This window comes from Trachemys scripta, chromosome 1 (assembly GCF_013100865.1).
Source record: "Trachemys scripta elegans isolate TJP31775 chromosome 1, CAS_Tse_1.0, whole genome shotgun sequence".
In the NCBI taxonomy this organism is placed as follows: domain Eukaryota; kingdom Metazoa; phylum Chordata; order Testudines; family Emydidae; genus Trachemys; species Trachemys scripta.
Window position 1 is genome coordinate 285,150,936 of NC_048298.1, and position 65,293 is coordinate 285,216,228.

General features: G+C 40.2%; 1 protein-coding gene across 2 annotated transcripts; it reads left to right on the top strand.

Annotated features, from left to right (window-relative positions):
- The first annotated feature begins 14,898 nt into the window (after positions 1–14,898).
- Positions 14,899–52,157, top strand: AKAP11 (A-kinase anchoring protein 11). Of its 2 annotated transcripts, XM_034758421.1 has the most exons (10): positions 14,912–15,096; positions 21,798–21,845; positions 23,892–24,026; positions 26,494–26,758; positions 27,390–32,049; positions 34,835–34,990; positions 41,824–41,907; positions 42,631–42,677; positions 46,472–46,632; positions 50,648–52,157. In XM_034758421.1, the coding sequence occupies exons 1-10, from the start codon at positions 14,956–14,958 to the stop codon at positions 50,792–50,794; spliced, it is 5,844 nt and encodes a 1,947-aa protein (XP_034614312.1). In that variant the 5' UTR covers positions 14,912–14,955; the 3' UTR covers positions 50,795–52,157. The 2 variants fall into 2 exon arrangements, with proteins under 2 accessions (XP_034614313.1, XP_034614312.1); XM_034758422.1 differs by lacking the exon at positions 41,824–41,907 and having other exon boundaries at positions 14,899–15,096.
- Positions 52,158–65,293: the final 13,136 nt, after the last annotated feature.

Here is a 65,293-nt window from a genome sequence, read left to right on the forward strand (position 1 = left end):
TATCCACCTTACAGTCCATTCATCCAGCCCATACTTCTTTAACTTGGTGGCAAGAATACTGTGGGAGACCGTATCAAAAGCTTTGCTAAAGTCAAGAAATAACACATCCACTGCTTTCCCCTCATCCACAGAGCCAGTTATCTCATCATAGAAGGCAATTAGGTTAGTCAGGCACGACTTCCCCTTCGTGAATCCATGCTGACTGTTCCTGATCACTTTCCTCTCCTCTAAATGTTTCATAATTGATTCCTTGAGGACCTGCTCCATGATTTTTCCAGGGACTGAGGTGAGGCTGACTGGCCTGTAGTTCCCCGGATCCTCCTTCTTCCCTTTTTTAAAGATGGGCACTACATTAGCCTTTTTCCAGTCATCTGGGACCTCCCCCGATCGCCATGAGTTTTCAAAAATAATGGCTAATGGCTCTGCAATCTCACCCGCCAACTCTTTTAGCACCCTCGGATGCAGCGCATCCGGCCCCATGGACTTGTGCACGTCCAGTTTTTCTAAATAGTCCTGAACCACTTCTTTCTCCACAGAGGGTTGGTCACCTTCTCCCCATGCTGTACTGCCCAGTGCAGCAATCTGGGAGCTGACCTTGTGCGTGAAGACAGAGGCAAAAAAATCATTGAGTACATTAGCTTTTTCCACATCCTCTGTCACTAGGTTGCCTCCCTCATTCAGTAAGGGGCCCACACTTTCCTTGATTTTCTTCTTGTTGCTAACATACCTGAAGAAACCCTTCTTGTTACTCTTAACATCTCTTGCTAACTGCAACTCCAAGTGTGATTTGGCCTTCCTGATTTCACTCCTGCACGCCTGAGCAATATTTTTATACTCCTCCCTGGTCATTTGTCCAATCTTCCACTTCTTATAAGCCTCTTTTTTGCATTTAAGATCAGCAAGGATTTCACTGTTTAGCCAAGCTGGTCGCCTGCCATATTTACTATTCTTTCTACACATCGGGATGGTTTGTTCCTGCAACCTCAATAAGGATTCTTTAAAATACAGCCAGCTCTCCTGGACCCCTTTGCCCTTCATGTTATTCTCCCAGGGGATCCTGCCCATCTGTTCCCTGAGGGAGTCAAAGTCTGCTTTTCTGAAGTCCAGGGTCCGTATTCTGCTGCTCTCCTTTCTTCCTTGTGTCAGGATCCTGAACTCGACCATCTCATGGTCACTGCCTCCCAGGTTCCCATCCACTTTTGCTTCCCCTACTAGTTCTTCCCTGTTTGTGAGCAGCAGGTCAAGAAAAGCTTTGCCCCTAGTTGGTTCCTCCAGCACTTGCACCAGGAAATTGTCCCCTACACTTTCCAAAAATTTCCTGGATTGCCTGTGCACCGCTGTATTGCTCTCCCAGCAGATATCAGGGTGATTAAAGTCTCCCATGAGAACCAGGGCCTGTGATCTAGCAATTTCTGCTAGTTGCCAGAAGAATGCCTCGTCCACCTCATCCCCCTGGTCTGGTGGTCTATAGCAGACTCCAACCACAACATCACCCTTGTTGCTCCCACTTCTCAACTTTATCCAGAGACTCTCAGGTTTTTCTGCAGTATCATACCGGAGCTCTGAGCAGTCATACTCCTCTCTTACATACAACGCAACTCCCCCACCTTTTCTGCCCTGTCTGTCCTTCCTGAACAGTTTATATCCATCCATGACAGTACTCCAGTCATGTGAGTTGTCCCACCAAGTCTCTGTTATTCCAATCACATCATAGTTCCCTGACTGTGCCAGGACTTCCAGTTCTCCCTGCTTGTTTCCCAGGCTTCTTGCATTTGTGTATAGGCACTTAAGATAACTCAATGATCGTCCCTCTTTCTCAGCATGAGACAGGAGTCCTCCCCTCTTGCGCTCTCCTGCTTGTGCTTCCTCCCAGGATCTCATTTCCCCACTTACCTCAGGGCTTTGGTCTCCTTCCCCCGGTGAACCTAGTTTAAAGCCCTCCTCACTAGGTTAGCCAGCCTGCTGGCGAAGATGCTCTTCCCTCTCTTCGTTAGGTGGAGCCCGTCTCTGCCTAGCACTCCTTCTTCTTGGAACACCATCCCATGGTCGAAGAATCCAAAGCCTTCTCTCCGACACCACCTGCATAGCCATTCGTTGACTTCCACGATTCGACGGTCTCTACCCCGGCCTTTTCCTTGCACAGGGAATTTATTTGGGAGTAATAGGTGTTCATATTAGTATAGTTTCCTAACATAAATATGTTGTTTACAGTCTAATCTTATTTTGTGATATTTGTATTAAGGATGTTATAATAAGACATATCTACAAAAATTAATTCCACCCCAGGTTCTTGACTGACTTATGCTAAAGTTCACATGAACTTCTGCTGGGCAATGCTTTTGGTGAAAAATAAAATCTGTCCTCCATTTGTTATGGAGGGTATTTATAACTATTTTTGTTGTTGTTGTTTCATTTAGGGTGTGATGTTTAGCAGCTTTAATAATCTTACATGCTTTTTTGAAATAAGTCATTTTAGATTGGGGAATATCAGAAGTCTTTCCTCAATGATTTTCTAAGTGCTCTAAAATCTACACAGTTACTCAGATAGCCTTGAAATTTGGTGTACCTCATGGTGGTGCAGGGTTCTGACCAACGAGTTCCCAAAATGTAGCTCCTGAAAAAAACAGCTTTCTAAAAATTGATGGATTCTAGCAGCCTGTTTTTGCTCACAGATAGAGATCAACCCAGGGCTCCAATCATTGCATCACAGTTTTACATACTCAGAGTTACCTCCAACAGAGTGCATGGCATTGACCAGCCCATTGGGGGAAATCAAATTCAAATGTTGAGAAACGTCTTTGCATGCCTACTGGATTACACTGAGCATGTGTGGACAGAAGAATTAACAGAATTGTTGGCCTTCAAAATTGCACACAAGCTGGATGTTCAAGGAAATATACAATAGTCCTTTGAACCTGACCCACCCCAGGTAATGTCTGTTCTAGTCACACATTGGGCATGAATGTTTGTTTGTTTTGGTGGCATATCGCTAAATTCTGTCTTTGTTAGGGTTTTGTTTTTATTTTATAAATAGATATAATCTAAATATTTTAATAAAATATATATGTGAATGCTTGCTGGCAGGATAAAGGCTGGGGTGGAGTTGTGGAGGTAATATAGGTGAGAAGGATTTGTGGCTGCATCAGGGTGAGGGGGATAAATGGGGCTAGGTGGTAGGGAACATGAGAGGGGTTGGGAAGCCTGTCAGCCCCACATTCTTCCATTCTCTCTGTGCGTGTCAGGATTAGGGGGGGAGGGGGAAAGTCTGAGCTGCTCTCTCTCCCTGCCCTATGTGAGCTGAGATCTAGGGTTCCTGCTCTCAGAGGTATCTGAGCCCCACTCTCTGATCCTCTCTGTGTGCACCATGGTCTTGGGGGTCCTTGTCCATCTGGGGTGAGGGGGTCTAGGCTCCTCTCCCTGCCCCCTTCATGCGACCTGGGATATGGGGGAGGCCATGGTTCTTTGGGGGTATGAGCCTCCCTCTCTCCCCCCCCCCCCTCCGGGGTGTCTGTGACACGATCTGAGGGATCCCTTGCCCATCTATCGGGGTCTGACCTCTTTCCATGTGCCCACTCATATGAGCCAGGTTCTGGAGGGCTTGTCTTTGTGGGTGGGTCTGAGCCCCTCTCCTTTCCCCATCTCATGTGAGCTAGGATCTGGGGGGGTCCCTGCCCACATGGGGTGTCTGAGCTCTACTCCCTGCCTCCTTTTGTGTGTGCCAGGATCTGGGGTAAGCCCTGCCTCACTGGGTGCGAAGCTGTAGTATTGATCTCAAAGGCCTAAAGAATTAAAGCTGTTTATAAACTCTTTGACTGTCAACATTAAACAGATAGGTAAGTTAAACAGAGGCCTTGGTTTTACTCCGTTACATGGCAAACACCCAAAAGCATTAGTTCAAATTAAAAGTTTATTGATTAAACATAAGAAAGAAAAAGAAATTAGAACAGGCATTTATATTGAAACTGTGGTTGAGTGATTATGCAAAACAAACTTAGTCAAAACCTTTAAAGTCTCTCTTTTTGGAGACAAAATCTGAGTCTCTTATTTTCAGAGCAACCTTTCTTTGATGAAAAGGAAAAGGTATTTTCATTCTGTCCTGGTGCGTAGAGGACATTTACTTACTCTGTTCTAGATAGACAAGATGGCGAGAGAGGATAGAAAAGAGGTATGAAATACGGCTTTTTGGGGTGTTTTTGGAATAGTGGATCGCTGGTTAGTTATGAGCTGGTGCTTTGGCTGACAAGTCAACCACGACACTTGCTGCTTGGACCTTGGTTTACAATCTGGTCGGGGATGTCATCTGATTATCTTTTCTTCTTGCACAAGGCAGGCTTGGATGAATACAGCAGAGTTGACTTCAGGGTTTGATGAAAAGACAAGAGAGTGAGAGAGAGGATAGAGATAGTGGGGGTAGAAAATAACAACAAGGGAAGAGAAAACAATACAGGATCTTATGTGCCTTTGCAGTGCAGTCAATTAGCTATCCCACTGATGGGCAGAGGATTGTATAATGTGAGTTGCAGTGTTGTAGCTATGCTGGTCCCAGGATATTAGAGAGACAAGTTGAGGTAATATCTTTTATTGGACCAACTTTGGTTGGTGAGAGAGACAAGTTTTTGAGGTACACAGAGCTCTGAAGCTTGTTGAAAGTTTGTCTCTTTCACCAACAGAAGTTGGTCCAATAAAAGATACTACCTCTCCCACTTTGGAGGTGAAAACAAAGTTCCTTGTACAAGATCAAGGCTGGCCAGCCAGCTTTCCTTTCAGGAAGAAGGTCCTTTTAGATGAGCCCATGATGAGCTGAGATGAATTGCAGTGCTGGTGGTTTGGCGGATGAGCTGGGGGATGCAGGATGGGATGGGAGATAAGAGGGAGAACTGAACTGATCTTTTTTCAAAGTCCCTTTTTCAAGAAACCCCAAAAGGGAAAAAAGGGGCAATATAATTCATTCCCCCTTATTATGTTGTTCACCAATTAGATTTAATACCTGTCACACCAATTTTGATCTATTCGCTTCTGGTTCCATGTCTTCTGTTTTGATCAAGCATAATTTCAACAGTCCTTGGTTTAGGCTAATCTAGCTTCATTGTCTTGTTCTCTTGCTCTTTTTACAACTTTCAACATTGTAAACAACTTGAGGGTTTTTCATGGCTATTGTAACAGCTTATGATCTTTCACATACTTTTCATTTGAGCTCACAACAGGGGTGCAGTTTAGAGGTCGGGTAGTCAAAACAGAGCTTAGAATGGGCAAGTTCAGAGCATGCACAAAGAATACAGTGGGTATGTCTACACTGCAATTAACCTGCGGCTGCCCTATGCCAGCTGATTTGGGATGGCAGGGCTCATGCTAAGTGGCTGTTTAATTGCGGTGTAGACATTTGGGCTGGAGCCTGAACTCTGGGACCGTCCCGCCTTACAGAGTCCTGGAGCCTGGGTTCCAGTCCGAGCCCGAATGTCTAACTGCAATTAAACAGCCTCTTAGCCTGAACCTGAGTCAGCTGGCATGGGCTAGCCATGAGTGGTTAATTGCAGTGTATACATACCCATGGCTGAAACTGGGGTGAGTCGCTAAGAACAGGCACGCTTGATGCATGTCAGAACCTCTCCAACACCATGAGGGCGGATGAGAACACCTACTGACGTGAATGGAGCAATTCACATGTCTCAGACCTATTGTTTTAGGCTGTATTCATCTCCTGGAGGTGTTCTTATTCATGAGACCATCACATTGAGATGAATGGGCCATTTCATACCTCCCTGAGGCTCCTATGGCTGCAGATTCCTGTGTAGAGCTGTGTGCTGCATTTACTGAGAATGTGAGAGTGATGTAAGGGGAAACCCAGTCTGGCCAAGCAGGGACAGAATACAGCATCTTTTCAGAAAATTGTGGTGGCTATTTAGAGTCTTTGGGTTCTCTCATCATCCATAGGGGGACAGTCAGATTCCAAGGTCATGTCTAAGGGGAAACCTGGATTCACTGCCACAGACCAATCAAGGATATGCTCCATTCCCGCCTGCTTCATGGAGTGAGAGGAAGTGGGAACAAAATTGTTTGGTGCGAGTCAGATTGGAGGGCAGCTGGACTAGAAGGGACAGGGCTTGTTGGTGGGGCTGAGAGGTTACTCCTGGGGGAATTCTGTACCACTGAGCAATGCAGAATTTGCACAGAATTTCATCCTCCCCCTCAAAGTGGGCTGCAGAGCTGCTGGCTGCCACTAGGGGCCGCTGGACTCGGCAGAACACAGATTGCAAATAGAAGATGCTGCCGGCCAGAGTGGGAGAGGGAACGGGAGGGGAGGGAGCTGGCGGGTTCCCGGTTGCTGCAGTTCTCAGGAAGTCCTGAAGGAAGGAGGTGGTGTGCAGGAAACTCCATACAACAAAGCCTGGGACCCAGTGTCAGGCTGTTTCTCCCTATGAATCCCTGGACTCTGGGGAGTAGGGAGTGCGAGTGGCTGGGCTGGGGAGTGGTAGTGTCCGCAACTGGGTTCTGCGGGGGAGAGGTGTAGATGTCTGGTCTGGGGCCAGGAGCACCCTGTGGCTGGGCTCTGTTGGGGAAGGAGGCAGAGAAACAGGAACTAGGTTGTCATAGGGGTTTCTTTAACTCTACTCCTGGGGGAATATTTTTTCCTGTATTGTTAGATATACTTGCTGACAGGTATTTTGAAATAAATTACCAAAATAATTGAAACTGGCATGATTATATAGTGTTATTTTGACAAATAAAATATGCAAAAATTTGCAGAATTATAAAATATTGTACGCAGAATTTTTAATTTTTTGGTGCGGAATTCCCACAAGAATAAGGTGGAGAGGAGAAGGATATAGGACCAGGATCCATATTCCCACTTGGCCTGCATGCTACAATGATCACTAATTCCTACAGACACATTTTCTTTCTGTTTTTAAAAAACAAAAAAAACACCTTAGGAAATAAAATGACGAAAAACATTAACGTAAAATTAAGGTTTCCTTGTGACAGCTTGTCTTTTCAGACTTTTGAGTTCAGCAAAACTCAGACTTAAGAAAACTGGGAAATACAGAGTTAAGGTACACACTTATGTAACCTTAACTCTGCCATTTGTAAGCAATGACCCAAAACACCCATAATAAAAGACAGAATGGGTGTACTGTACAAGGAAGGAACTACCTGCACCTGCACTTAGTCTGCTCTTGTGAAATTTAGCAACTACTTCACACTTACTCACAGGGTACCATCTAAACCTATATTTCACCTTACCCATCAGTAAACACAGGCCTTGGCTACACTTGGGGATTCACAGCGCAGCCACGGCAGCGCTGTGAAGCGCGAGTGTAGTTGTGCCGCCAGCGCTGCGAGAGCGCTCTCGCAGCGCTGCAAGTACTCCACGTCTCCGAGGGGAATAGCTTGCAGCGCTGCGAGCAAGCATGCAGCGCTGCAGGTGCTGATTACACTGGCGCTTTACAGCGCTGCGCACGGGTGGGGGAGCGTTTTCACACCCCTGAGCACAGCAAGTTGCAGCGCTGTACAGTGCCAGTGTAGCCAAGGCCACAGACTGCACTTACATCCCATCTCACTGCTGACCATTCCCATGGTCAGAGACTCCCCCACAAGCACCCTCCCATGCCTTGGTACTGAGACAACCTACCCAATTTTGCAACAGAATGATGCAGACTAGCTCCTCATTGTTCACATGCTACTTTTTCTTTTGCTCGTACACCTGGGTGGGTGGGAGCAGATCCTGTTCTCATATCGCAATCACAGCTCTGAGACACTCCTCAAACTAGTCTCCATTTACTTAGCTCACAAATACACCTCTACCCACCTGTCCCACCTACAGTCTTCAACATTCAATCCATTCAGTACAGCTACAACTCACACACTGAATGAAGCTGCAGTGCTTGTGGATAATTGCCAGTGGCTATTGCTAGCTGCAGGGGGGGCATTGTCAAGGTTACACAGGCATATACCTTCACTGAGTTTCCTGGTTTTCTGAAGTTTTGAGTTTTGCTAAACTCAATGTTCTGGAATGACATGAGCTGTCACTGGAGATCTTTCATTTCATATTGGTATTATTGTACCATCTAGGAGCCTGTAAGCTAGCGCAGACTCACCCGGCAGTGCCTCCTGCTGGTCATCTGTGGGAATTAGCTCACCAGCCCTCTGGAGCGCCCTCCATTGGCCGGTGATCCGCTACCACTGGGCCCCCATGTGTCCCTCCCGGACCCCAGTGCCCCTTTCTCTGGAGTGCTGCCCCCCTGGCAGTACCCCCACACTCTCAGCTTCTGGGTCTCCCCACCCAGGGGAACCCCCACCCACTAACCCCACCTCACCTCAGTCTGGGCTACTGCCAGTCTCCATCTAGCCCCACTCCCTGGGGCAGACTGCAGTATAAGCCACTCATCACAGGCATGGGGGTTCGGACCTGCTGCCTTCCTCTACCACCCAGTATCCTTTTAGGCCTTAAACCAGGCCGTGCAGCCTGGGGAGTTACCAGCCAGGAGCTCCCCTGCTCCTCTGGCTTGCCTCAGCCCTGCTTCACTCCCAGTACCTTTTCTGCTAGACAGCCAGGCCCTGCTCCCTCTCAAACCAGAGAGAGCCTTCTGCACTCCTGGCTGCCCTGACCTTTATAGGGCCAGCTGGGTCTGTTGGGAGGCAGCGTCAGCTGGAGGACACGCTCCAAATCAGCCCAGCTTTTCTCTCAGCTCTCTCTCAGGGATGGCTTTAAGCCCCTCAGGGCAGGAGCAGGTGTCTACCCCGCTACAGAGCCCTAGTCATAGACCAGGAACAGATTGTGTTAGGAGCTGTACCAACAGAACAAAAAGACAGTCCCTGCCCTCAAAGAGCTTGATACTATTATTGACATACAAGGCATAGTAGACTTTCCATTCTGTTGTACATTTTTTAATAAGTTTTAAAGCTGAATTTATGAAACTGGTAGTTTAGAAAGGATCGTTGAACTATATTAACTTGTTACAGTTCTCAGGTTTGATGTCCAGTGAGTTTTAGGGGGCTTTGGCTACCCTTCCTTTATTATCCTTTTACTACAATTTTAGCCCTTATTGTTGTAGAGAGATCCTTGAACCTGAACATGAGAACAGGTTGTGAACCAATGCAGTGATTCCTGTCTGAATCAATAGGTCCGAGAGGTATGAATTGTTATGCTAATCTCAATCAGGGTCCTTTGGACTCTGCAATTATGCATCATTGAATTTAGCACTTCAGATATGCCATGAAATGCTGATTTTGGGGCTTTTTTTACCATGCAGTTCTACATTTTCATGCAGCCAGGAACCCACCAAATTGTTTTCTGTCTGCTAGCCCTGCTGGGATCTGACTGAGCTCCCTCTTACTCTCCACATTTCCCCAAAAGGGTAGTTAATTGGATTATAGTGCATGCTCCTTGCTTTGTTCCATGGAGCCAGCCAGTATGGTAGTAATGAGCCACCCTCCTTTTCTTCTCCTATTGAACCCCTCCTTGCAGTCTGGCTTTCCTTTTCTGCAGCCTCAGACCAAAACACGTACAAGAATTTTTGTCAACTACTGTCATACTTCAAAGGAGTTTTTCATTATCTGCCAAAGCATTTGGGTGTGTGGATGTGGCCTTGGGAGTGCTCTATAATTTGGAACCCAAGCAGCCATCTTTACAAAAGAAACTCGTTGAATTCAAGTGAAAGCTTAAGAATTTACTAGATCGGAAGATTGTTTAATTAAGGGGCAACACTGTAAAAGTGAAAGCACTCCAACAGTCCTATTCGGTGTATCTGCAAATAGTGAAACTCTAAAGCCTCATGTAATCGTAAATGTGTCTGATTTTGTTAGTTTTTGTTATGGTTGGTATCTGCTGCAGCTAGTCAGTTTAAATCAGTTACCCTCTAGAGTGATAGTCACCTGATAAATTCATACATGGCTGCAGATCTTTGGGAGCAGCTCTTTAGATGAGTTCAAGAGAGCCAGTTGCCCTTACAACAATCTGATGAAAGTAGAGATGGCTTTTGTTCATTTTTTAACATTTGTTCGGTATGAGTGGGAAGCATCTGTACATGTGGACTTCCTTTTTTACTGTCCACTGAGAAGATGTGGCAAAGTTTTGAATTGCTGCTTTAAGCTAGGAAAAGAAGTGACAAGGATTTTCCTTGCTGAATACAGCACTTCACTGATCAGCACTGGTTTGCTCCAAATGGTTCTCAGGGTGAAATATGTACATCCTCAGTATAACTAATAAGAGTGAAGCCTTTGTTGATCAGTTGCTGATACTAGGACGCTTCACCGAACATCTCACAGTTTTCTGGTTGTCTGCGTGGGACGAATAGGCAGAACTAGCAAGTGCAGCTTTGAGAATACTCCAGTTTTTGGCCATAACATAACTGGGAATTATATACATTGGTTGCTATTAAGAACAAATCCTGCTCCTGACTTGTGGATAAAGATGCTGTACCTCTACCTGAAACCTGCGTTTTCCTTCAAGTGGTTGTGCACATATACATTCTACTGCAGGGGTAAGTATGCCCAGTGCACTTGAGTTGGAGACTTTCCTCCCCAGAAGTACAACTAGGTAGCACATATAGCCCTATTCTCTTTGTGTTATCAGATGAGGGCATAAAAGGGGCACGTCTGCTGCCTCCTTCTCAGTTCCGTCTCACCACCTATGGTGATAGCTAAAGCACCTCATAGCATTTGCATCATTCAGAAATCTTTTGGTGTATACAGTTAGTTAGTTTAGATAATATTTTTAACAGTTACCAGGAGAATTTATTATTAAAAAAAAAAAAATCCCCAGGATTTAAGTAGTTGCCGTGTGCAGGGCTGTTATCCCTGTCACAGATAGGCATAAGAGTGCTTGGTTTCTTTCAGAAAACCTCAAGTCCAACCCAATAACATTAGTGCATGCCTATCTATAGCTCCTGGGCCACATGGCCTTGTGCACATACCAGACTTCCCCTTATGCTGAATGAAGGCCTGCAGACAGTGATCATCCTTTCAGGCATCCTCTGGACATGCAGATTTGCGTACCTGCATGAGTGCTTCAGTCTCTGGATTGGTGGCTGGGTCTGTGAAACGCGAGCAAGGGAGATCCATTTCTGTCCCTAGAACCAACTCTGACTCTGGTAATAGATGCATCTACCAAAGGCTGGAGGGGCCTATCTCAGTCAACTTCAAGCACAAGCTCTTTGATCACCAGGAAGTTTTACTCCACATAAATGTGCTGGAGAGCCAAGCTATTCATCAGGCCTGCAAGATGTTTATGGTCCACCATCAAGACCCAGGTGATACAAGTTATTAGGGACAACGCCACTGCCATGATTTATCTAAACAGGCAGGAAAGTGCAAGATCATCTCAGCTATGCCAGGAAGCTGCCCATCTATGGATTCTGTGTATAAAAACTATGTCTCCTGGAATGTGTTCCACCTTCCTTGAGTGAGAAACACAATTGTGGATTCCCTCAGTAGGGTTTTCGTAGACCAATATGAATGGTCAATCAGAAAGGATGTTCTCCTTCAGATTTTCCATTACGGGGGGTATCTAGTAATAGACTTGTTTGCAACCAACCTGAACAGGTGCAGGAGATTTTGCTCCAGAAGGGACTGCAACCTGGCTCAGTCAGAGATGCCTTCCTTCTCCCTGGGTCCAGACATCGTTTCTATGCTTTCCTGGCAGTTCCTCTCATTCCAAGGTTACTCAGGAAACTGAAAAGAGACAGAGCAACATTTAATCCTTGTCACACCATCATGGTCAAGGTAGCATTGGTATCATCTCTCTGTCTGGTTGCCAATAACGTTACCTCTAGTCGAGGATCTCCTGTCTCAGAACCAGGGTCAGTCTCTACATCCCAACCACCAATGTCTCCACCTTATGGCATGAACAATCTCTGGTGGGTGGATTGACTTAAATCAGGACAGTTTAAATCACCAAGTGGAAAGCCTTCATTTAAATCATTGAGTTCTATCAGCTTTTCCATGTGTACCTCTGTTGTTTTCTAAAGAAAGGTGCATTCTCATTAGTTGATATAACCATTAAAACATGGTGATTTATAACTAAATAGAACCTTAACACTAGATTTGGGACTTTTTTTTTTTTCCTACCTAGGAGTATACACTTTAATATACATTTATTTAAGAAATTTTATAGCTTAATTATGGTAGAATTCTCATGAGAAATTGTGCTCCGGAGAGGTTCAGATCATCTTGGTGAGCAGCAGAAAAGAATTCACTAGAGCATCATATGGAGCAAAGTGGAAGAGATTTTCAATTTGGGTGCAATCTCAACAGTTTTTGTCCCATCCCACAGAGGAGACTATGTGCTGGACTATCTGATGCAGCTAAAGTCATCAGGCCTTTCATTAGTTCTGTCAGAGTCTACTAGTTTCCATTTCTGCACTGCCTCTATCAATAGAAGGATTTTCAATTTTCTCCAACCAACTTGCTTCCCAATTCTTGAAAGGTCTATTCAGCATTTACTTTCCTGTGTGTGATCCTGTGATCCTGTATCTGTATCGGATCTCGATCTAGTCATCTGCAAACTGGAAGGATTCCCTCCTGTCCAACTCTCCCTTTGAACCTATGGCTACAACCTGACTATCTTTATTGACTATGAAGACAGCTTTTCTGGTGGCAATCACTTCCACAAAGAGGGTTGCAGAACTTTAGTCTCTCCTGGCTAACAAGGTTTCCTTTAAGCCACGCCATAAGGTCATGCCCAAGGTAAAGTTAGCTTTCCATCTGAACCAAACTATTCATCTCCTGGTATTTTTAGTGAAATCTCATTCTTCCTTAGCGGAAGAAAGATTTCATACCTAAGATGTGCTTTAGCATTCTACCTTTAAGTCCTTTAGAATCTCTCCGAGGCTTTTTATAGTCTATGCAGAGAGAGTTAAGGGTCAGTCAGTGTCTGCTCCATGAATCTCGCATTCGATTTCTGACTGTATGAATAATATAGTAATATATGGAGATATACCTATCTCCTAGAACTGGAAGGGACTCTGAAAGGTCATTGAGTCCAGCCCCCTGCGTTCACTAGCAGGATCAGGTACTGATTTTGCCCCAGATCCCTGAGTGGCCCCCTCAAGGATTGAACTCACAACCCTGGGTTTAGCAAGCCAATGCTCAAACCACTGAGCTATCCTTCCTCCTCTGAAGCTCTTGAAGTTGTGCTATGGTCTTTCTAAAGTCTTTCCTCCACCAGGGCTCAGTCCACTTCATCTGTCTTTCTGAGCAATAGCCCTCTAGCTGATATCTGCAAAGCAGCAACATGGGGGTCTGTACATACTTTTTTTTTAGCCATTATGCCATCACTCAAGGATGGAGTAGGAAGATTAAATGGGAGTAGGAAGATTAAATGAATAGCAAATTAAGACACTATGACTAATTTATATCAAATGGACAAAACATTTACAGTATTAATTTCATTTTAAAATATTTCACTTGCTTACTGTTACCTTTCTGTGTAAATAACTGTTTTAGTTGTTGGGATGTTGTACAATCTCCAGTGAGAGGGCAAGTGATCCAGGAGACAAGCACTCTACTAAAATGTGTTCCACAACTTGAACAGTTTTAAGAATCCTTAATCTAGGTTTACGTTCTCCTTTTGTCTGACAGTTTTGAAGATGCTACCTCAATCTCCAATATCAGGGCGTAGAAAGATAATAGTGCTGCTCACTCTGGAATTATCAGGCATTTTATGGAGTGGCATGTTATACCATTTTTCTGCAGCCATTTTTAAGATTCAATTGTAAGACATAAGACAAAATTTTACCATAAAGTGATTATTTTTTCTTGATGGTATGTCGACAGCTCGAACGTTCCCTGGTTAAATTTGTCTCTCTACTACTTTTGCTGATCAGAAGCTATTCAAGATTTAGGTAACTTTGTTGTTAATTTTGTACTTCAGTGTTAGTCGGTTCAACTCATTTTTTCATTTACTTCATTTTTTTTTTTTTTTTGCACCAACTTTATATCTGGCTGGTTATTTTTGCAGACGTGTTTCCAATTACTGCTTAACTGCAGTCCTTCTCTTTCAGGAACTACCTTAGCATTTCTTACAGAAATAAAGGAGACCTAGTTTTTTTTTTTTTCAAACTGGTGGCCTTCTGCAAAGTACTTTCTTGCAGTAAAATGAGATGGCACCGAGTTTTGTTTTGTTTTTTGTTTTGTTTTGTTTTTTTCCCCTGACCTGAAGAGTCAAGTAGTTTTGTTTATCTTTTTGTTCAGTTTTACCAACCTTTTTTTCCTATAGATTTTAAATTCCAGGTATAATAAACAAGTTTTTGATTCTTTTGTTCTTTATCTTAATTACAGAATTGTTAGATTCTACTGGCTTTTAGGTACCTATTTTACAAACATCTGTAATAGTCTTCTGTTCATGTGTGCCTCTCCTGTTAAATATTTGCACCAAGAAACTCATGCAATGAACCCTGTTCTTTCATCATTCTTTCAGCGGCTACTTGGGAGACCGAGTGAATATATTACTTGTTAACTGCTGAAGCCTCCTCATTTTTTTGTGTTTGTTTACCATAGGAAGAACAATTTTAAATTGTTGCCTATGCAAAAGAAAAGTGTACAGGTTCAATTTGCAGGTACAGAGTGATATAGGGAGCCTTTCTTTGTATCTGCCTGGTACTTTATTCCCTGCTCATCCTAAGAGTCCAGGTATTGTTTGAACTAATCAATAGCAACTCCTGTTTTTCTCTCTACTGTTGTTATAGACCATCTCAGCTAGGACTTGGCATTTTTTGAAAGAATGTGGCTTTTTTGCATTGAGGGGTATTCTTTTGGTTGGAGAGAAGCGTAGGTCTGTTGGCAGTTTGAAAACTGCATGATTCCCCATAATCGTAAGTAGCATTTAAATTTTGCAGCTGATGGCTGGTGGCCTGTACACACAATAGTTTGAAACAGTGTTCAGAAAAACAGTTGTATGTTTGTGGAAAAAAATACCCCACATTTAAAATTCTGCTCAGCTTTTTCATTTGCTATACATTTATGTGTTTCTCCATTGCCTTTCAGGATTTCACTGATGGTGTACTACGCTCTGTGAAATCATTGCTACAGAGCAGAAAAGAATTATGCAACGTGTCCACTGAAGACTGTTTAAGGCAGGAGGAACAGGACAATTTTATTGAGGTTTGACATGGCATGTCTACTTACACTGTTGTATAAATATGAAGGATGCTTTTAGTTCACAACAGAAGCTGCAGGATTGTATAATGTGCGGTAGAACATGACTCTGAATTGCAAGTAAACTCTACCCTCCTACCTAATTAATTAGTTTTAGGTTCACCAGAAGAGTGAAGAATGGTGGAGTTTACCAAAAGAGTAAACATTTCCGCTTTTTGAGAAATATCATGTGGTCTAAGAAAAGAAGATGCAATATCTAATTTAATCCAAAAATGGATTATGATGTCCTGGCTTTGTTTACATATACTACTATGAATTAACTTAATGAGGACCAATCATCAGATACGTCAAAGAAATGTAATGCAGCTTTCTGCATATTAACCACTTCTAGTAAAAACAAAAATTATGTTTGGTCTCAAACACTTTTTAAACTGGCCAGGTTAATTTAAATTATACGGTTTCATTTCTTTAACTAGGACAACTAAATTATATTATTTAGAAATCAAATAGATTAAAACATCGTTGACTTTCTTTTTAACTTGACTATAACTTGAAGTTGTCCTGATTATTTTAATGTAAGATATAGTAAACTTTCTTTATATTAAAAAGTATTTCAGTCTGCATTCTGTCATGGTTAATACAGCATACAAAGTATTAAACTGTGTAATTAAAGATCAGATCAGGAATGCATTTGAACAGGTTGTGTTTTGTGATACTGTGATTGGCCACTGAAAGTGGTAGATACTCCTTACAGTATACTTTTAAGGACTTTCTCCAGTTTGGTTTTAAATTTCTCAGGACAAAAATGGTGGGATTTCTGAGTATCTAACAAAATCTAACAAGATACAAGAGAGTAACCTCATTGTCAAGATCTTGCAGGACATATTGGAGATGATAGTGGCCTTCATGAAATTTAAATTTGCCTGTAACTAAAACAGCGAAAACATTGAATTCATCGTAGAAATTAGTTCTCATCTGAAAAGTGACTTTTTGTAAAAATGGCATATTCTTGCTCTGTAAATCTGTTCCCCCTTTGTGTGTTTATAGTCATATCTGCTGACTTACTGACAATGTAAGTTTACTTCTGTTTTTGTAGGGGTAATACAGCTATGAGAGTTGGAGCTGGATTCTCTTCTGGCTCATGTATTATCAACAGAGTTGTTAAAGTTTTAATTAAAAGGACCACATTTTTGCCTCTATTATATTATGCAATCTTGATGAAGTCTTAACACAGATGTTCCACATATTTAAATGAGGGTATAATTTGAATAACATGGAGTTGCACAGGTATAAATAATAGCAGAATCTGGTCTGTATGAGAAGAAAAATATCCAGCTTGATTTTCAGAGCCGCAGGGTGAGTTTGCACTTGGGCAGTTAGAAAAGCCTTCTACTTTTACAGGAACTCCTCACTTAAAGTCGTCCCAGCTAACGTTGTTTTGATGTTAAGTTGCTGATCTATTAGGGAACATGCTCGTTTAAAGTTGTGAAATGCTCCCTTCTCATGTCGTTTGGCAGCCGTCTGTTTTGTCCACTGCTTGCAGGGAGAGCAGCCCATTGCAGCTAGCTGGTGGGTGGTTGGAACAAGGGTGAACCATCAGCTCCCCACTCCCCTAAGTTCCCTGTGCAGTAGCTGTCCCTCCCCCCACTAGTACGTGCTGCTCCTGCCCTCTGCCTTGGAGCTGCTCCCAAAGACTCCTGCTTGCTGTATGGGAGGGAGCGGGGAAAAGGGGGGCTAATGTCAGGGTGTCTCTCCCTCCCTCCTGCTCCTGCACCCCGCTTACCCCATCATCCATAGAGCGGGGGGACATACAATGGAGGGAGGGAGCATCTCAGGTCTCAGCAAGCTGATTTAATTAACAAGGCAGTGTACTTAAGCCTGGGGTCAGCTACTTAAAGGGGAAATGTGCATTTTTTTTTCTCACACACACAGGGTATGTGTCTGTCTGCCCTCCCTCCTTTCCTGCTGCCTTGTAGAGTGTTGTTAGAGTTAACCCTTGAGGGGCTCAGTCAATTGCTAGTTTATTTAGCAGTAAAGCATTCCCTGGGAAATATCCCATCCTCTGACTCCTCCACCTCAACCAAGCTTTACAATCATCACTGTGTACCAGTATTAAATTGTTTGTTTAAAACTTATACTGTGTGTTTGTGTGTGTGTGTGTGTGTGTGTGTGTGTGTATATAAAATATATAATCTTTTGGGGAAAAAAATTTCCCTGGAACCTAACCCCCTCGTTTATATTAATTCTTATGGGGAAATTGGATTCACATAACATCATTTTGCTTTAAGTCGCATTTTCTAGGAACATAACTACAACGTTAAGTGAGGAGTTCCTGTACTTGCAAACTGAGCAGATTTTTTTTTTTTAAATCATGAAGACAATAAATGTGGTACCCCACAAACCAATTAATACATTTGTCAAAATAGAATTGCATTTCGAGGAAAAACCCAAGAAGTTTTCAAAAAAGACATCAGAAATTAGTTCATTCTACTATTGTCAGGATTCTTTTTGTTCCTTATTGTCCTTAACTCTGCTGGCTTTAGATTTCTCCTGTGTCCCTTTGCTTCCTTTAGCCGTTTTCTAGAGTTCTTAGCTTCTATGTGATCTATATTCATTACTAACAACTTCCACTTTCTTCTATTTTTTTATACATTATTTTTTATTAGGAAAAATATTTTAATTTTAAGGATAGTTAAGCACTGGAACAGTGCTTACCAAGGGAGTTCCTGTTATTGGAGGTTTTAAAGAACAAACACCTGACAGGGATGATCTAGATGTACTTAATCCTGCCTCAGTGTAAGGGGTTGGACTAGATGATTTCTTGAGGTCATTTCCAGCCCTACATTCTATGGTTTCCTGATGAGCAGGGTGATTAAAATGTTAATTTAATCTGTATGATTGCATGTCAACATAAGGTATACTGAACAAGTTTGATTAAAAAACAACTTGTGTTGGATTTTTTTTTTTTAGTATCTTTCGAACCTTTCAGTCCAAACTGCATTCATTCAAAACTATTTGAATTTTATAAAGGCAGTTTCTTCAAATATAGTATCATATGGTGAGTAAAGGAGAGAGAACAATTGCAGTACAAATCTGTGCATATTGGCTGAATTGAAGAGGCATTATCAACTTCAATGTTTTATGAAAATAGCACCTCATTTAACAGATCTGCTTTTTGTATATATTCTGTCTGCTTACCTTACTGACAGCCTTTTATTAGTTTTAACTCTTATTACCACTGCAGAACCAGTGAAATTATTAGAAAGTGAGTTTCGAAAGTGAGCTGAATTCTCTTTGACTTGCTTATCAACATAATTATTAACCAAGGTCCAGTTTCAGCATCTTTATTACTAGTGATATGTAAAAGAAAAATAATAGCTTGACTTTCAGCATCCAGGTTGAGTTTGTTTATTATGTAAATATGTAAATATTTTCCTAGATTAAATTTGCATATTATAAACACACTGCATATGGGCAAATTGGAGAAAGTCCAGAGAAGAGCAGCAAAAATTATTAAAGGTCTAGAAAACATGACCTCTGAGGAAAGATTTGAAAAAAATTGGGTTTGTTTAGTCTGGAGAAGACTGCGTGGGGGACATAAGTTTTCAAGTACATAAGAGATAGTTACAAGGAGGAGGGAGAAGAATTGTTCTTGTTAACCTCTGCAAATAGGACAAAGAGCAATGGATTTAAAACCACCCTTGCTGCAATTTAAGTTGGACATTAGGAAAAACTTCCTAACCATCAGGGTAGTTAAACACTGGAATAAATTGCCTAGGGAGAGTGTGGAATCTCTGTCATTGGAGATTTTTTGAGAGCAGATTAGACAAACACCTGTCAGGGATGTTCTAGATAATACTTAGTCCTGCCTTGAGCACAGGGGATTGGACTGGATGACCTCTTGAGGTCCCTTCCAGTTTACGATTTTATGATTCTAAGAGACTGGAAAGGGAGTATAGGACTGGGAGCATGGAGGATAGATAGGACAGATAGGATAAGTAGCCAAGAGGGGTAAACAGACTGAGCGAGGAGACTGGTAAAGGGAGTTGTGGTGGGAGAGAGCAGAACTGGGACTTTCTGAGCAAGGATATTAGGACTAGGTGTGGGGAGTGGGAGGGACTGGGAGTGGGGGAGATTGGGGCTTAAACAGTGAGCCTGGGGGGACTGGCTAGGCAAGGAGATTGGGACTGGGGTGATAAGCTGGAGGAGTGAAGACTGGGACAAGGAGTCTGAAGTGGGGAAGAGACAGGACTGGGTCTGGGACAGGTTGATGGGAATGAGGCAGAAGGGGATAAGCTTGTGGGGGATGGGCAAAATAGTCTGGGCCCCGTAAAGCACACTCCCTCCAGAGCCTGGAATAGCACCCCAAATTCCTGAATGTCACTCTTGTTCTGCTGTCGTTGAATAGCTGAGAAGCCCACTGGCAAAGATGTGACTCATCTCTAATGCTGGTCCACAGAGGATGACCACCTACTACCGATCTCAGTTAGCTCAAGTAATAGAGGTTTGTGTGGCGGATCTAAATTTTCCAGCTCTGCTGATGACCTATGTGAACCCAATATGAATGCCACATGATGGAATTCCTGGGGTCTTTTTTTAGTTAGCTTTTTTAAAAACCTAGGAAATTATATTACCCCCCCCCCACGTTATGGGAATATTAGATTGCAAAATCAAGCAATCCAAACTTAGAAATGCCAGAGTTAAGTTTGTGTGCGCAACCTTAATTCAGCTGCCTTGTGCTTGTGTGTTACAGTGCCATCTTTAAATTACATACTGTTGTTTCCACAGGACCCTTGCTTGCCTCATTCAGTGCACAAGATGGATCTGTTCTGGGGATGAATCAAGATTGTATAGTGAAGGAGGCTATTGTCTATAGGACTCCTGTCTCATATGTTCCAGAAGTTGGAAGGCATGCAGTGAATGAGGCAGGGGATTGCAGGAAGAGAAGGAATGGTCTCCGGGTTAGGGCAGTTGAATGCTACCCTGGAAACTCCTTTTCCATCTGTAAAATTGGGATAGTTATATTCCCTCCTCTTACTGTGTGTGTGTGTGTGTGTGTGTTAAATTCATTAGTGTTTGTAAAGCACTAAGATACTATAGTGATGAACATTAGAGAAGAGCCCATGAGAAAATGAATAATTCTGCCTTCAGAGCAGGGTTTGTAATAATAATATGTGGTAAATATAGAACAGGGGTCCGCAACCTTTCAGAAGTGCAGTGCCGAGTCTTCATTCATTCACTCTAATTTAAGGTTTCACGTGCCAGTAATACATTTTAATGTTCTTAGAAGGTCTCTTTACATACAACAATAGTTTAGTTATATATTATAGGCTTATATAAAGTAAATAAGGTTTTTAAAATGTTTAAGAAGTTTCATTTAAAATGAAATAAAATGCAGAGCCCCCCGGACCAGTGGCCAGGACCCAGGCAGTGTGAGTGCCACTGAAAATCAGCTCGCATGCCGCCTTCAGCACCTGTGCCATAGGTTCCCTACCCCTGATATAGAACAATGAAACTAAAACACAATATTAAATAGCTGCTAATTAAATGGACACTTTCCTGTGCACTAAATGAGGTCTGGTCCTGTGGCTAAAATAGTATGTGATCATGTAATTAAAGATATCCTAATGAATATGCAGCAGGAGGCAAAATTAAGGTTGTATGGGCAACTGTAATTTTGGCATTTCTTAACTTTTTTGTTTACGTGACTTTACAACCTTAATAATCTTTTTAAACTTAGTTTTTGTGTACATTAAAGTATATCTGAGATGGTGGTACACCTCTACCCAGATATAACGCTGTCCTCAGGAGCTAAAAAATCTTACCACGTTATAGGTGAAACCGCGTTATATAGAACTTGCTTTGATCCGCCAGATCCCCCCGGAGCACTGCTTTACGTATTACATACGAATTCATGTTATATTGGGTTGCGTTATATCGGGGTAGAGGTGTAATATATTTGAAGTCGGATTAGTGGTTACCACGGTAAATAACATCAAATTCCGCAGTTCTTGGATTTTTGCAGAGTAGATGCTTGTATCGCAGCTTTGACCTTAATATTAAACTGCTGTGTGACTCTTATTTTAGTAAATATTTTAGCATCATTTGTATTGAAATCTGTATAGTGCATTCCCAAATAAAAAAATAAACCGATGTTAAAATGGAATTAAGTTTGAGATTGTGGTATGGTTACAGGCTAGCTATCCCCTTTCTGGTCTCTGAGTGCATACTCTCTGCTTTTACCTATCTTGGGATGGACTCTCATGATTTTTCCACTCCTAGACTGGGACATGTTGGATATCAATTGCTTACACCCTGCAGCTGTGACTGGTTTTCAGGCACCTGAGTTTCTTTCCTTTGGGAATCAGTGACCATCGAGATTGACCAAGAGCCTTCCTGAAACAATATTTTTATTTAGCACTTGGAACAAAGCATTAGATGAGACATTTTTCCCCCTAATCTTCTGATTCAAAACAAACTGTTAGATAGGTTTTCCTCCTAAATTATTGGAGCAAAACAGAACCAATTTATATTCTCCGAACAAGGCCATTTCACCTGGCATAATGGATCTTGAGGATAACAGTATGAAGCTTTACTTTAAATAGTCATTACACTTTTCAGTTCTAAGCAGCTTTCTCTATAATTAGAAAACCAGGATACTCTTTCTGGATCTTGTATTTCAAATTGTTTGTATGCTTGTTTTACAGATCACATTTCTAGGTTTTGCTGGAGAGACAGATGCTGCTCATATGCAGGTAATGTGTATATACAAAAAATGACTGTCTCCAGCACTTGAGTTATAACTGAGATATTTCATGGTTTTTGGTGTGGGAGCCCTAATACTTATTTTACTTCAAGAATATGCCGTGGAACATGCTTTTTAAAATAAATGGTCTGTTTTAAACATTGAAATTAACAGTTTTAATTTTTTAATTTTCATATGACGGCCAGTGTTTTGTATTTATTTGGAATATAGAAGCCTGGAAAATCTTAAACCTCCATTTTTTTTAATTTTTTTTTGTTTGGTTGGTTTTTTTTGTTAATTTGAGTACCAGCCTTGGGGTCTGTGCTTTTTGAAATACCCGTGGCCAGATCTTAAGATAGTCTTAGGAGAGTTAGATAAGCAGTTCTTGTTTTTAAAACAAGAGTGTAACAAAAGTATGATGACTATTTCATGCAACTATAAAAAATATTAGGGATTTAACCCTCTCTTGTGTGTGTTTAGTCTCAGGCCTGGTTTAACTTCAGAAGTGAGGATGAATCAGTGCTACTTTGTATGTGAACACTCTTGTAAACTATAGGTACAAGCTAAAATGATATCAGACAAGATTAAAACAATGTAAGAAACTCCAGGCACAAAATTGTACTAAACTAAATCTGTTTAACAACTTACCTTTCATTAAATGCGTGCATGTTCTGTGTTGACAAGCCCTTAAACTACTTTGTAGTTCTCTCTCTCCTAGTTCCAGATGTTATAGGTCATATATTAAACTACTTTGCAATTCATGCTTTCCTCCTTCCCAGCATGTTATAGGTCATATCAAAGTAGAACTTTTGACTACTGTGCAGTTAGAGTTACAAATAAGTGAGAAATATGATTTACTTGTAATTTGAAGAAGAGTGGTGTGAAATAAATATTAGAAGTATCACTGAGCTGTTGATTTTATTAGTACATTGTGGTTAATTTTAAAATTATTTTGGTTTCAGGGTGTCAGTATTTGCATTTAAACATGTGCAATAAAGTGTAAAAGAAAATCAGGAGACATAAAACTTATCTTGTACCTTTTAGACATTTTACTTTTTGTGTGTGTTCTTGTAATGGAAAATAATAAATGTCTTAGAAAACCATACCAAAGAGGCTGCTGATTAGGTCATGAACCTCAAAATGACTTATCCTCTCCATAGCTAATATAAATCACAAGGTGTATCGTGGAAGGTGTTAATCATTAAATATAGAGGCTTTCATAGTTAACGGTCCATTGGTAGGTAAAAACAAAAGGATAAATATTGTGAGTTAAATTATGCTTAGACTTGCATTCAGTGCCAAGTACACTAAGGGTGCTGTAAAAATAATCACTTTACAGATATTCTTCTAAGCACACAGGTCCAAACCTTGGGCTCTCTACTTGAGGTTGCACAAAGAATTCTGTTTACTAAGAGAAAGCTGGGTCCACTGTGTTCAATAATTTATATTGGATTGAGCGTAATTTTAAAAATTTCTCAATGTTTATGCTGTATTAAAAAGTAAGTAATATAATATTAAACGCCCATTTTTTTTCAACATATTTATTTTAGGTAAACATAATTCCATGTTGACCAAGATCCTAGTTAAACATAAGCCTGAATTGATTATTTTTTTTAAATATTCTGCTCAGATACAAGCCTGATAATGGTGAACCTACAGCATGTGGAGATTATCAGATGGAAACAGTTGCATGCAAATGTTCCCTCTGTGTGTTTACATACCTGCTGTGATGTTCTGTTGCTCTTTACTACTCCCAAGTCTCTCCTTGGTGCTTTTAAAAGTTTCCCTGAGTCTTGAGAGGCAATGATATTATATTTCTTCTGGTAGAGGTATCTTGAGATTTGAATTAGAAGACTGTTGTAAACTAGCCCTTTAAGCAGGATTTCAATTTGATGTGGGAATATAGTTGGAAAACTGAAGGGAAAGAGAGGGGTGATTTTCACAGTCTTAGAGGCTGGCGATATTTATTTAACTTTCTAGTGCTCCAGATCAAAAAGTTTCCTTACCATTAATATATTAGTTTTATGCTTAGTGTGTGAATTTGTGTTTGAATTAGGAATTGGCTGCTGTTTCTGTAGAGCTCCCAGATGTTCTGAAATCACTCCATTTCTGTAGTCTAAATGAAAATGAAGTTATTTTTCTAAAGGATATAAATAAACCCATGGAAACCAGCGATGTCTCTAAACATCAGGTAAAATTCCTAATCCTTTTTATAAGGTACACGGAATATTAATATGTTTTGCAGTTTCTTCATCTTTCAAATGTGTGTTACAAAGTAATCCTGGCAATAACCTGGCCAAGTATTGCTACTTTATTAATGCATTTTGAAGCTATATGTGCTATATAAGTGCTCTGGTATTTTTAGTGTTGTAGCTATGTTAGTCCCAGGATATTAGAGACACAAGGTGAGTAAAGTAATGTATCTTTTGTTGGACCAATTTCTGTTGGTGAAAGTCACGCATCTTCGAGCTTACACAGAGTTTGCACAGAGCTCACCCACCTTGTCTGATGGTATTTTTAATATTATTAATAGTGGTATAAATATTATACTGACTAAAGACATTCCTGCTGCAATTTATGAAATATTAAGAAATGCAAGGTACTTTATCATAGGTACTTTCCTCTCTCCTTCCTAGTTCTAGAAAGATACTCTGCTGTGGAAGCCATAAGCACTGAACTACGCAACAGCAAATTGTGCAGGAAAATGTGCTAGGAACCAGGCCCTATGGGGCCCTTTCTCCCTTCCTCTTCACTATTCAAAAGTCTGAGTGTCGATGGCCAAGGGGAAAAAATTGGAGACATCCCCAAAGTGAACCACAGTTGGCTGTGTTGAACATGGCTGAGCATCAGCAGACTTGCCTGACAGTGAGCATGCAGTGAAAGCAGCTGAACTACATGTTCAGCTGCACTCTGCAAAATGCCTGTGTGCTCATCCAGTAGTCCACATACCTCTGCTCCCCACACCATAGTCCCTTTGTACTGCCATTTGGAAGGAAGATGCAACTGGTTGAGTGGGGCCTGGTCTACTCTACAGAGTTAGGTCCACGTAAGGCATCTTATTAGCCTAACTCTGTAAGCGTCTGCACTAAAACGTTGCTCCCACCAATGTAAGTCACCCACTATGCTGACTTAATAACTCCACCTCTGAGAAGTATAGCACTTAAGTCAATGTAGTTAGGTCGACGGCAGTGTCCTCCTAGTGAGATCGCACCCCGCCGACAGAAGGAGCATAGGGTGGACATTAAAATTCAAATTAATTACTGTGGTGGCTGTTTGTTGACTTACGTCGACTAAATTTTGTGGTGTAGATATGCCCTTATTCTTCTCAGATATAGTGCTATTCTTCTGTTAAACAACAGGGGAGAGAAGTTACAGGATAGGTTAGGTGCTCCCAACACTTGATACTTCCCATTTCCTCTCCAAATGTCAGTAAAGATAGCTAGAATTTGTTAAAACTGTTTTGACTAATAATGTATAATGAAGTAATTGTATTACTTGCAGGAGTAAAACTACTTAGAACAAACCAGAAGTTTTTTTTTTCTGTTTTGTTTTTTGTTTTTTGTTTTTGTTTAGTGTAGCGATTTATTCATGCTAAAGAACTCCTATATTCAGAATGTACTTAGAGCAGGGGTCGGCAACCTTTCAGAAGTGGTGTGCCGAGTCTTCATTTATTCACTTTTAATTTAATTTAAGGTTTCGCGTGCCGGTAATACATGTTAACGTTTTTTAGAAGGTCTGTCTCTATAAGTCTGGGGGTTGTGTGGAGGTGCCGGGCACAAGGCTGGGTGTTGGGGGCGACTCAAGGTCAGGGCAGAGGGCTGGGATGTGTGTGGAGGTGCAGGGCAGAAGGCTGGGTGTTGGGGGCGACTCGAGGTCAGGGCAGAAGGCTGGGATGTGTGTGGAGGTGCAGGGCAGAAGGCTGGGGTGCTCGGCTCGTGGGGGGGCTTCCAGCCCCCTGCCCTGAGCGGCTCATGGCAGGGGGCTGGGAGGGATATGCCCTGTTCCTCCCCCTTCCCCCAGGCCCGTCCCTACCTCTCTCTGCCATCTCTGTGGAGCAGGGAGCACGCTGCCACTCGGCTCTGCTCCACTCCCCCTCTCCCTCGCAAGGGCTGTTGCCGGCAGGGAGAGGGAGGGGGAGGAGGAGGGGCAGGAAAGCACCACGCTGGGGGAAGAAGCGGAGGAGGAAGGAAGCTTGGTCCTGCGGCAGCCAAGCTTCCCTCCTCCCCTGCTTATTCCCCCAGCGTGGCACTTTCCGGCCCCTCCTCCTCCTCCTCTCACTGGGCAGGCAGCGTGCCATTCAAAATCGGCTCGCGTGCCGTAGGTTGCCGACCCCTGACTTAGAGGATAAGAGTGGCCTCTAAACAGTCTCCAAACTTGGCTCTAGTGATGTTGGATAAATCACTTAACCTCTTTACCTCACTCTCCTCATCTGTAAAATGGAGTTTTCTTTGTAATATGCATTGAAGACTTAAATTATTGTTATACCTTTTAAATTACAGTAGTATTAACAAATGTCTTTAGTGACAATTTCACTACAGTTTATGTCCTTGATCTGTGCTCTTGTTGTTCTTGCCATTTTAAATGATTCCAAGTTTACATTATAGATGAAAGTGTGTTATTGAGAACACTGTTTTGTTTTCTTGTTTTTCTTTCTCAAGAATCACCTTTCTGGAGTGCTTTGTGTGATGAGATTGTCTCCTTCGTTCCCAAGGATCAAAGTTGATTCTGTATTTACCTTACTGAGTAAATATGCTACTGGTGTAAGACATACAATGGAAGTATACTCATTACAGAAACATGAAACAGAGATGTCCCATGCAGAGGATGATGACACTAATCAGTCGGTGTCTTCAATTGAGGATGATTTTGTCACTGCTTTTGAGCATTTAGATGAGGATGAACCTTCAAAGATACAAAATGCTGGTTAGTTTTCATGCCCCGTTGAAATAGATTGCAGAGCTCGTTTGTTGCAATTTAGGCTAAAGAGAGATTTTTATGCTGTGGTAAACTACATGAAACCCATATCGAATTATTTTTTGCCAGTTGCCATCATACAAGACCCCTTTAATTAAAAAAAAAAAAAAATTGAGATTTCACCATTCTTTCCACATCAGCATGCATGTGATGCATGTGACATAAAGCAAAGATTTTTGACTCAGTTTCAGATCCAGAAAAAGTAGAATCTGTGATATGAAGGCGAGAGCTCTTAGTCCCATTCACTTCACACTCCTCATCAGTACCCAGCCTGGGCTGGGGAAGCTAATGATCCAACCAGTGGACCAAATTCCGTGAAGAATCCTGGCCATGCACCACCTAAGGCACATTGCGCATATGCTAAGAAGAAGGGCAGAACTTCCCCTGCAGTAGTAGGGGAACTATCATTGACAAAATAAAGTATTTATGGAATACTTTATTCTTTAAAATTTTCTCTAGTCTTAAAAGACCCTCTAACCTGTTGTAATAATTACAAATCTAGATATTGCTATCAAAATCAAGTACCCAGTTTACTATTTTAGTCTCTTTTGTTTTTAAAGTATTTTCTTTTTCTTTTTAGGTACAACCTATACTACTAAGAATCACCGGGATGCTGCTTCACAGACCATCCCTGCTCATTGTTTAGAAGCTATTGACTCAAAGATCATTGTGAGCTCTGGGCGTCGAAAATCATCTGCCAAATCTTCTGCTTCTCTGATAAATATCTTGGGACTTAAAGAACTGTCTTCATCTGTAAAGAATTCAGTCACAACCTCTATTTCTGATCCTTGGATACAGAGGAGTTTTTACAAGCCATGTAATTCCTCTGATCAACATGTTAATGTTTTGCATAAAACATTGTTTTCTTCCTCTCCTGCTGAATCATCTGAGTCAGATTGCTCCAGCCCTAGCCCTGTTATCTTCTTAGATGAAGAAGGGTATCAAAAAAGCTTGAAGGCAAAACTTCAGCTACCAAAAATTCCAGTAGTGAAAGATGGTATAGAGGACTCAGACTCAGAAGTAAGTGAATTTTTTGATAGTTTTGATCAGTTTGATGAACTGGAACAGACTCTGGAAAGTACTTGTAAACTTATAAGGGATCCCATCCTTGGTAATCCACCCCAGAAGAGAAAGCTTGCCCTTGAACAATTGTATTCTAAAACTACTACTATGAATCCTCAAAAATTCAAGTTTGATCGTCCCACTCTTCCAGCCAATGTAAGGAAGCCAACTCCTCGTAAACCAGAATCGCCCTATAGCAGCCTCTTTGATGTTCCAGACTCCCCTCGGCCAGTGAAAACAGGAGAAGACAATGGAAGTTTGTTCAGCCCTATAAGATCATCAGCTTTCAGCCCACTAGGGAGCTGTGCTTCAACTGAATGTCTTTGTCGGATGGATATCAATGGAGATGGGCTTAATCAAAATCATGATGCACTTTATAATGAATATTCAGATTATGCGAATAGTGTTTCATTTGAAATACTGGGTTCTGTTTTTCATTCTCCGTCTACATCACTACAGAAACATGCTGAAAACATTTCCAGCCTTAATAGGATTGTCTCAAAAGAGGGAAAAGGTCAAAACGCAGAACTCCAGAGGAAAACTTCTGACAAGGAGCCAGATAAGAAAATTAAATCTAAACACAAATCACTAATGATTAAAGACAGCATACAAAAATTTGCAACAGAACTGGTTGAAAAAAGTTTTGGTAGTGCATTTAAAGACTTACAAAAAGGAGTTTCTTCATGCACCAATGCACTGTGTCACTTGGCTGCTAGATTGACTTCTTCAGTCTTTCAAATGGCTTTTTATGAGATAGGAAGGCGGCGAGCCTTGTCACTGAAGGAACGTGCCATTAATGGACTAGCAAGCTTTATGGTCAGTGAAGCTATAACAAGTGCTTTAAAAGAAATGCGATACGTAAAGAAACAAATATTTACTAACACAGTTGCAAGATTTGCAGCAGACCTCACTGAGGAACTTATTTTTGAGGGAATCATGGAAGTCTGCCAGTTTTCACATCCATCAACACCAACGACTGCACAGGACTGGCCCTTTGATTATGAAGACAAAGTAGTGAGATCATATGCCAAAGATTTGTCTGAATCTGTCATTCAGGAAGCTTTCATTGAATTGTCCCAGGTTGATGTTACCTTCACAACGAAAGCAGCAATTAGTGTTTCCATGGACAACATAAAATATGTAAGTGCAGAAAGTACATTGCAATCAACACAGACTACCACTACTTTTCCTAATTTTCATGATAATGCACTTTTAGCATTGAATCCAATACAAGAAACTGGAAAAGAATATACTGTACAACAAGCCTTGTTTTGTACTTCTGGTGTTGTAAGTTCAATACCAGTGCCCTTAGCTGGAACAGCACTTTGTCAATATCAGACTTCATCTGATGTTTATAAGGCAAAAGTATGGACTTGTCCGACAGCAGGTGGCAGTCTGAAAATGTACAAAGACGCTACACAGCCATATTTTACAACAAAAAAGAGAGAAGAGGAAGTGGCTTCTCTTAGAAATATTTACCTGACTGCAGATCACAGTGAAAGTAGTGCGCAATGTTTTTTTAACCAGAATGATTTCAAACAAACAAACAATCCTGGAGTGAATAATATTTCAGATTTAACAACTGGGCCAACAAGCATCAACAGTTTCTCTGGAACAATGGTAGATATGATAGTAAATGAGGCGTACGAAGCAATAACCTCATCCGGAGTTACCAAAACAGTGGAGGAATATACAGATTTTGTAACTAGAAAAACACCTCGTTGTCAGTGTGTTGGTGGAGATATCCCTAAGAATACTTTTGCTGATCATTTGTCCAAGTATATTGTAAAACATTCTGTAGATGAAACTAAATCAATATTCTCCCACACACACGAGACTGTAGAATGTAATGGAGGCTTACAGATGAACACAGATAACTGTAAAAAAGAACTGCGTAGTGCAGTAAAGAAACAATCTGAGAAACACAGATTTGTTCCTATAATTGTGGAACCGCAACAGCTGCCTCTGAATAACCCACCTAATTTTCTTGTTACGTCAGTTGACTCTGCTCAGTGTTTACTTTCAGTGCCTAAAGATTGTGTTCAGGAACGTAAAGGAAATGAAGTACGTAGGTTTTCTTCAAGCACTCCACCGCCTTGTCCTACTGAGACTCTCGCTAGGTGTAATGTAGAAGAGTTTACTGATTCAGGAAGCTGTTCAATAAAATCCCAAAGTAAACTATTGAAAAAACATGATATGCAAAAAACAACGCTAGCTCCTTCAGCTTTTGGGCAGGAGAGCTGTTTTCTACATGCAAGTAACCTTTCTTTGGTGATGTTTGGCTGTGAAGATTCTTTGCAGATGGAAGATAAATCAAGCATTAGAGATGGAAATGTCTGTGCAGTACCTGGTACACCACCACCAACTCCTTTAGTACCATCTCAGACTAGTTCTGAATGGAACCTAAGGAAGCTGACCAAGAAACTCAAGGGAGAATTAGCGAAGGAGTTTGCACCTGCGACACCACCTTCTACACCTTATAACTCATCTGCTGCTGCCTTGTCTGCAACTGAACATAACTCCTTGGAAAAGGAAGAGTTTATGCTGAAACTCATGCGATCACTTTCTGAAGAAGTTGAAAGCAGTGAAGACGAAGAACACTCTGAAATGCTTGTGGAGAAAACTGAACATTCAGAGAAAACTGTACAGTATGCTGATCATTTAGCTGGTCATATCATTTCTATGGCAACTGAAATGGCTGCTTCCCATTTAGATGATAAAACAATTAAAAGAGAAGCTGACAAACACTGCCAATTAAATGCACAAAACAAAATATGTGGGTATACTGCCTTTATAAATATCCCAGAAGAAACTTTACATTCGTTGTGGAATTATGCAGGTGATATGGCTGGAAAGGTTATCAGTGAGGCTAAGAAGATGATAAAATCAAGGCATTGCAAGCTGCTGAGGTTGAAGCGGGTTAACTGTCATGTAGATTGTCTTTCTCTCAGAAAAGATGATAGAGACTGTAGGTCAAAAGAGAGGTGGTGTCCAGTAATAAACCAGTGGTCCAGAGAGGTAGATTCATCCGTACTTTCTTTACCTCAGAATTTAGGAACAACCGGTCTGACTTACAGGTATCCAAGCTGTGAGAGCGTGACCGATGAATATGCAGATCACATCATTCGAGTTCTGAAAAGGGAAGGTGGCAACAGTGAGTTAATAATGGATCAGTATGCTAGTAGACTTGCTTATAGATCTATAAAATCAGGCCTACAACAAGCTGCCAGGAAAATCAAACTGACATACAACAGAAGAATATTTCCTGTACAGAACACACAGGTAAATGGTAGGCTTGAGCTGTTCAAAATACTGAACAAAGATATGGATACAAAATGGCAAATGAAAAGTGGTGTTCATAGGTGTGGAGGCCAAGCCTGTGAAATAAACAATGTACACAGAACTGAAGGTACAGAATTGTTACATTTTTCTGAATCCCTTGCTCATCGTATAACATGTGATGTCAGAAGAAAACTGAAAATGTCAGCAGTTTGCTTGCCAAAATCCTTAACAGATTCCTGTCTGTATAGAAAATCTAAATTTGATGAAGCCACAGGGGACCGCCTTAAAACAACACTTTCTAAAACAGTTCTTCCTTTCTCACAAAAACATAAACTGTATCATAGCACAGGCAATTTAAATGAATATGGCTACCAAGAAGGCATCATTCAAGCTATAGAAGAGTATGCTAGAAAAGTAGTGGATGACACCTTAGAAATGAGTTTGGAGTCTGCTGTTCTCCAAGCTGCTGAAAACAGGAAAAATGGGGATAGATTCACTTACACAGAAAAGTTGTCTCCATTTTCTGGAACGGCCTGCAGATACTGTAGTATGAAGGAATATCAGTATTGTACTGGAAGTTCATCTCCACATCTGTCTGGACAAGAACCCCTCCCTAGAATCAGGCAGATCCCCAATTCAGAGTTGGGTGGTTTCTGTCAAAAATCAAGAATTTTTCACCTTGATATTCCCAAAATTCACATTGACATGGAACAGAAGACAGTATTTTCTGAGAAGGTGGTTGGTGCAGCTATTGAGAAAGCAGAGAGAGAGCTGAGCAACACAAGTCTGACAGCTGATAGTGGTATTGGACATGGTGGAGTCAGCTTTGCTGAAAGCCTTACTACAGAAATAATGACTTCAGCTATGACTAATATTGGTCAGGCTGTTAACATAAGGTAACATTACATTCTCTCCCTCTTATTCTCTTGCTATTGTTACCAGAAAATGGCACCCACTTTGAAAATTTATATGGTCAGAAGCACTTTTTGCCACAATTACATTCTGAAAATACAATTTTAAATTATAAAGTTTACTTTGGAACCTCCTGCTGGTAGCCTCCAGGCTGTTTGGAATTTTTTTATTAATAATGATCTTGTCAGTTACAGGAGCTCCATGTCAGTGCAAACTAGTTTCTAGCCTACTTTAGAATGTACTTATGCTCTGATGGGCGACTCTGGTAAATAGGATTCCGTGACTTTTTTTCTCTAACATCCTGATCAGATTGTTTTATCAGTGATCTAAATTACTGGAATTTAGTTGACAATTCAGTTGATCTGTGCGCCACAGTATAATCCAATTCTGTGTATAGCTGCATTAGCTGTAAAGTACTGACTTACAGAATCTGTGACATGCAATGTACGCCAAGAGCAAACGTATTACATTAAGTAGGTGTTAACATAGTCTATTTTGATTGTAATTGCACTTTAACACTGTCTTAATTTCTGGAAGAAAAAAATTGTGTATATATGAAATAAATATTAAATAAGAATGATTTTATTTTTATATATGATTTTAGTTGATAAAGGATTATTAAAGCAGACTAGAAACTGGTTTGCAGGCTCCTTCTACATTGTTGATAAGGACTAATGTATTACAAGTCCTTAAACTATACCATATTTTTTAGGTATATTGAAAGAAATTAATGTTTTTAAATATCTTGATAGAAGATGGCACCAGATGTGGTTGAATTAGTAAATGAGAAGGTACATTAACATCTAGTTCTTAATGAAAATAGATTTTACAAAGATCAGAGTGACTTCAAATAACACCATTTTCATGTCCAAGTGCAAGACCTAGCTCTTCAGCGTAGTTTTTCGCTGAGTAATAATTAATAACAATGTATTTCTCTCATCATGGCCTTGGAGTGAGATCTGCTTGGCAATAAACTATGTTTTATTTGCTTGACTCTGAGATGGTCTGGTGATGTATAATGTAATACTTGGATATGTTAACATACTGTGGTGGTGCCTAATGGCTCCAACCAGGCTACTCCCAGTTTTTCAAGGCAAAATTATGATGTGTATAAACACACAATAAATTATGGTCTCTACCCTGAAGACCTTATATTCTAAAAGATAGATCTTTCATTCTCTCACAGAACTGCTACCAAAACGGAAGGAACTTTTCCTGTCCTTTTTTGATTGCCTTCTAGTATAGACCTTCCACTGAAAGTTCCCTGTAGCATATAAAGATAGAAGACTGAGAATTCATATTCCTTGGCCCTTGTACTTATGTTATTTGGAATCCTTATTCAGAGTACATGTAATATTAAATGAGAATATACCTTATAAATAAAGTGCTGTTGAGTTCTTATACTGTTGATGTCAGAAATGTCACTTTTCAGCAAGAGGTTCAGAAATGCAGCTTTTTAATCAAAACTTTATGTAAAGTTTCAAGTTTAATTATGGTGCTGAGAGCCCAAGAGAATGATGGATTGGAGAAGCAGCTATGCACCAGTCCAGTAGTGTCAGAGGGAGACATTGTGACTCTATAAGATATACGGACTCCAGAGGTTGCTGTGAGGAACATATTCATCATTTGTACTTAGTACACGGTATAAAAAGTGTGTGTGTGTGTGTCTCTGCCTGTCTCTCCCTTTTCCCTCCCTCCCCTCATAGCACTCACCTAATGGTATTGGCTAATGTTGTGGAAAAGGACTCTTGCCACACCTCAGAACCACACATACCCCATTTAAAATGTGAAGTGTTGTCTGTAGCACAATCATGGTCATCTTTGTACTTTGTGAACACAGCAGCCGTATTACGACTGTTTCCTTTGAAGAGTTGGTGAGCAAATAGGACTTTCTGTACCCTCTAGCCATAGCACAGCTGCACATGGGCAGCCACAATATGTCCCTAAGCGTAGTTTATATGCACTTGCCAGGCAAATTTTCAGACTGAACCACTTTGCAAAATGACCTCAGTTTTCTTTTGTGTTATTAGAATGGGTCTGATGAAGGGTTTTATAATGCAAATTATTTTAATGCAAATTAAGCCTGCTCACTTGATTTGGTTCTAGGTATTGAAAGTCTAGATTTTTCAGGCTTCTTGTGCAGAGGGGAAAAGTCTATAAATAAATGGACATGCCTATTTTTTCTGAAACAGGGAGACTAAGCCTATGTTTACACTAGGACATTTTTTCTAATACAGAGAGGGCTGTAGGAGGCCTCCAGCATTTTAAGCATCATGTTGTCTACCCTTGTGCAGTTCTGTATGACAGGCTGCTTAAAATGCCAGTGACTGTGTTAGCCTTGATGGAGCTAAATTGGTCAGAGTGACACTGGGAAATTTTAGCTAATATTTTGTCGTGCAGACAAGTCCAAAGATGCCAGGTCCTCCCTGTGTAGGTGTAGTCACTGTAGTAAATGTGAAGTCTACAAGACTGAACTTCCCAGGCACTAGGGCTATGCCAATGCTGGAATGCTACAAACTAGTTTTTCAAATTAGGGTTTGTGTCCATGCTACTGCCCAACTTCCCCAATGAAAGATGGTCCTAAGTGGTGCTCCCAGACTTGAATCTCCTTACAAAAGTGTAATATATAGTCTCTGAGAATTGTAAATCCAAAAGGGAATAGTTGAGTCAGTTGACAAATGTCCCCTGCTTTGCTAATTAGGCTCAGTGAATTTTTGCAGAACCATGTGAAATACACCTAGTAATGTTGTCATCTTCATTTTTGTTTAGCTCTATGGGAAGAGAAGGATTTCACTCAGCTGAATCTATAGTTAGCCAGCAGATGAGTCTCAGTATTGGTGATGATAGCACTGGCAGCTGGTCCAATCTAAGCTTTGAAGATGAACATCCCGATGAGAGCAGCAGTTTCCTTCACCTCAGTGACAGGTAACTGTAAACACATTTATTTGCTTACACAATCACCTCAATGTATGTAGATCTGGTTTAGCTTTCTCTCTTTCCTCAGAAAGGTTTATTTTCCATTGAACAGAAAGATGCTTTTTCACTAAAATTGACTTCAGCATTATTATGTTTAAATCAGTGTTGCCCTTCAGAAGGGGATTTTTCTAGTGTTAATTCACATTCATACCTATATCAATAGTTAAGGTATGCATTTTAAACTCTCATGGCAAGAAATCAAGTTACAGTTTTTATAGTAATGTTGACACGTCATGAGTAAAATCTGAATACGTATATATTTAATGACAGTATATTAATATACTAATTTTAAAAGCAACACAGGAGTGCTAAATGCAATGTATATGTAACATGGCATGGATAACATGAATACAGTAACTTTTATTTTCTTAATTTTTAATGCTTAGGTTCTTAATCATTAAGATTTTGTATTTTAATTTGCTGGTTTTTACCAAAAATAAACCCAAAAAAAAAAAAAAAACCAAGAAAAATTTGGCGCACGTTAGGCTTGTAGAGTTTACACATCTGTGGATTTGTTGATTGAATTTGTAAATTCTTTCAACGGAAATTATTGATCTTGGAGAGCTTATAAGCTCTGTTGCTTTCAACGTTGTAAAACTGACCCTTACACTGATTTATAAACTCTTCAGAATAGGGGCTCCCTCCTGCAGAGCTCATTTGCTCCACAGAATTAAGATTTCAGTAGAGAATCCATTTTATCTGCAAAGATACTAATTAGTATGTTAATGTAGAGCTGCAGTTAGCATAGTAACTCCCACGGTAACAAAAATTTCCACTGTACATGTATATAATTAACTTAATTTTTTTTCAAATAACATAAGGGCTTCATCCTTATTGAGGACTAGTTAACATGAATATTTCAGATTATAGTTTTGTCTGTTTTTTGTTTTGTTTTGTTTTAGTTGTAAAAGGAAAAATATATCTCAGATTACTTAAATTTGGGAAAAGTATGACGTTTTTTCACCTTTCATAACTCATAAGCAGGAGAACTCCCCCCTCCCCCCGCCCCCCAACTTTCCTTAGAACTCCATCTGTAGGTTGGGGCTAACCTATTCATGTAAAATTTGAGCTGGAAAGAAATATTTTCCAGAAAGTTATGAGCTTCTGAAAACAGATAATAATTTACTACTTCCCACACCTATGGAGACCTGCTGGCACTCTGCATTGACCTCCCATGGTTCGGCAGTCATAGAATCATAGAATATCAGGGTTGGAAGGGACCTCAGAAGGTCATATAGTCGGACCCCCTACTCAAAGCAGGACCAATTCCCAACTAAATCATCCCAGCCAGGGCTTTGTCAAGCATGACCTTAAAAACCTCTAAGGAAGGAGATTCCACCACCTCCCTAGGTAACCCATTCCAGTGCTTCACCACCCTCCTAGTGAAAAAGTGTTTCCTAATATCCAACCTAAACCTCCCCCACTGCAACTTGAGACCATTACTCCCTGTTCTGTCATCTGGTACCACTGAGAACAGTCTAGATCCATCCTCTTTGGAACCCCCTTTCAGGTAGTTGAAAGCATCTATCAGATCCTCCCTCATTCTTCTCTTCTGCAGACTAAACAATCCCAGTTCCCTCAGCCTCTCCTCATAAGTCATGTGCTCTAGCCCCCTAATCATTTTTGTTGCCCTCCGCTGGACTCTTTCCAATTTTTCCACATCCTTCTTGTAGTGTGGGGCCCAAAACTGGACACAGTACTCCAGATGAGGCCTCACCAATGTCAAATAGAGGGGAATGAACATGTCCCTTTATCTGCTGGCAGTGCCCCTACCTATACAGCCCAAAATGCTGTTAGCCTTCTTGGCAACAAGGGCTCACTGTTGACTCATATCCAGCTTCTCGTCCACTGTAACCCGTAGGTCCTTTTCTGCAGAACTGCTGCCTAGCCATTCAGTCCCTAGTCTGTAGCAGTGAATGGGATTCTTCCGTCCTAAGTGCAGGACTCTGCACTTGTCCTTGTTGAACCTCATCAGGTTTCTTTGGGCCCAATCCTCTGATTTGTCTAGGTTCCTCTGTATCCTATCCCTTCCCTCCAGGGTCTCTACCACTCCTCCCAGTTTAGTGTCATCTGCAAACTTGCTGAGGGTGCAGTCCACACCATCTTCCAGATCATTAATGAAGATATTGAACAAAACCAGCCCCAGGACCGACCCTTGGGGCACTCTGCTTGATACCGGCTGCCAACTAGACATGGAGCCATTGATCACTACCCATTGAGCCCGACTATCTAGACAGCTTTCTATCCACCTTATAATCCATTTATACAGCCCATACTTCTTTAACTTGCCGGCAAGAATACTGTGGGAGACCGTATCAAAAGCTTTGCTAAAGTCAAGGAATAACATATCCACTGCTTTCCCTTCATCCACAGAGCCAGTTATCTCCTCATAGAAGGCAATTAGGTTAGTCAGGCATGACTTACCCTTGGTGAATCCATGCTGACTGTTCCTGATCACCTTCCTCTCCTCTAAATTCTTCAGAATTGATTCCTTGCGGTCCTGCTCCATGATTTTTCCAGGGACTGAGGTGAGGTTCACTGGCCTGTAGTTCCCCGGATCCTCCTCCTTCCCTTTTTTAAAGATGGGCACTACATTAGCCTTTTCCCAGTCGTCCGGGACCTCCCCCGATTGCCATGAGTTTTCAAAGATAATGGCCAATGGCTCTGCAGTGATATCCGCCAACTCCTTTAGCACCCTCAGATGCAGCGCATCTGGCCCCATGGATTTGTGCTCATCCAGCTTTTCTGAATAGTCACGAACCACTTCTTTCTCCACAAAGGGCTGGTCACCTCCTCCCCATGCTGTGCTGCCCAGTGCAGTAGTCTGGGAACTGACCTTGTTCATGAAGACAGAGGCAAAAAAAGCATTGAGTACATTAGCTTTTTCCACATCCTCTGTCACTAGGTTGCCTCCCTCATTCAGTAAGGGGCCCACACTTTCCTTGACTTTGTTCTTGTTGCCAATATACTTGAAGAAATCCTTCTTGTTACTCTTAACATCTCTTGCTAGCTGCAACTCCAAGTGCAATTTGGCCTTCCTGATTTCACTCCTGCATGCCTGAGCAATATTTTTATACTCCTCCCTGGTCATTTGTCCAGTCTTCCACTTCTTGTAAGCTTCTTTTTTGTGTTTAATCAGCAAGGATTTCACTGTTAAGCCAAGTTGGTCGTCTGCCATATTTACTATTCTTTCTACACATAGGGATGGCTTGTTCCTGCAACCTCAATAAGGATTCTTTAAAATACAGCCAGCTCTCCTGGACTCCCATCCACATTTGCTTCCCCTACTAATTCTTCCCGGTTTGTGAGCAGCAGGTCAAGAGCTCTGCCCCAGTTGGTTCCTCCAGCACTTGCACCAGGAAACCAAATTCTCTGGTTCGGCACCAGTCAGGTCCCGAGAGTGCTGGACTAGAGAGATTCAACCTGCATAATACATTAGAGTACCAAACTCCATAATTAATCACAGAAACTTGGTGGAATAAGGATAATCAATGGGACAGAGTAATACCAGGGTACAAAATATATCAGAAGGACAGAACAGGTCGTGCTGGTGGGGGAGTGGCACGTATGTGAAAGAAAGCATAGAATCAAATGAAGTAAAAATCTTAAATGAATCAAACTGTACCATAGAATCTCTATGGATAGTAATTCCATGCTTGAATAATAAGAATATGGCAGTAGGGATATATTACCAACCACCTGACCAGGATGGTGATAGTGACTGTGAAATGCTCAGGGAGATTAGAGAGGCTATTAAAATAAATAACTCAATAATAATGCGGGATTTCAACTATCCCCATATAGACTGGGTGCATATCACCTCAGGACAGGATGCAGAGATAAAGTTTCTTGACACCTTATATGACTGCTTCTTGGAGCAGCTTGTCCTGGAACCCACAAGAGGACAAGCAATTCTTGATTTAGTCCTAAGTGGAGCACAGGATCAGGTCCAAGACGTGAATATAGCTGGACCGCTTGGTAATAGTGACCGTAATATAATTAAATTTAACATCCCTGTGGTGAGGAAAACACCGCAACGGCTCAACACTGTAGTATTTAATTTCAGAAAGGGGAACTACACAAAAATGAGGAGGTTAGTTAAACAGAAATTAAAAGGTACATCACCAAAAGTGAAATCCCTGCAAGCTGCATGGAAACTATAATAGAGGCTCAACTTAAATGTATACCCCAAATTAAAAAAACATAGTAAGATAACTGAAAAAGAGCCACCATGGCTAAACAACAAAGTAAAAGAAGCAGATAGAGACAAAAAGGCATCCTTTAAAAAGTGGAAGTTAAATCCTAGTGAGGAAAATAGAAAGGAGCATAAACTCTGGCAAATGAAGTATAAAAATATAATTAGGAAGGAAGGCCAAAAAAGAATTTGAAGAACAACTAGCCAAAAACTCAAAGTAACAGCAAACATTTTTTTAAGTACATCCGAAGTAGGAAGCCTGCTAAACAACCAGTGGGGCCCCTGGACTATCAAGATGCTAAAAGAGCACTCAAGGACAATAAGGCCATTGCAGAGAAACTAAATGAATTCTTTGCATTGATCTTCACGGTTGAGGATGTGAGGGAGATTCCCAAACCTGAGCCATTCTTTTTAGGTGACAAATCTGAGGAACTGTCCCAGATTGAGGTGTCATTAGAGGAGGTTTTGGAACAAATTGATAAACTAAACAGTAATAAGTCACCAGGACCAGATGGTATTCACCCAAGAGTTCTGAAGAGTTCTAATGTGAAATTGCAGGACTAACTGTAGTCTGTAACCTATCATTTAAATCCTCTTCTGTACCAGATGACTGGAGGATAGCTAATATGACGTCAATTTTTAAAAAGGGCTCCAGAGGTGACCCTGGCAATTATAGGCCGATAAGCCCAACTTCAGTATCGGGCAAACTGGTTGAAACTATAGTAAAGAACAAAATTGTCAGACACATAGATGAACATAATTTGTTGGGAAAGAGTCAACATGGTTTTTGTAAAGGGAAATCATGCCTCACCAATCTACTAGAATTCTTTGAGAGGGTCAACAAGCATGTGGACAAGGGGTATCCAGTGGATATAGTGTATTTAGATTTTCAGAAAGCCTTTGAAAAGGTCCCTCACCAAAGGCTCTTAAGCAAAGTAAGCAGTCATGGGATAAGAGGGAAGGTTCTCTCATGGATTGGTAACTGGTTAAAAGATAGGAAACTTGATCATTACCTGTTAGGTTCACTCCCTCTGGGGCACCTGGCATTGGCCACTGTCAGCAGACAGGATACTGGGCTTGATGGACCTTTATGGCCATTCTTATGTTCTTATGAAAACAGATACTTTGCTACTACACAGTCTAGCCACGTGGCTGAGTATCTAGTCTGAGTAATTGAAACATTAGTGTGGCTTGTTGAAAATATATAAAGCTGCTCCATAATCAGAGCAGCATTATGTACAAGATAATTCTATTAGATTCCAAGCATCATACTTTTTTTCTCTTTTACAGTCTGACTGAGGCCCTAGTCACTTTTTACTGATCTCTTCTAGTTTCTGTGTTTGTTTTTTAGTTACACTTCAGAATGTCTAGATGAAAGGTGCTATATGTATGTGTAAAGCAGTCATCTGAATAAACTATATTTAATGTTTGTGCTGTGGAATGCTATATTTGTAATTCAGAACTAAAAACTTCATTTTTTTGTATATATAAAAATGAAAATGTTCACATAGTATATAGCACACTGTTGCTTGAGAAATATTTTCACAACTGTCTGTATAATAATTAGTTTTTGTAGTATTGCAATTATCCATGTTATTGTAGTAATTGCATGTCCAATACTTCTGTGAATTTGAGAATTTTTTTTTAAAGCTGTGCCATTTTAGTTGGTTTGCTGCAATTTTAGAACTTAATTGCTTTTTTTGGAGACTCTAGAAATCGCTGCTTTTGTTTTTCTTTATTGGAATAGTGAACAGACATACTAAAACACAGCATGTTCTTAGTTAAGTGCACCAAACTGGCTGAATCAGAGTTCTGCAACATTTTTAAAAAATATATTGGAAGGTTCCAGGCATTCAAGTTAAATTAGCATTCACCTCTTTGTTCTAGGGTGGTGGTTTACCCAATTTAGCCCTGTCCTGCATAGAAACATAATAAATTCAATCTGTCTGTGGAATGGATCTCCAACTACTAGTGAAATAAAACCTTGTAGCAAAATAAGAAGTCATGTTTTCGAAGCGTTCTAAATAATAAAGAGCAATGTTAAAAAAGTCACCTGTAAAGAATTTTATAGTTTGGATGAAGTAAAATATTTTCTGCATATTATTCATTTTTCAATTCTAAACTTTTCCTGCTAATCAGACCTGTTGTAGATCACTGCTGGGGTTTTGGAATGAGATTTACAGAAATATATTTTTATTGTGAAGCCTTCTTCACAGTGTATACTTGTACGAGCTCTTGCCTAATATTTTATATGTATACGCTTACGTTGTGACCTGTGACCAGTCCTGTTGAAATCAATGAGACTATTTGCACAAATAAAGATCTTAGATTTGGGCCCAAGGACAGAATTACTGTAAACAGTGACTTGGAAAATAAGTGTGAGTACAAATTAATCTTGTCACCTGTTTATAGTGCTCACCAGATTTCATGATTGTGCAGCTTACTATTCTGAACAGCCCTGATGGTCATGCTTATACTCTGTTCCAGCAAACCTACTTACATCAAAGCAGCTTTGAGGAAAATAAAGGTTCTAGTTTGAGCTATTGTTCTTTTCTAGTTCAGCTCTGTTCTCTTCTTCCCCTGGCAGTAATGGTAACAGCAGTAGCTGGAGCAGTCTGGGTTTAGAAGGAGATATGTATGAGGAGAATTTATCCTTTCCAACATCAGACAGGTTGGTCGAGTCAAAAATTTAAACAGATAGGTTCCTCATAATTAATGCATGAAATCATCACTTTTGAAGATGAGGGATACAATTAATGTGTTAATCTGATACATTATCAACATGCTTTTTTCACTTAATCATGACAATGAATTCATACTGAATGGATAAATTCTGCTGTGCTAAAATGCAAATGTCTAATTGCAAAATGAAAAATACCTTTTGTGCATGTTCTGCTTTGCTAGTCTCTAAGTCGTTCATTTGCTTTGTCATGCAAACAAGAGAGCTTGCTTCCTACAGGATTTCTGTTTTGTTTGTTCTTTTGCTTCAGTTTATGAAAACTTTTAAAATTATTTTATAGTGGGGTCTTTAATATGAATAATATAAACTGAAAGAATGCAGTGAACTATTTTGTTTTTTGTAATGAAGCTAAAATAAACTTTCCTGCTTACTCAAAAGTAGCAACATGTTTTTTTCCTCTTTAAAATCCCTTAGAATTTTTTTCATATTAAGGTAGGATTTCTTTTAGTTTTTTTTTTTTTTTTTTTTTTAAACCTTGGGAACTTGTTAACAAACCCAATTACAACATGAAATGGTGTAAGAAGCAAAGATGCTTTTTCATGGTCATGTTCCTTTTCTCTTTAACACTCATCACTGATTCTTAGGATTGGCTCCATCCATCGTGAATGTATTGGGTATCTGTTAATTCTTTGATATTTTATTTTTAAAATCCAGTGATGGAACAGAAGATAAAGATGAAGACCCCAAGAATGTTGTAGAAGGTAATGATGATTTCAGTACAGGTTGCGATAACTGACTTTTGTAATTTTACATGGGTTAGTTTTAATAATTATTTTGCTTTGGTAGTACACACACAGCAACGGAAACAGCCTTCCAAGGGGAGCAGTGGGACCAAAAACCGCAAGTTTCAAAATTGAGCTTGATACGTTTATGGAGGGGGTGTTATGATGCCTACAGTGGCATGTGGTCCATCTGTGACTGCTAGTAGCAAATATCCACAACGGCCAGAGACAGGACACCAAATGGGGAGGGCTCTGAGTTACTACATAGAATTCTTTCCCAGGTGTCTGGCTGGTCAGTCTTGCCGACATGCTCAGGGTCCAGCTGATGACCATGTCGGGGTTTGAAAGAATTTTGGGTCAGATTGGCAGAGACCCTGCCTTCCTCTGCAGCCTGGGGCACAGATCTTTTGCCGATTTAAGCTTGAGTAAATGGTGGATTCTCTGTAACATAAAGTCTTTTAAATCATTTTGAGAACTTCAGTAACTCAACCAGAGGATATAGGTCTGTTACAGCAGTAGGTGGGTAAGATTCTGTGATGTGCAGGAGATTAGACTAGATGATCATGTCAGTCTCTTCTGGCCTTAAAATCTATAGGTCTGTGAGCCCTATGTGGGCCAGATGAAGGAGGAGCTGGTTATGACATCTCTGTGCCAGCTGACACTCCCATATATTGGGAAGATGTTTTAGATGGGACCACAAGGAGTTTGCTGACTGACAAGGCCTCTGAAGTGTGAAAGAATAAACCTCTAGTTAACTCTTTCCACTAGGGAGTGAATTTTGCTGCACAACTTCAGTGACTTGATGTGGGGAAACATACTTTCTGATGTGGAATACAACCACCGTCTTTTGAAAAAATAAATTAGTAGATGTTAAGGAAAAGCAAAGAAAGTTTGGCTTGCCATTAAGCATCTGCAAGAATCTGAGGGAGATGATTGACTGAATTAATCCTGCTTCTCCTGTCTTTATCTACACAATTATCTTTTTAACAGCTAATACCTTTTGTGTAATGTAATCAAATTGTATTCTGCTCTGTAGGTATACTGCAGTGCCTTCAATATTAAATTGTTAGCTTTCCTTGTGTTTCCTACTTGATTGAAAGAGCTTAAATTGTAGCATCCACCAAGTGGCTATAAGTAAAACAGTTCTTGATCTTTAACTTTTCACACAATTCCAAAATGTTTTCTAGAGTTTAATATATTACTCTTTTATTATGGAATTTTGTGGTCCATTTTTCTAGTGCAGCTATTTCCATTTTATACACTTATCCACTCATCATTCAATGGAGAGAATTGTTGTTTCTTATCATTTTATTGCTTGCATTCTGGTATCACCCAAAGACCACAATCAGGATTGTGACCCTTTGTGCATGCTGAGCAAACACACAGGTAGGATAACCCCTGTCCTGAAGAACATTAGAGTATGTCACAGTATGGACAGAAAAATACATACTCTGCATTCATTTGGTAGCTAAGTGTGAAACAAATATAATGCAAATTGCATTCAGTTTTCCTAATGTCTGTTCCATCTTTCAGAATTTCTTGTTAATTTATCTGTTTAGCTAAATCAGTTCTAATTGTTCTGTTGTGTGGTTAGACTTTATTATGCTATCAGAGAATGACTGATTACCCTTTATCTGTCTGGGTATTCAGCCTGCTTTGAGCAGGGGGTTGGACTAGATGACGACCTGAGGTCCCTTCCAACCCTGATATTCTATGATTCTATGTCAGTCACTAGTTCTGTCTTCTCTAAACTAAGAGATGGGTGAGGTAATATCTTTTGTTGGACCAACTTCTGTGGATGAAAGAGAGCCGCTTTCAAGCTTATGCAGACCTCTTCTTCTGGTCAGAACTCTGTGTTAGCTCAAAAGCTTGTCTTTCTCACCAACAGAAGTTGGTTCAATAAAAAAATATCACCTCACCCACTTTCCAATGTGCTGGGGAGTGCTTGACCCCAGACCCCACCCCCACTCCTGTCCTTCCTCCCCCAAGGTCCCCACCTCATCTCTTCCCACCCTTGCTCCACCCCCACCCACTTCTTCCCACCCCACCCCTTCCTCGCTCTCCCCTCCCCCCCCCCAGCCTCCTGCAGGCCGTGAAACAGCTGATTGCAGTGGGTGGAAGGCATGGGGAGGGAGGGGAAGGCACTGATCGGCAGGACTTGCTGGTGGGCAGGAGGCGCTGAGGGGAGGGGGAAGTTCCAATAGGGGGGCTGCCAGTGGGTGCTCAGCACCCACCATATTTCCCCATGGCTGCTCCAGCTCCGGAATACCCACAGAGTTGGCACCTATGACCTCACCCACTTTGTCTCTTTAATATCCTGTGACCAGCACAGCCGCAACAACACTGCAAACATTCTTTAAGCTAATTTTATTTGAGGTACCTTTCCAGCTATAGGATTTCTGGGTGAAGGTTTTCAATTTCCTCAGTGAATAAGTAGCATATGAAACCGAAAAGCATGTAATCACTGGGCAAGTCCATCATATGTAGACATGTTACCACATCACTTTCAATCCATTTGAGTATCAGGGATTTTCTGAAATTAGCATTTTCCTCCTATGACATGTCAAGCTTCCAGGCATATAGCCAAATCATTTCCCTGTTGTCTGCCAAATGTGTACCTACTATTAACTCTTGGTTCCCCCATTGTCAGTTGCATTCCTTTTTTTTTTTTTTCCCCCCCAGAGGCCGGGCAGTCCTCTTCATTACAGGATCTCTCTTCCTCCTTGCTGAGCTTTGCCACATTGGTGTGAATTTCAATTAAATTGTGTGCTACAATAGAATTATATAAATTATTCCATGAAAGCCTATAGAAGCTAAACTGATGTAAACTGTGTACTTTAATACAGGCATTTAATACAAATAGTCGTATATCTGGGAAGAAAGAATGTAAGCCATACTTAGAGGAAGAGGGACTGTATTTTGGAAAGCAGTGACTCCAAAAAGGGTGCAATGGTCGTCACAGATAACCAACTAAATATGAGCTGCCTTTGTGATGCTGTGGCAGAAAGGGCTAACATGATGCTTAGTTGTATTAATAGTGGAACATCAAGCAGGAGTAGGGAGGTGGCTATTGCCTCTCTATCTAGCATTGGTGAGATGACTTCTGGAATAGTGCGCCTAATTCTGGTACATATACTTTTAAAAGGATCTTGAAAAATTGGAGATGACTCAGAAAAGAGTAGAAAGTATGGTTTTGAGTTCTGAAAAAATGTCTCACAGTGAAATGTTAAAGGAGCTCAGTCAATTTAGTGTTTTGTATAGAAGGTTAAGAGGCAGTTTGATCACTCTGTAATTTGTACAGAGAGAAGTTATATTATACTAGGGCTATTTAATCTAGCAGTTGAAAGTTTAACAGCCAGTGTTTGAAAGTTGAAGTTAGCCAATTTCAGACTGGAAGTAAAATGCAGATTTTTAACTGAGGGCAATTAATCATTCAAACATACTATCAGGGGATGTGGTAAATTTTCCATCATTTGGACTCTTTAAATCAAGATTAGATTTCTTTCTGCCTTCAGGTATGCTTTAGTTCAGCCACAGGTTGTGGAGCTAGTAATGCTTTCCCTTCCCCATCCCAACCTATATAGGAGAATAGGACGCTTTCAGACCAGTGTGTTTTCTAATCTCTGCTACTTGATCAAAATATGTTTGTTAAAATGAGAGTTAAAAGTGAGGTATTTAATATATACATTTTCATTAAATATCTAGTTCACCTGTCTCAAAAGAGTCTGGGGTTGACTTGCAGATTTGATTGTTTGTTTTATTTTTAATATTAGGTGTGGGGCAAGTAGGAAAGGCATTGCTAATAGTGAATGTTGACATGGAACCACATATGGTGGACCCCCAGCTGAGAACGACCCTGCAGTGGCTAGCGGCTTCTGAAACAGAGGTGTCTGAGCTTCGTTTTCATGACACTGCTACGAAGGAATTCATTCTCGTGAGTACTGCGGTGTTGCCATGTGATTGCAAAGTGTGATTAGATTTTTTTTATAGTATTTATTATCTGTTTCTGCTGCATTTGCCAATGAAGTATGAGGTATTCAGATAAATTACTTAATTATTTTAATCCTTAGAGAGAATGAGAGCCTGTTTGTCTCTGAATATAGCATATACAGAATTGTATCAAGTGCTCAGTTAACCATATATTTTAATGACTTATTTCATTTAAATTTAATCAAAAGCAGATAAAATATAAAAGTTTCCCTTTAACTGAATGGACTGCATTTTCAAGCATTATTTTTGCAGCATTTGTTTGTTAGCAAAAAATTGACCCTTGCCATTGCCAAGACCTTATCCATACAAGTGAACTTAAATTGCAATTATTTGGTTTATAGCTTTGTGCAATCCCCAGTAGAGCACACCATACTCTCCTGGGACCTCACTTTGCTTCCCAACTGTGTAATCATTAATCAAGTCAGCAGAACTCCAAACCCTTAAAGGGATAGGGCAATCATTTTAAGTGATGGGGCTCTGGTAAACATAATCCTGGCTTGCCATTATGCGTGCTACACTGGGAGGTAGTGGTCACACAGTTCAGAAAGCATCAGAATATGAACTGACTACTGAAACCAGATATTGTATATTTATTGAGCTTTCCCAGTACCTTATTTTGAAGTGGGTTGAAATATTTGAATTACCACAGGTAAAAAATTAGAATCCTGTAGTAACGTGTTGGGTGAAATCAAATGGGATAACAATGGGGAGTCAGAGGATATACTGGGGAAATAGAGTGCCTCTCACAGATTTGTAACCTTTTCATGCACCATGTGAGATTTATGCTTGAACTTAACTAACAAATGACGACCAATCTGACCCAATAACACTTATCTGCCTATGGTTTGAAACAAGGTAGCATCAGTGTCATTTCTGGATAACTCAGAAAACTGTCATCAGAGGATTGAAGGTTTGGAGGATGAAAGATTTTCTAAAGTGATTCTTAAAATTTCATTTGTTCTTATTCATTTGGGCTTCATTCCTGTTATAGTTTCAGTGTGGACAGTTTATCCAGAGCCCCACTTCAGAATCAGGGCATTATTCTTAATTTCGAGGTTTCCTTTAAAAAAACAAAGAAAAACCAACCTTGATTCCTATGCACAGTTTCTTCATCTGTAAAATGGGAAAATGCTGCTTATCTGGCTTCTCAGAGCACTTTATGTAGTACTGCATAAACGCTAGTTTGTTTGTTTGTTTGTTTGTTTATTATTTATTAACATTATTTCATAGAATATCATGGTTGGAAGGGACCTCAAGAGGTCATCTAGTCCAACCCCCTGCTCAAAGCAGGACCTAATCCCCAACTAAATCATTTCTTCCAGATATGATTACTTTCCATAAAAACATTTTAACATTCCCAACAAACAATCAGATATATCAACCAGTAAACACCAAGCATATTGGTCCTAATTCTAGGTCCTAGAGTAACTCCTTTGATTTCAGTTCTTTCAGTGAATTAAAAACACTAAACTTCCGAACTCTGTGCATTTCACTTCTTTATTTTGTATTTATTCTGTTTGCTGTTTTTGTGCCTATAACCAGGGCCCCATTGTGCTAGGCTCTGTACAGTAGTGGTAGAGTAGTAGTATGCAGTGTAGAAGACAGTAGAAGACAGTTCCTGCCCTGAAGATGATATAATATAAATAAGATTTAAAAGTGAACAACAGTATTTTAACCCCACAAGGTCTTTTTATAAAGAATATGATGTAATTGTTTAAATACAGTATTGGGCGGGGGGGGGGGAGGTTGTGGGCATACAAACTGATTTTCAAAAATGGGTGCCTAAAATTTCATGCCTCTAAATCCTTATTTAGATACTTTAAGTTACCTACTATTCAGAAGTACACAGCACCTCCCCAACTTGCCATAACTTGAATACTAATATATAAATAGAAGTACTTCTGAAATAGCTGTCGGATGAGATGCCACTAAATTGAAATTGACAATCCTTGACACCAAGAGAACAGAGCAACTCCTACTAAAAGATCTCATAAAATCTGAACATATGACTTATATCCTTCCCCTTTTGGGCTTACTGTCTTGGGGCTTGTCACAGTGAATTTTATACACATTAGATCAGGCCCTTAACTATTTTAAAAAAGGGAAAAATAATCAATTTTTTTATTTAATAATCAAATTTGTTTTTTAATCAAATGATAACTCACTTAATGAAAACAACTCTCATCTCAGTATCATGCACACTTAATAAAGCTACCATATCCCTTTTCTGTAAACCCAACGAAGAATCCAAATTATTCTTAACGCTTGCTACCACTCATCAAATGCAGTAACAGGAAGCTCAAGAGAGTTCTGGAAAATGCACAATTTAAAAAGGGGAAAAAAAAACAAAAAACAGTGAGCAATATAAATAGCTTTAATAAAGATGACAGTCATTTATAGAGGGAAAAATAATTAAACTGCGGACTCAAAGGAACAAAACTGGACCTAACTATTATAGGCGTCCTGGTCTCCATCCACCCATTTAAAAATACCTCATTTTTACTTGAATAAACTGAAATATATAGCTGTTCTGATGACAGTAGGAAATAGACCAGTCTGATGAAGAAAGTATGGGCTTGAACTTTGAACCCTGAATTGAAACAATAAGATTTAGAAGAGCCAGATGCCGTCTTTGTATCTTTATTTTATTATATTTTTACTTTCCCAGTATATGAATTACAAAAACTGATAAACTGTTTACAATATATTTACTTAGCCACTAGAAAATAATTCGGTTTAAGAACATCAGCCAAATTTATGTTTGGATTATGACAATTGAGCAACCTCACTTCTGGAATCTTCATGAAATAGTCTCCAAAGTGGGGTGCGCAAGAGGATCCTTGGGGGTGCACGGCAGGAAGAGCGCTTTTTTTTTTTTTTTTTTTTGCTTTGGCAAAAATGGTAGAGGAGGCGCAGGAGGCGGTGTGTGCTCAAAAATTGTTTACTGGAAAAAAAGTGAAAAGTCAAAAAATGTGTTATGACTTTTTTTTGATTTTTTTTTTTTTTTTGGTTGGCCATAACTGTTTTCCAAATTCAACATCATTTGCTAATAGTTTCTGTGCCTCAAAAAATTAAATTTAGTATTTGCCAGTTTTTTAATATTTGCCGGGATCTACTCTACTCATTTAGACAAGAGTGGTAGATGTGCTATAAATCTATTTTGTATTTTAATTTCCTCTTGATGTGGAATATTTGTTAGAGAGGGGATTCAAGCTGGGCTAACAGCCTTCAGTTACTGAAGACAAGCATGGATGAGCTAAATGTAAAGAAAAACAGTGGGTGCAATGGTGGAAGAAACCAGAATAAAAGGTTGTAAAACTTGAGGCTTGCAAAACATGTTAATTTGTCACTGTCTCACAGTGCTTAGTATATATCTAATATATGAGGATTCCTGGTTCAGATCTCTGAGGGAAAAGTAGTTTCCAACTACACTGACTCTGCTTGTAAGTGGAAGTTCAACTTATACTTTTTGTTTGTTTGTTTTCTTTGGAGACATTGAAATTTCCTAACTGGAGACTGTGTTTCCGTTGAGGGCAGAGTGTATATATACCAACCAAACCACACTATATGTTGTGAAAGGAAAATCCACATCCTTATATTAATCCTAACTTTTGTCTTTTACAGTATTACATGTGTACTATTGGGGATGGTAGCAAATGTATTAATCTTAAGTTCAGAATTTCCTGTTTTCTGCAATCCCCATCAACCACAGACCACATTGCTGTGAGACCATATCACTTGAAAATGTCACTTCCTTGAGAAGAAATTTTTATGGAAACTAACTTAAAAAAAATGTTTGGTCCTTGAGGAAGTTTTGTTTTTATAGCTGTGGAATAATGTTTAACTCTTCACAGCTGGTTTTCTAATAAGATCTGATGTTTCAAGGAGAATTTTCATAACTGTCAATTATTCAAGCTATTTATTTCACTAGCTTAAATATTTTTTTGTTGTTTCTCTAGCTTTCAAAAAGACTGAGAGAGAGAGACTGGAAAGTGGGAGATCTCTTGCAAGCAGTGCTGAAATACTGTGAAATGATGGAGAAGATGTCTGATGGGGATAGACTTCTGAATAAACCTTTATTTGGCTGGCTTCTGGAAAATGTCTGAAAAATCCAAAGACCCAATATTCTTCCCTTCATTTCTCCTTTAGAAGGATACATGAAGGACAAAGATGTATAGTGTTAAAATGTAACTGACAAATGGTCTATTAACTGTCAGCATTTTAAGAGACTTTGGGGTGAAAGTAAATATAGCTGTTCTGTAAGTATTTTGTGACACTGTGTATGGTATGTTTATCCAGTGCATATCTTCATAATTGATATCAGGGTATTGTGTCCATCCACGCATATTTGTATATACTGCTGTGTTCAGACTATAGAATGTGTATGAAGAAAGATCTTGTCCATGGACAATAGTTGACAGGTGATAAAACAGGATATGCAGGGATTCCCACTGTATTGGTATAGTTGTTTATAATTGGAGGCATACTATATTAATAGCATTATTAAGTTTGAATTGCTAAAGAAACGTTTCAATTTTACATGCAACCATTTTTATTGCAAATTCTATGTTTTGAAGCATTTTGATATGTTGGTATGACATATTAATGCATTAGAAATAGTAAGTACTTGTTGGAGATTTTCCTCTTGGAATTTTGCCGTCTTTTCAGAAAAACAGTTCCTTATCCCTAATCCTCCACATATAAATGATTTTTGTGTCACAAATTGATCTGCTGAATAAGGACCATTTTAAAATAATAAATTTTCTTAAAATATAAAAAGAGAAAAGTTTTGCAAATTGGTTGTCGTTTTTCTTCAATACCTTTTGCTAAAATTCTTATTTTAAAGGAAGCCATTCAATCAAGTCTTTTAACAAATGGAACTGTGAGGTTGGTTACTAATACTGTCTAGTTGTCCTATAGTTGAAGGGTTTGTCTGTGTGTCTTTACATGCCTATTGGTTTGTAAGTGCTAATAGTTAATCATCTTGTTTTGTTTTGCAGACCCTTTAGGGGATAAAGTGCACCCTGACGAATACCAGGATGCTATCTCAAAAGTGATGTCACTGCAAGAGAATCATGGGGCCTTATCTATTTTGGGTGGCTGTAGGAATTTAAACAGCCAGCTTGACTTTAAAGGACTGTAGCTGTTTAAATCACCAAATTTAGAGCCAGATCCTTGGAAGTTGAGAACTTACAATGGAAATTGCATATGCTCAGCAACTCTCACAATTTCATCTTTGGTTACAGATAAGGGTCCATGCATATAGCTGGTGAGCCCACCAGCACTTTCCTTGCAGTGCCATTGTGCTTTGAAAAAGTATGAGTGCTCATCTTTTAGCCGTTACAGTAATCTATAAAAAGACCACCCCCTGCCAACATTGGAATGTGGTTAAGATACAGGTCCTTCTTCAAACCAAACTGAAAGATGACTTAACTTTTAATGAGACTCCTGTTTTGTGTGTGAGAGTGTGTGTGTATGTATGTATGTATGTATGTGTATAATATATATAAAAAAATTAATGTATACAACCTAGACCACTGACACCAGTTTAAATTTCCAGTTTCTTATGTCTGCTCAGGTACTGTTACCTGAGTTTAATTTTATGTTGCTGTATCATCTCATTAATTGAAAAAAACAATTGGTGTCTCATGGCAAAATTTAAAAAAAACCTATTTAGAGATAATTTTGTTTCATATGGGCAGTTTAGTTTAGTTGATTTAAGTATAGCACAAGGAGACAGTTCTAATCCTAGTTTTGCTTCTGATTTGCTGCGTGCCCTTGCTCAAATTACTTAACTTCTTTGTCTTAAGTCCCCCGGTGTGTATAATGCAAATAATGACAATTGTTTTTTACAGTGCTTTGAAAATATGAAGAATTAAGGTTTGTTGTTTTGTCACCCTCCCCAAAAAAGATATTTTTCAGGGGCTTATGTTTTCCTGGTATGTGTGCATGTGCATGGTTGGTTGATTGTATTTTTTTTTTTTAGAACGTTGCCTCTTTCTGCTTAGTCCTCATTTGAAACCAAGCTCCGTTTGTGACTTCTCCCGTTTGCCAGAGCAATCAATAGAATTATCACAAATAGAAAATTGACTTTAAGTGATAAGCAACGCGAGCCAAATGAATCTTAAAAACAATTCCACTGTGCCAAATTCTGCTCTGATTTACGCTCTTTGCAATCCCATTAGTGATCTTTCAAGGGTTGAAGGACAGCACAGAATATTGGTCCAATGTTTCCAAGTCCCCATTAGTGTCCCATATTAAAACAGGGATGAGAAATACAAAAAATAATGTAAATACACAACTGTCTGTAAAAAGAACAATTTTCCAAAAATTTCCATGCAGCATCAACAGATTAACAAATTTTAGAATATGATGGATTTCTAAAAAGTCGGTTAACAGATTATCACTTTTTTTATGAGGTTGGTTTTCTACAAAAGGTAGACAGATGGGTAGGTTCTTTGTCATGTATGAAGATTTAAACAGTAGTTAAGCAGGAAATAGTTCATTTACATTAAAACGATAGTATAACTTTTAAAAAGTGATTCTTGCTTAGAGAATTTGGCCCCAAATATATCCACGGTTTAACTGCATTGACTTAAGTGGTACATCAGGAATGAATTTGACCCATTAGCTTTTTCTCTAAGTAATAATTAGCACAGATTTCAAATATATGTGTATAGGTTTTTGATGGAAAATACTTAATTTTTACTTTAAAGTAGATAATATTTTCACAAATCTTCTTTAAATTTATGTTAAGGCATTGTCATCTGGCTTCAGGACTTTTTTTTTTTTTTTTTCAATTACCAGTTGTATATTAAAAATAGGAGACAAGTTTACTGATGATTTAACTTTCATGCAATTGTCATTAAATAAACAAAGCTATAACATTTCGTGGGAATCCTTATCCTGAACAAATCTGATTGACATAATCTGTCCTGTAAATGAGGAAAATTGTCTTCTATTCTAAAGTGAATCAAAGGTTATTCCATAAACTAGTTTATTTAAACCATTCCCTTCAGTGTACAAGTGTAATGAAATGAAAATTCACCATGAACGAGATAGTGGGCCAAATGATGATCTCTCAAACCAGACCAAATCTGAAGTATCTCCAGGATTTAGACCAGTTTAATAGAGCAGAATTTATCCCATTATGTGTATTGTGTGTATTTATTGGCATACTAAAATTAGGGAAACTTGTTTTGGTTATTCTTTAATTTTAGATTGATAGAAATATATGCAATAGCTACACTGTTCCAGAATACCATTTAGTAACCAAATTATAAATATCTCTTTGGTATTGTGAAAATTGGTAATGTTTTGATATATTTTATAAGATTCTGTAGTTAAAGCACGTTAAGAAGGGTCCCTCTATAAAACAGCAGTGAAAATGACAATGTTAAAACAAATATATTTTCTCTTCCAATTTGTAAAACAAGATGCAAACAAAAGCCTTAATATTAGGATTTTTTTAAAGCATTTCTAACAAGCCCATATGGTAAAATGCCATTAGCAAGATCTAGTGTTTCGCTTTCAAAATGAGAACATGAAATAACTCAAGCCTAGGCACTTAGTTAAAAGTGATATAAATAGTACATCTATCCTTGGAGCTCTTTGAGCGAAAAAATCACCATTCCGGAACTTATGATGTCTCTCAAAGATGTATCCGATTTTGAATGTTACATTTTTCTAATGTAACTGTATCTATGGGACCTCTTCTGTAAAGAGATGCTCAGACTTGGGAAGGTGGGAACGAAGTAAGTAGTAAACATTGTCACCAGCACAAGAGGAGCTAGTATTTGCATTAGCTATTTACAAAGAATTATATGAAGGAATAAAATATTGGTTTCAGAAATTTGTGTTGTTTTTGGTTTAGTTTAACAATTTCAGATTTTCAGCAAGAGCCACTACTGTCAAACTTATACTGTACTTGAGCTTTGAAGAGGTAGGTACAGTGTCTGACCACTGTAGTCACTTTATTTTGTACCATCTTTGTACATTCCTGTTGTATAGCTGGAGTTGTAGTTCTAGAGGGTCATTGTTCTTTGTAATGTCTGAATAGTATTTAATACCAAACTATATTGTTGTTAGCTGTAACTGCTGCTTATTTGGTTATTTGTGTATTCTTATGATAATTCACAGCCCAGTTTAGTGACTCAATTGTATACCAGAAGCAGAGTGAATAATTTTAAATGTTTATGTACCTATACTAAATGAATACAATATGAAGGTCTTGTACTGAAAAAAAGTGACATATTTTGCCATTTTAGTAATTTGATAATGTATTCAGTTACCAGATTATGAACTTCAGGTTGCACTAAATTTGTCCTTGTTTTTAGCAGTGGCTTCAAATAAAATAAACACATCTTGTGTGCTTTCAAGAGAACTGTCATTTATTGTAAACTCTTAGAATTTTCTTTTCAGCTCTCACAAACTAAGTAGGATTGGTCCTGGTTATGTGAAAGAACTCAAAGGCTGGGACAGTAAATAGCACTAGTGCTAGAGTAGATGGTCTTCTAACTGAGTTAGCACTAAATCCGTGTCCCAGCAGGGTGTTAAAAAACATGGTAGTGCTCTCCTTGGCATGAGAGGTGAAAACCAAGGTTCTGACCACTTGTAGTAAAAAGATCTCTTGGTCCTTTTTATGAAAGTTAGCAAAGTTAATGCTGGTTTTCTTGTCAAATTCCAAGTTGAGAATTGCATCCTGCCCACCTAAGTCTCCCCTACACTTGTCAGTTCAATACAGTGTTCTTCACTTCCTGTTCTAAACAGTAGTGTAGTGTAGTGTTGTGTGCTTAGCAGCTCCCTGAAGTGTTAACAGTTCAGTGCTGGGTGAAGTGATTCCTGCATAGATTGTGCAGTGTTTGAGGAATCCCTAAGGATGAAAGACTGCTATGGAGACTTCAGGGTAAATGCAAGAAGATATGTGGTAATGAAAATATATGCATATGTATATTGATTAAAAATACTTAACTGATCTGGTGTTCTATGAACTAATTTTGGTTTGCTTAACTTGTCAGATAAGGAATTGCTTTATTGTAAACTACATCAAAGTGACTAGACGGTGCTAAGTTCAAAGACACAATGTGGAGAATGAGTCAAATACTCAAGGAAGAAGTAAATTACATTAACATGTTTGTTGCTATACTAACATTGAAAACAGTTGTTTTGAGGAGCAAGAAGTTGGGGAGGTTGATTTCACAATTCTTAAAAAAAATATAATTTTAGCAAAAAAAAAACCTCAAGTGGTCTTTATGGATATTGAGTTGGATATTTTTGTATGTACTTGATAGTTTCATTTGGTAACATTCTTTGCTTCAAGAAATCCATTAGAAGGGAGACTTTTATGCTTTTGATTGTTTCACATTCAACTGAATGGAAATCTCTACTGAATGGCTTGAAAATATATTGTATGCACTCTTGCTACATTACATGGCAAAAAAGTAAACAGGACAAAAAGGAAATTTGGTGGGGATGAGTAGGGGAGATATATTCATGATTTGGAGATTTTTCTTGCCTCTAGGAACTTCTTTATAACTGGTTCTGGTTCTCTCTGATTTCTGCTTAGCTATGTAACTACATCAAGTCAGTCTGGCAATGTCTGTTTAATCCAGACGTACTAAAACTTCTGTTGTCCTCAGTTACTCCATACCATTCCACTAGTACATACCCTGCTCCCGCTCCTTACACCTCCCTTGTTTCCTTGCTGGCTTCTCCCCCGTCCATACCCTGAGCTCCCAATGTGACTGACTTCCACGCTGATTACCGTCCTGAGGATCAGATTGAGAGGTGGCCAGGGAAGTGTCATGCTAGGACTGCTGGCTGAGGTTGAAGAACGATGCTCTGACTGCTACCTTGTATGCCTGGTAACCCGTCTCCCTCCACACCCCATCAAGGCAAGTTGCAAAGTCTATGATCCTCAGAAACAAGGGAACTATCTATGACAAGTGTGAGACCAGTGTGAGTGGTAACAAGAAGCTTCTTAGTGACTGGCCCCTGATCCTGGAGCTCCTTTCCACAATAGTTAAGAAGGACCATGAATCAGGGCCTTCAGGAGAAAATATCAGATCCTTCTCTTCAGCATTGTTTTCAAGAAAAATAATAAAGAGCCTTGTTCCTGTTTGTGGAAAAGGTGGCAGAGATGGGATTATTTGTTTAATCCATGTTTTGGATGTATATAGTTGTATAACTACTGAGATGGATTAGAGTTCTCCTTCTGTCTGTTGCTTATCCCTGTGGTATCTTCTCTCACATCAACTCCTCTATCCACAGCCACGCTTCCCAGGCTCACCTTCCAAAAACCCGGTGGCCAGAACATCTCACTTGTCCACAAGGGTACCTCCTTGTTCACACCTACTTCATTTGTGTCATTGTCCCCATCTGATCAGCACTGCTGTCTTCACACTGTTTTTTTCCAGACCGCAGCCTGATGTGACTCCCACTCTGCTGATTCTTGGCCAACGGGAGTGGTTAAAAACCAACAACTGGGGAGACTGTTCAGTTTGGAGTGTAAGCCATGGAAGGAGGTCACCTCCCAGAAACCATCAAGCAGCAAAGCAGAAGAAACAACCTAAATTATAGTTCTCCCCCCCCCCCCCACTGAAAAAAAAAATCTGGTTGTTTAGGTTTGGGATCTGTTTCATTACTGTCAAAACTCTGAAATTTTATGCTGACCAGAAAGCATGGCTAAGTAGCTACAGAAATATAATGTAAATTTAACATACGGTATTGTTTGCACAGACCAAGCATATTTGCTGTGCTGTATGGAAGCTGCTACCCTGCATAGACATAAGACCAGACTCACCCTGCTATTAGCAGTCACAATTGCAGCAAAATCAGTAGAGTTGCTTACATCATCTCAGTTTGGACCATTATGTTTAATAACAAACTAGATATGATTTTTGATTTATTTCCCATTGAAAAAGGGTATGTTTTCACGATTATCACGTCTTCACCTTATGCTGTCAGCAGACATTACAGCCAGATTGGTTAACCACACAAAATCAGTCATGCTTTTCCTTCTCCTCCAAGAGTATTAGTGTAATATGAACAGAAATACAGTAAAGGGCTAACTTACCATCTTGTCACCATGGAAACCCTAGATTCACAGGAGATAAATCATGTTTCCTTTGAAGAGTGGAATATAAAAGAAATGACCAAGCAAGAAACTCTCCATGGAAAATAAACTGAGGAAGAAGTTAATTGTAACATAATTGCCTGGGGAAATCACTTCCAGAGACAGAGTAACATTTATTAACTGCTAAGTTAAACTGAACTCTTTAAATTTATTCTATTATGTAACATACCCATTAATTATTAAAACTAGTTACTTTGAATTAACATGTAATAAATTCATTTGAGTTTTAAAGGAACTATGCTGTAGCATCTCCATAGCAACACAAGGGTGCACATTTCAGACACCATTGATTTAGGAGCTAACTGAACTGACATCTCAATTTAAAGTTGAAATCTGGAGAGCAGAAAAAATTTGGTTGCTCTGACATTGGGGTGGGGTGGTTGGAGTAGTGAAAGAGTTAAGCTGGAACATCTTGACTGGCCTCATAAATGTTGGCTTCTTCAGTAAAACCTCTCTCTTCCTGTGACTGCCTGAGAAAATAAAGAGGTGGGTGTTGGAAATTCCCAAAAGAGTCTGGAGGGGCCTCCTTAATGTGATCAAAGAGCTTTTGAGAAGCTGTTTGTAAGGCTTCTTATAGACCTAGCTTTAGAGGAGAACTAAGGATCATTTTTGATTAAAGATACTTTTTTCCTTCTCCTTATACTGTCTTTGAGCGTGCTGTTTAGTGTGCATGCTTACCTTGTAGTTATGGTATGCTTAGGGTTAATCTTGTTTTATATTTTCCCTCAATGTAATAGCTTTCTATAATTATAGAGAACAATAATTTGAGTACGGAAGCATTCCTGTGCTAACCACCCACAGAACATGCTGCCCTAATATAGATGAATTGGCAGATAACCCTTCGCCCTCTGCACTCATGTTAACAAAATAAGGGCTGTTTGGTAGCATCATTCTTTTTTAATTTTCTATTTTAAAACCTAAACACTGGATTCCATAATTAAGATGAGGTTTCAGTCATCCTACCAAAAATTCATGTATTATCTACTTAATTTAGAGAGCAAGGGCTTTACTCATTATATTACCCTAATGATCCAGACATCTCAGTTCATTTAAAGGTAGATTAATTTCCTCACAAGTGTCCTGTGTTTACAACTCCCATGTGCGAATACACAGTCATGCAATAAATCCAGTATCTGTAGCAGGGTGACTAATCTCCAGGCAGTCAAGGGGATAAGTGCTGTGTGTCTCAAGCCTTTCTAAAGATAGCTGCCATTGGGCTGTGCCAGAAAGAACAACTGAAAACCCTGAGATTTCTTCATGGCTACCTTGCACCCCAACATTGCACTTTATGGCTCAGCGTTTCTGTCATTGGAAGGAAAGAAAGAAACATAAGTCCAACCTCATTTTTAATTAGATTGTAATGGGTTTCCTTTAGCTAGGTTGCAGGCAGGGCTGTGTGGTTTGAGGGAGGTTGGAGGATGTGTGCGGGGCGGGGAGAGGTGCATACACACAATCAGAATTATATGTTCCATATTACAAAAATGAATCCAGATTACTGGGTAAAAGGAGAGAGAAGTCAGGGTCTGATGGAGGGTTGGAGAGCTGCTTAATTTTCACTATGCCTGAACAATAAGCAGCATTACCAGCTCTTGCAAGTTCCACAATATGATGTTTTTCTTTAACCCCCACCTTTTGTAGCCTCACTTTTCTTTTCTTTTCTTTTTCTTTTTTTTTTAAACGAAATTTCTAGCCATCATGGTTGTGGAGAAAAGCTTGAAAATGTAAACCAAGTGCATATAAAAACCAGATGCGTAAAGAAAGAACACACAATTATTTTTAAAAATGTCATGGCTTTAAAGCAGGTCTCGTGTTTTTTTTGTTTGTTTGTTTGTTTGTTTTTTGGTGTCCTGACTCATAATTTTTGAACACATGGGTTTGGCAATAATAATCCAGCATATCTCTTCCTCCTGGATTTTATACATGTCATCTTCATTGTTGTAGCACCCATGACCTTAGCACCAACAGTGGCTGCATTGTTAAAAGTCTGGAGATTTTTCACAGAAGTCTTGAGAAATTTCCTAAAAGCCTGAGGTCCCATATGACCCTTTCCCAGCATGCACCATTCTCCCAAAGTCATAATATCTATGTTATATTCAAAGTCTGGCAAGTACTATAACCTGTAATCTTGTTCATATCTAAAACACAGGGCTGGTCCCTATATGTATCCCACATGTGAGTATGCATGTGCACCATACACCTGAGACCAGAAAATATTGCATATAGTCAGGTTTCAGAGTAGCAGCTGTGTTAGTCTGTATCCGCAAAAAGAACAGGAGTACTTGTGGCACCTTAGAGACTAACAAATTTATTAGAGCATAAGCTTTCGTGGACTACAGCCCACTTCTTCGGATGCATATAGAATGGAACATATATTGAGGAGATATATATACACGCATACAGAGAGCATAAACAGGTGGGAGTTGTCTTACCAACTCTGAGAGGCCAATTAATTAAGAGGAAAAAAAACTTTTGAAGTGATAATCAAGATAGCTCAGTACAGACAGTTTGATAAGAAGTGTGAGCATACTTACAAGGGGAGATAGAATCAATGTTTGTAATGGCTCAGCCATTCCCAGTCCTTATTCAAACCGGAGTTGATTGTGTCTAGTTTGCATATCAATTCTAGCTCAGCAGTCTCTCGTTGGAGTCTGTTTTTGAACTTTTTCTGTTGTAATATAGCCACCCGCAGGTCTGTCACTGAATGACCAGACAGGTTAAAGTGTTCTCCCACTGGTTTTTGAGTATTATGATTCCTGATGTCAGATTTGTGTCCATTAATTCTTTTGCGTAGAGACTGTCCGGTTTGGCCAATGTACATGGCAGAGGGGCATTGCTGGCACATGATGGCATATATCACATTGGTAGATGTGCAGGTGAACGAGCCCCTGATGGTATGGCTGATGTGATTAGGTCCTATGCTGATGTCACTTGAATAGATATGTGGACAGAGTTGGCATCGGGGTTTGTTACAAGGATAGGTTCCTGGGTTAGTGGTTTTGTTCAGTGATGTGTGGTTGGTGGTGAGTATTTGCTTTAGATTGCTTCCGTCACCGTGCAAAGCCTGAAATTGTGGAAAAGCAACATCACTTGCCACATAACCTCAGCAATGCTGAACACAACGCCATCTATAGCCTCAGAAACAACCCTGACATCATAATCAAAAAGGCTGACAAAGGAAGTGCTGTTGTCATCATGAATAAATTGGAATATGACCAAGAGGCTGCTAGACAGCTCTCTAACACCACATTCTACAGGCCATTATCCTCTGATCCCACTGAGGATTACCTAAAGAAACTACACCATCTGCTAAAAAAACTCCCTGACAAAGCACAGGAACAAATCTGTACAGACACATGCCTAGAACCCCGACCAGGGGTATTCTATTTGCTACCCAAGATCCATAAACCTGGATATCTTGGACGCCCCATCATCTCAGGCATTGGCACCCTAACATCAAGCTTGTCTGGTTATGTAGACTCTCTCCTCAGACCCTACACTACCAGCACTCCCAGCTATCTTCGAGACACCACTGACTTCCTGAGGAAACTACAATCCATCGGTGATCTTCCAGAAAACACCATCCTGGCACCTATGGATGTAGAAGCCCTCTACACCAATATTCCACACAAAGATGGACTACAAGCTATCAGGAACAGTATCCCTGATAATGTCACAGCTAACCTGGTGGCTGAACTTTGTGATTTTGTCCTCACCCACAACTATTTCACATTTGGGGACAATATATACCTTCAAGTCAGCGGCACTGCTATGGGTACCCGCATGGCCCCACAATATGCCAACATTTTTATGGCTGACTTAGAACAACGCTTCCTTAGCTCTCGTCCCCTAACGCCCCTACTCTACTTGCGCTACATTGATGACATCTTCATCATCTGGACCATGGAAAAGAAGCCCTTGAGGAATTTCACCATGATTTCAATAATTTCCATCCCACCATCAACCTCAGCCTAGATCAATCCACACAAGCGGTCCATTTCCTGGACACTACTGTGCTAATAAGCGATGGTCACATAAATACCACCCTATACCGGAAACCTACTGACTGCTACACTTACCTACATGCCTCCAGCTTCCATCCAAGACACACCACAGGATCCATTGTCTACAGCCAAGCTCTAAGATATAACCGCATTTGCTCCAATCCCTCGGATAGAGACAAGCACCTACAAGACCTCTATCAAGCATTCTTAAAACTACAATACCCACCTGCTGAAGTGAAAAAACAGATTGACAGAGCCAGACAAGTACCCAGAAGTCACCTTCTACAAGACAGGCCCAACAAAGAAAATAACAGAACACCACTAGCTGTCACCTTCAGCCCCCAACTAAAACCTCTCCAGCGCATCATCAGAGATCTACAACATATCCTGAAAGATGATCCTTTACTCTCACAGATCTTGGGAGACAGACCTGTCCTCGCTTACAGACAACCCCCCAACCGAAAGCAAATACTCACCACCAACCACACATCACTGAACAAAACCACTAACCCAGGAACCTATCCTTGTAACAAACCCCGATGCCAACTCTGTCCACATATCTATTCAAGTGACATCAGCATAGGACCTAATCACATCAGCCATACCATCAGGGGCTCGTTCACCTGCACATCTACCAATGTGATATATGCCATCATGTGCCAGCAATGCCCCTCTGCCATGTACATTGGCCAAACCGGACAGTCTCTACGCAAAAGAATTAATGGACACAAATCTGACATCAGGAATCAAAATACTCAAAAACCAGTGGGAGAACACTTTAACCTGTCTGGTCATTCAGTGACAGACCTGCGGGTGGCTATATTACAACAGAAAAACTTCAAAAACAGACTCCAACGAGAGACTGCTGAGCTAGAATTGATATGCAAACTAGACACAATCAACTCCGGTTTGAATAAGGACTGGGAATGGCTGAGCCATTACAAACATTGATTCTATCTCCCCTTGTAAGTATGCTCACACTTCTTATCAAACTGTCTGTACTGGGCTATCTTGATTATCACTTCAAAAGTTTTTTTTCTCTTACTGAATTGGCCTCTCAGAGTTGGTAAGACAACTCCCACCTGTTTATGCTCTCTGTATGCGTGTATATATATCTCCTCAATATATGTTCCATTCTATATGCATCCGAAGAAGTGGGCTGTAGTCCATGAAAGCTTATGCTCTAATAAATTTGTTAGTCTCTAAGGTGCCACAAGTACTCCTGTTCTTGTTATTGCATATAGTGTCATTGGTCCACACCTAGGCCCTGAATCTCCTCCTGCTCCTCACTGAAGGTATAAGGGAAGTGTGGACTGACCACGTCTCCAGTTCCTCCTTTCCACTGCATGCCCTGAGTCAGAATCCCCTGTGACTGGAGTTATGACACCACGCAGGTGGTGTCGGAGAGAAGGCTTTGGATTCTTCGACTATGGGATGGTGTTCCAAGAAGAAGGAGTGCTAGGCAGAGACGGGCTCCACCTAACGAAGAGAGGGAAGAGCATCTTCGCCAGCAGGCTGGCTAACCTAGTGAGGAGGGCTTTAAACTAGGTTCACCGGGGGAAGAAGACCAAAGCCCTGAGGTAAGTGGGGAAATGGGATCCTGGGAGGAAGCACAAGTAGGAGAGCGCAAGAGGGGAGGACTCCTGTCTCATGCTGAGAAAGAGGGATGATCGATGAGTTATCTTAAGTGCCTATACACAAATGCAAGAAGCCTGGGAAATAAGCAGGGAGAACTGGAAGTCCTGGCACAGTCAGGGAACTATGATGTGATTGGAATAACAGAGACTTGGTGGGATAACTCACATGACTGGAGTACTGTCATGGATGGATATAAACTGTTCAGGAAGGACAGGCAGGGCAGAAAAGGTGGGGGAGTTGCATTGTATGTAAGAGAGGAGTATGACTGCTCAGAGCTCTGGTATGAAACTGCAGAAAAACCTGAGAGTCTCTGGATAAAGTTGAGAAGTGTGAGCAACAGTGGTGATGTCGTGGTTGGAGTCTGCTATAGACCACCAGACCAGGGGGATGAGGTGGACGAGGCTTTCTTCTGGCAACTAGCAGAAGTTACTAGATCGCAGGCCCTGGTTCTCATGGGAGACTTTAATCACCCTGATATCTGCTGGGGGAGCAATACAGCGGTGCACAGGCAATCCAGGAAATTTTTGGATAGTGTAGGGGACAATTTCCTGGTGCAAGTGCTGGAGGAACCAACTAGGGGCAAAGCTTTTCTTGACCTGCTACTCACAAACAGGGAAGAACTAGTAGGGGAAGCAAAAGTGGATGGGAACCTGGGAGGCAGTGACCATGAGATGGTCGAGTTCAGGATCCTGACACAAGGAAGAAAGGAGAGCAGCAGAATACGGACCCTGGACTTCAGAAAAGCAGACTTTGACTCCCTCAGGGAACAGATGGGCAGGATCCCCTGGGAGAATAACATGAAGGGCAAAGGGGTCCAGGAGAGCTGGCTGTATTTTAAAGAATCCTTATTGAGGTTGCAGGAACAAACCATCCCGATGTGTAGAAAGAATAGTAAATATGGCAGGCGACCAGCTTGGCTAAACAGTGAAATCCTTGCTGATCTTAAATGCAAAAAAGAAGCTTACAAGAAGTGGAAGATTGGACAAGTGACCAGGGAGGAGTATAAAAATATTGCTCAGGCGTGCAGGAGTGAAATCAGGAAGGCCAAATCACACTTGGAGTTGCAGTTAGCAAGAGATGTTAAGAGTAACAAGAAGGGTTTCTTCAGGTATGTTAGCAACAAGAAGAAAATCAAGGAAAGTGTGGGCCCCTTACTGACTGAGGGAGGCAACCTAGTGACAGAGGATGTGGAAAAAGCTAATGTACTCAATGATTTTTTTGCCTCTGTCTTCACGCACAAGGTCAGCTCCCAGATTGCTGCACTAGGCAGTACAGCATGGGGAGAAGGTGACCAACCGTCTGTGGAGAAAGAAGTGGTTCGGGACTATTTAGAAAAACTGGACGTGCACAAGTCCATGGGGCTGGATGCGCTGCATCCGAGGGTGCTAAAGGAGTTGGCGGGTGAGATTGCAGAGCCATTAACCATTATTTTTGAAAACTCATGGCGATCAGGGGAGGTCCCAGATGACTGAAAAAAGGCTAATGTAGTGCCCATCTTTAAAAAAGGGAAGAAGGAGGATCCAGGGAACTACAGGCCAGTCAGCCTCACCTCAGTCCCTGGAAAAATCATGGAGCAGGTCCTCAAGGAATCAATTATGAAACATTTAGAGGAGAGGAAAGTGATCAGGAACAGTCAGCATGGATTCACGAAGGGGAAGTCGTGCCTGACTAACCTAATTGCCTTCTATGAGGAGATAACTGGCTCTGTGGATGAGGGAAAAGCAGTGGATGTGTTATTCCTTGACTTTAGCAAAGCTTTTGATACGGTCTCCCACAGTATTCTTGCCGCCAAGTTAAAGAAGTATGGGCTGGATGAATGGACTGTAAGGTGG

What these genes read in the sequence shown, in the direction of transcription:
- AKAP11 (XM_034758421.1), top strand. Translation starts at nt 14,956, where the DNA reads ATGTGTTTCTCCATTGCCTTTCAGGATTTCACTGATGGTGTACTACGC. An exon ending in CAGATGCTGCTCATATGCAG is followed by an intron (nt 21,846 to 23,891) that starts GTAATGTGTATA and finishes TGTTTGAATTAG; the next exon opens with GAATTGGCTGCTGTTTCTGT. An exon ending in CCCCAAGAATGTTGTAGAAG is followed by an intron (nt 42,678 to 46,471) that starts GTAATGATGATT and finishes TTTTAATATTAG; the next exon opens with GTGTGGGGCAAGTAGGAAAG.